Raw genomic sequence first — 72,089 nt, 5'->3', positions numbered from 1 at the left:
TTTACCCATAAAGGTACATGGTATGGTGTAAAGTGTCAACTGCATTGTACATTTGTGTCTTAGTGGCGCTTTTACCCATGAAGGTACATGGTATGCTGTAAAGTGTCAACTGCATTGTACATTTGTGTCTTAGTGGCGCTTTTACCCATAAAGATACATGGTATGGTGTAAATTGTTAACTGCATTGTACATTTGTGTCTTAGTGGCGCTTTTACCCATAAAGATACATTGTTTGCTGTAAATTGTTAACTGTATTGTACATTTGTGTCCTCAAGGACGCGCTATTAGCCATAAAGGTACATGGTATACTGTAAACTGTTAACTTTATTATACATTTGTGTCCTCAATGACGCGCTATTAGCCATAAAGGTACATGGTGTACTGTAAACTGTTAACTTTATTGTACATTTGTGTCCTCAATGACGCGCTATTAGATATAAAAGTACATGGTTTACTTCAAATTGTTAACTGTATTGTACATTTGTGTCCTCAGTGGCGCTATTGTACTAGTGAAGATAGTCGATCATGAAATGTATAACACTATCAGACATTATTCTTGTTCATCTCAAGTTGTTATGTAAGTGCAACAATCTTTAACAAACATTAACCTGATTTTACATAGTATTCATCAACTGAAACCATTAACTTTATTCCCGCACTGAAGGGGGTGTTTTCTCTGCACTGAAGCGGATTTATTACTTGCATCAAATGGCATGTGTTCTTCCTGTGCATTGGATGGGATGGGATCAACTCCACCAGATGTCCTATTCATCACACACTCACACACACACACAGACACACAGACACACACAGACACACACAGACACACACAGACAGACAGACACACAGACAGACACACAGACATACACACACACAGACAGACAGACACACAGACAGACAGACACACACAGACACACACACACACACAGACACACACACACACACACACACAGACACACACACAGACAGACACACACACAGACAGACACACACACAGACAGACACACACAGACACACACACACACCTCGTTTAAGGTAGTTCCATATGAACACTGGGATGAAAAATCGTTCTGCTTTCTGTATGATATAGAATACTGACTTTCTAACAGGAAGTGATGTTCATGTTTAACAGCATCATGATTACATTTGTTACACTTCTGTACGGCTGTATCGATATTTCTATAAGACAGCTGTTTCATATTCCAATGATGGCTCATACATCGGAATTTACACAATATTCACACCAGATCATTCTGCAATGTCTCGATATGTGTACATACATGCATGTCGCTACATAAGTGCAATAATCTTGGACGCGACGTTAAACTCCATTTCACCTCGCCACCCGAGATTATATGCTATGTTGTTGTCGCTTCTTTTGAGTTCATGCACGCTGCGATACGACTGTGAATACTTCATAATAGGTCGGTGTGATTCCATCAAACAAATGCTGTGTGATTTATACATGCTTAATACTGGTATATCGCTTTCAATGTAGTCTTATTCAACAGAACGCGTCTCATGCGAATGACCGGTTTGTCTGGATTAGACAGTATTACGTGTTGGCTTATGATAAGAGACGGTCAGTTCCCTGTAGTTCGCGCCATCACCAAGTTTGAAACATCGATCGACATTAAGTGGAAAATCTAGCTTCAAACTTGGTGCAGTGTAGGTGAGGGGAACCCGCGAGGCGATCGACTTACCAAGTTATGTTCTCTTTTATATCATGTTGGCTGTGTGATTTTATACTCGTCAGCAGTTTGTTCATCTGTTTTTGAAATTGGATGTAATTACCGTCAAGCTTCATCATCTGATTAGCTTCGAGCACGAAAAGATACCACACAAGATTACATCGGTTGACATGAGGACCATATTTTTAACGCCTGTCCACTTGGTCAATTTATCACAAGAAGTTCAAGGTCGGAAGAAGACGCAGCGATAATTGTTGTGATCGTCCTTCGACACAATGTTTTATTTATACTCTAAACCTTTCTAATGTCACAATGCCTATGATAGGTCATAGGCAACTGGAAAAGGGACGGACGGATAATACGGTTTTGAGATGAGTGCTTATTGTGCCTTTGCATCTCTGGTGTTAAGTGACATTATAGGAATTTGTTTCTGAAAGTTTGTTTTATAATAGTAATATAGAAAATGGTTCCAATCCATATTGGCAAGCTGTAGTCAGTTTTGATATAAAAATACAATTCCACTCTACTAACTTACAAAACTTGTCAAAATCACAACTTAGATGGAACAACTGTACCTTTACAAATGATATTAATCTCGTATGAGCCCAAATTTCGGACAAACCATTACTTATAACGTTAACCAAGGCCGGCGCACCAAACTAAGATGGTTGCACGATTGATTACTGCACACATATGAACACATTTGTTTTTACTTAAGATTAAAATGTCAGATGATGATCATTGCGCTTTGTTTTGTCTTGCTAATGAAGGAAATATTTTACGTTTTCTGTGAATGTCGCTTTGTTCAGATATGTTTGGAAAGATCTTCTGACTTGGGTAACAGGCAACGGCTCTTCTGTTTTTAATATTTGTAATTGGATTATCATCAGTTTGTATTATTTGGAATAAGGGAAATTATCATGACTGATCAAGTATTTGATCTCATTCTGTTACTTGCTATTGCTTCGTTTGTAAGTGTAAATTTAATTTGAAAAAAGCAAAGACCTTGAATCATTTTAAGCATGAAGTAAAACAACGATAGATCAACAAATTATTTTCAACAATTTTTTCAGAGATAAAATATTAAGTTCCAGAGATAATTTGCCAATACTTCATCAATATTTACGCCCCTTTGTGTTATTTGTACTGATCAGGTTACCACACTTGTGAATTTATATATTTTCATTTGGTTTAACAAATAATATCGTTAATTTAACATATTTTCAATTGAAAACCAAACATATGATAAGAGAAATAGTTTCTTTTCCACTCAGTGTACATATTGTCCCTTTCCGAAGCTTTTCAAACGATCAAGCCTCCCATCTTTGTCAACAACAACTTGGGGCGATAATTCAAATTTAAACGCTGCGGATGTATGCTTCTAAATTCTGGAAACGAACTTCACGTGACATTTTACCAGCGCTTCTATCATTTGCAGTCACTGACTATCACCTTAAAAATAAAGTTACAACACTCGCTTCTGATATAACAATTCCCAGTGCAGTAAATCTTTGAAACAGAATACAGGAGGATATATTATTTAACTGGAAGTGCTTTGTTATTAAGGTAGTTAGATGCATTGGACTTTCTGTCTGTTATAACAAACTCAAAGGGACCACTAATTTTAGTTCGTTATAACTGTAGTTCGTTATAAGCATATATACAGCATAACTACAGCAAATTGTCGGGACAAAAAAGTAAGTTCGTTATATCCGTCAGTTCGTTATAAGCGTGTTCGTTATAAACGTAGTTTACTGTATTGATGTTTAGGGACTTCACACCGAGTAACCTTCACCTTAATTGCCATCCTGTCATCTGCCAACACATTACTTGTGGCAAAGATGGCGAGTGGTAATAATAGGTCTCAAAACCATCATAACACCTTCCGAATAAAACTATTTACTATTAATCCGAAATGTCCTTCCACTTGTAACCTTTCTTCAAAATGTAACCTCTAGTGACCTTGACATACCTTGATGTGGTGACAACGGAGGATGTCAGCTTACTTATCACATATATATTGCGATTTCAACTTAAATACGAGGCCTTAATACGATAAATATATATCGACCATAATTGTGTGGTGGTGATTTGTTTAAATAGAAGCATTTGCAAATTCAAAATTCAAAATTCAAATTAATTTCTGTAAATTTCTGAAGATTAAATTTTATACATACATATTTTTAAGAAGGTAAAAGACAAAAGGTTGTAATTATTTCTCTACCTCCTAGTTTCGCCAAATACCGAAATCCATGCCTCAATGGTGTGTTTTCGGCTTTATTGCTACTTCTACATGGGCTTTACAGTGACCTCAACACAAGTTGTCACATTAAAAAAAGGTGCTGACAGTACAAGGTATTGTGTTTTTACTACTGACATGTTTTACATCATTTATTGCAAGCACACTTAATTAGAGTTTAATACCTTTGTTTACTTCATATATTAAACACAAGGGCTTTGTCCACGGTTCCTACATGTTCCACTTATTCTTGTTGGATTTCGGAAAGGAACTGTTTCACCTACCTGTTTACCCGTGAGCTTTGGACGCGTCACTTTCTTTTTCTGCATGTTAGCATTCCTTTATTGCGGTTATTTGTCGATTGTCCTGATGTCTTCGTTTTATGAATATTGCTTTCCTTTGGATTTCTACGGATTTCGACCACGTTGCCATTTTGTTTAACGAACATATCTGTCCTTGCAGGAATGTATGTTCACAAAGAATCTGCTCGTACAGGTGGGAGTATCGGTGTGCGTACAGAACATGGAGAGCGTAAGTACAGTCTTTCGTTAAATATATGACTAGAAAACACGTGATGTCAATTCCAATGACGCAACTTTACTAGAGGTTAACGCGAGTGTGTTTTGGGATGGTAAATATCCTGTATTAGGAATAAACATTGTATAAAGCTTGCCCCAGCGACCTAAATACATAGTGTTTATTTCTAATTCAGGATATATACCATCCCCAAACACACAATAGTGAGAACCTCTTTATAATTAGTCATTCATAATTCTGTCGCGAAACTCCTGTTCTCATCTCTATCAACACTATCTAAACACGATTTAAACATTACAAAGTTTCCTGGAATGTGCGCAAAAGAATGTATATATACTTCAGTACAGTACAGTACAGAACAGTATATACAACAGTCAATATAGTTCCAACTGTAACCTGTTTCTTAGCGTATCTACATAGATCTGGAGGCTAAATAACAACTGCCTACACATATTGTTTCAACTTGCCTTTCGCGGCATTCCTGAGCTCCGCCCGCAAGAGCAACTACCCTTTACCCTAGTCTATGAGACGTCACGATAGTTAAGTCTCTCTGTGCTGTCACAACGTTACGAAGTGCAAAGTCAGATGTACACACTGCGATATAATGAACCAAGGTAACAATTCGGGCATATTTCGGCCAAATCCAACTGTCTCAAATTGGGGGAAAAGGATTCAAGCCGCAGAGGTCTCTAAACACAGATATGGAAACGGATCCCACTGAGCTAGTGTCCTTCCTAAATTGTTTCGCTATTCATATCTAAAAAAATGCCATAACTTGTAAATGTCCTCAGCTACGTCCTAGTTATATACTTATTTTCAGTATCGTAGACTACTGTTTTGATAATGATCACAATTATCCCGGTAGTTTCTCCAGATTCACGATGGTTAATTCTGACTCTATCGCCGATTGACAAGGGCGGCGCCATTTTGTTTGTAAACACTAAAAGTAGTACCTACCTCACCTTTCATATTTGCATCTTTATCCGTATATGATCAAAACGGACATCGTTTTCTCCGTTGGCTTTCTCCCATCGAGAAGTCTACTAATCATATGATAAAAGTTAAAGATCTTATGTTTGTCTTGAAGTAATTTGTGAAACAGTTTTCTCGTGGATTTACCATGCATAACAATGATAATTATGTTGAGGCAGGGAATTACATACAACATCTTATTTTAAACACCTATTATAACAACCGGTATATCAATGGTACATCCATGTCTCTCTTTTGCGTCATATCAAAATACGTTAAATATGGTACTTAATGCTACCCTGCTCGGTAATGGCTGGAAGTCAGTATAATGTGTCTGAGTGGGGTATCCATGGTGAACTACGACATAGTATCTCAGTGGGCTAGCACTATTAAGCCTATAATTCCGGACTGAAACAAACAGCCAAACATACGTCCGTGCTGATCTCAAGGTAAGTGATCTTATTATGAACGCCACGTTAAACCCCAGTTAACCTCACCTCATGTCTCTTCAGATGCTGCTATTATAAGTGGTACAAAGTGCCGGCCTATCGGACTGTCTTTTTCTGCTGCCCTGGATGGCGAGTTTCCACCAATCAGAAATGTGACGAGGGTAAGTTCAGGGTTTAACATCATCAACGTAATGTAGTTTAATGTGCAATCAAAATTGAATTGATCCTTTAATATCAAAAGTAATTAAGATAATCCTTTAATTATGTACAATGAAAATTGGCGTTATCTCCCTTGGAGTAATACAAGGATCTGATGAAATTAATATGTTATAGTCGTTCCCGATTAAGAAGTAGGTAAGTTCTATTGTGACAATGTCCCTTTGAGGCATTTCCGTTTCTCTATAAAACGATTATTTGTAGTTTACACGATATGCAGCTTTTCCATTAGACGAGAGGTCGGTCCCATGTCCGCGAAATTGACGTTCACATTTTGACGACACAATTTGACGTTCCTACGTTATTTACGAGACCATGTTCTTGAAATGACGTACATGTAAACACTGACGGACTACTTCCACATTCCTGGGGGAACCCATGGGGATTCCCAAGCGCGAATACACTCTTCACAAAAAGAAACGCACAGGTAGTATGTTGTTCACTGAACCTGACTACACAAAAAAGTCCGGTATATAAATTGAATATATGATATTTGAAAATGTTGGTGTCCTGGCCTTCGACAAACGGTGCGTTTCCACCTATCAGAAATGTGACGTAGGTAAGTTCAGGGTTTAACATTATCAATGTTATGTATTTTTATGTGAAATCAAAATTTAAGTTGATCATTTAAATCAAAAGTAATCAAAATAATCCTTTAATCATGAAGAATGAAAATTGGCGTTATCTCCCATGGAGTAATACAAGGATCTGATGAAATAGGTCATGTTCGTTCCGATTAAGAAATGGACGAGAGGTCGGTCACATGACCGCGAAATTGACGTTCATAAGAGTATGAACGACACAATTTGACTTTCATATGTTTTTGACGAGACCGTGCACTTGTAATGACGTAAACACTGACGAACTACTTCCACATTCCTGGAGGAGCCCCTGGGGATAAATACAGAAGCGTTACTTCTCATCATTAAGACCCTTTAAACTTGAACTTCGCGTTTTAGCATACATTGAGATAAGTCAGAGAGTTCGATTGCATGTCCATTCAAGGATATCCTTGCTACAACCAATCCTAGAGCATAAAACGAAAGGAAAGCACACCCAAACAACCGTAGTGTCGACTCGATCCGTGTCTAAACGACTGTGACAGTCTTCAACAATATATGAACGTACCTTAGTATCCATTTAAATATCTGGGTAATTTTTTCAAAGTTTCCCAAATTTAACATTAACTACATAAACAAAGCCAATGACAATAAAACCGATCGCCCAAACGCATCACGACAACGGCCATGGTAACCCGATGCACGTGAGTTCCGTGCAAAAGGAAATGCACATGCGTTCCCCCATTTCTTGCCCTATAAAAATCCACCCAGATCGGATAACATTCATTCGTTATTGAATTGCTACCACACGCCAAGATTGACAAGAAATCAGCGACACCAAGCCCTTGGACGATTGCAAGTTGGACAAACCGCCCGGCAAGTAGCCGATTCATTTTAAGTCCACGTACGGACCATATACAGGCTCCAGCAACGGTACCAAAACACCAACACTACAGGTGACTGACCCACGTAGTGGAAGACCAAGGGTCACTACCAGACGTCAGGATCGTCAGATTGTACGACAGCATCTTCAAGATCGCTTTGTTATTGCTGCGGAAACTGCTCGACAGACCATGGGGACACACCAGCGACACACGAGTGCGGACACCGTGCGTCGTCGATTGACGAGCAGACACCTTCACTGTCACAGGCCACACCGAAGACGCATTCTGACACCACGTCATCGCCGGGACCGCCTTCAGTGGGTAACACAGCACCAGCATTGACACCACCAGCAGTGGTAAATAGTCCTCTTCTCAGACGAGATCCGTTACTGGATGTCAACAGCATATGGCAGAGTCTGGCGACGCCGTGGGAAACTTTATTCGGATGCTTGTGTTGTTGAGAGAGACTCGTGGGGTGGTCCGAGCATCATGGTGTGGGGTGGAATTGGTCTTGCACAGAGAGTCGGCCCTGTGGTCACAGCAGCTCGGTACATTGATCAAGTCTTGAGACCACACGCCATACCTCATTTGGCACGAGTTTCAGCATGATAACGCCCGTGCCCACGCTGCGAGAGCAACAAGATACTTCCTCCAGCAGAATGGCATCATGCAGAACCATGCAGTGGCCTGCCCTCAGTCCCGATTAAAATCCCATTGAGCACCTGTGGGACGAGATTCAAAGACGGCCTAATGACATCCGACCAAGGCCGACAACTGCAGCTGAACTGCGTCAGGCGTTCCTCAGACTATATGCTCAAGTGCCCATGGCCTTCATCAACCGCCTCATCCATTCCATGTATTGACGTTGGACGGCAGTCATCATGCGGACACACGAGATACTGACTTGTGATGCCATTTTCTCAGAGATTAGTTTTGTGTTACACTTTAAGAACATTTGACATTTTAATTTCAACCTTGATGATCAGTTTTGGCAAGTTTTTTTCATCTTGTTAATGTTTTTCAAAGTATGTTAACAGTGTTTGGACAAATAAGGTTTCTCATATATCTATCCATGGTGACGTTTCTTTCGCGGTTCAGTAAAATTGACACACCTTTACAATCACCGTTCAGTGATCGGCCAATTGATTAGTGATGACAATTACTTGTGATAGCCACAAGTTCACTAATAACTTCGGAAGTATCTCCCGTTACGTTTTTCGTGAAGGTCATTTTGACGTCCTGTACTTGAAGTAAATGTATTACGACGCGCTGTTATTCTTAGAAGAGGTGACTCAACTAATGAGGTTATTATTTGAGTCCATTTGTTGTACAGAAACTACAAAAAGTGTTCCTGTTGAGAATGTTGAGCGTACATAAGCTTATGTCACCTCTCGTTTTGCGGAACTATTTTATTCCGCGATACAGCTGGTTGTTGTATGGTTGTCAATGTAAACATGAAGTCACACGTACTGAGTATGATTGTGCATAAATCAAGGTCTACATCCTTTGAGGTAAAAATAGTGACACAAAAAAATAATAGAATTGACTTTCACTTTGTGTTAGTTCATTTAGAGAATGAACCTTCACAGAGCGAGAGGAAAACTGTATGGTAAATAGGCTACTAGTATTCAGGTTTCCTTCCACACCAGACGCATCATTATAGGATATGACTATAATAAAGCCATGCAGGAAATTGAGTACACGAAATCTCGGAGCGAAAGGGTGGTGACTGTCGTGCCTCGTTCTGTCTTCAAGAAACTCTTGTCCGCTGGGTCAACTTGTCACCATCTTCGTTTCGGCTGTGTTAGGAAATGACATTAAAGCTGAAGAATCGCATTATAGTTTTTGTTCTGAAATATATCTGCATGTGTGCTGGGATAAAGTATTCAATGCAAAGAAATGCTAACAAACTGTAAGTCGATGGTTTTGTAGGACATCGCGTTTATTATGCTTGTTAATCATGATGATATCCATGAAATAAATAAGAGGCATTACTCACTAACACAAATGTATTTAAATGACACAGCAATCTGCAACCCCCCATGCTTGAACGGAGGTAGTTGTGTAACCCCCAACAGGTGTCAGTGTGGTGATGGTGCTGTGGGACCAACGTGTAACTCGTGTAAGTAAATGTAAAAAAGACTTTTGAGGTCGAAACGTGTATATTATATCCTATCCATACTCCTCGAAAAAAGTTACTACAGTAAATCTGTCATGGCATGACTGAATAACTAGATTTACTATTGTAATATGAAAGAATCCCGTGGTCCTCAACGGGTTCTTAAATAGAATATATGTGTACATATATACACAAAAGTTTAGCCACATGGGAAAAATGAAATGATTGACGTCTGCGTTTTGAATTACAGATGTTCGAAGACGGTTATCAAATGCAAAATTGCACCAATAAGTCAAAGGACATTGATACGTATATATTCTGTACCTGCAGCAATATCTTCTTCAGAGTTGTTTGGATTAAGTTTCAGAACTGTAATGGGTGATATTTACACTGTGTTCACATTTTGTTATAGTATATATGCAGTTAACACTTTCAGTGGTGTGCAACTATCAGCGGCCCTGTTTCCCCGGGACATGCACCTCTCTCGGCAGCAACAACGTCAACTGTGACTGTTCATCAGGCTTCCGGTCTCCGTTTAATGTCCCTGGCGATTATTGTAGACAATGTGAGTGGTATATAAATATGTCTGAAATATATGATGCTGTACATGTTAAAATGAAAACGACGATAATTAGGTATTTAGGTTCATTATTTGAACCAGTTGAGAGTGTGTTCTACATTACCACATTTGCAAAAATCTGTTGTCTGCTCCATATTCCCTTAATTTCTTTATTTCCTCTAAAATTTAAAAAATGTACAACACTCCATCAATAGTAGAATATTTTGGATGAAAATTCCTCCTGTAAATTTTCAAATAGAACTTACGCATAAGAAAAGAAATTTATGAAAATATTTAAACCTTAGGAAGGCAGAAAATTCGTGATAAATAAATAAATATAGTTAATTTGGAAATTTAAAGGCGAAATTTCCTTTTTAGGAATTACGATAGGACTTTAGATCTAAATGATACATCTAAAAACGCCAATAAAATCAAATTCCTCGTAGCTACGGATAGCCAGAGATCTGTGTCCAGTCAGTCGGCCAGGCCGGAATCGTACAGTAGCTAGCTGCTCGCAGTGAATGGTTGGTAAAAAATCCTGCAATACCAGCTTGCTTGAAGAGTTTGGAAACTGTTGCACGTAACGGGTACTTCCAGACGGGAACATCGGCATACCAGACACCGTCCTTGACCTAGTGCAGTGGGCGGAGGTAAAATGCGTTGCATTTACCATTGTTGGCCCTGAAATATATATTGCATACATATAAAGTAAGATTTTAAAATCGGGATTCAAATCACATGAATTTTAAAAATTAAGTGCCGAAAAACAAAATGAGACACTGGCCCAAACTGTGGTACAATATGTACTATGCGTTTTTATAGATCCAGAGTCGCCACTGCAAAGACGCCATACTGTCCTACAATAGGAAGTCGAAGTATTGTGCCGCGGTAGACAGCACGTCACAGGACGTAATCGACTTATGCTGTGCTGACGTCAGAGAATTATACAACCCACTTTCGTTGTCATTGTACAATAAGGCATTCTGTCTACAATATATTGCCACACTTACTTTGAATTACTTTTAATCTAAGAACATCAGCATGTCATCATGCAACGCGTAATAAGTTGCAGCAGTATTTCCTATTGCCTACCGCTCGGGTTTGAGACTGAACTGCTTTCAAATAATACTGTTTTTTGCGGTGATGCATTCATCAACAAAATTGAACTTTAACATATAGTCTATACCTCTTGCGGTCTTATCAGAATGCATCATTCTGAAATACCGTAGTATAAGCTGTTTTAGATGGTTCCACTTAACGCCAATCATGGTCTTTAATGTTCAAAGTGGAGTCAGATCAACGACCAGTTATCTTTGAGGTTCAGGCAAGATTTGGATTCTGGATGAGAGGAACAGGAACACCGCCCATGGAAAAGTATTCATTGTATGTGGACTCGACAAACTCCACCGATGTTGACTACGTTTGGACAAACAGGAAAATGTTCAACCAGTTGAACATCAATGCATCAGCTCAGTATATGGCTGAAAACATCCCTGCGTCGCCATTCTTTGTCAAGGATTACGGACTTGGCATTGCTCGTGCTGAAGCTCGTCTGTATCATGAGAAAATACCTTACACAGGTATGTTTGGTTTGTATGTTTATTTGCTTGTTGTTTAACGCCGCACTCATGGCTATTCCAGCTCTATGACGATGGTCTGTAAATAATCGAGTATGGACCAGAGAATCCAGTGATTGACATCATGAACATCGATCCTACGCAATTGGGATACGATGACATGCATCCACCAATTCAGCGAGCCTGACCATCCGATCACGTCAGTTGCCTCTTATGACAAGCATAGGTTTACTGAAGACCTATTCTAACCCAGATCTTCACGGGTCAGGTATGTTTGGACCTACACAGTGATATGATCATGAAGAGTCATATACTGATACTGATTCATATATATGATAAAGTTGCTAACTTTCCAATCGATCAGGAGTATGAAGATTCACACATGTACATTTGAGAAATGGATTGATTACAGGGTCGAATTTTACAACGACACAAGTCAGCCTTGACCAGACTATTCCCTGTGAACCTGCAGTCTCGAGTGGACAAGCAAATGAATCCTACATCTGTGACATTGACAGATCCAATTACGACCGATCTCTCGAAAATGGCGACAAGTAAGTTTCATTTGTAAAGGGGGTTGGAAGATAATTAAGGATTGAAGTTGTATTTGTTGACGTTCATCAGCTGATGAAGACAGTGCCTCACGTGAGCAAATTGCATGATGCGCGAAGCGTCAACAAATACAACTTCAATCCTTAAATTGACAGATACATACATCATTACAAAACTATCCATTAAAAATCAAACTTTAATTATTTAAAGCGAACTATATTAACGTGGAGAGTCGTGACGTCGGGACGTCATCCGTCCCAAACATTCCATTTGGAGTGACATCCCTTGGTTTTACAAACGGTAGAAAATGGCGGCTACGGAAATGTCATTCACTTGAAATGAACACCCAGAAAAAGTTAATGTTGGAAAGAAATCCAGCCCCAGCTGATGCTGAAAATGGATTGATATTAACATTCTGTGGGTGTGTGTTTGAGTCATACTATGATTATGATGGGGGGGATTACCGCTTGAGGTGGCACAGTGGATCTCAGTGATTTCTTTTGGTAAGTCGAGCATTATCTGTTATAGCTTCGAATGGATGCTTCATTTCGGTGACCCGACACATACTTGATCTGTCTTGCCTCAACACCCGCATCATTCATAGCCTGAATCGATGTCATCAGTTGTACTGATGTTATTTTTAGACATAGAGGAATTCCCCAAAAGTAGTTCTGTATGTCTCCGCTCGATTGACAACGTAATCACGTGACATACTGACGTTCATCGGGAAATGAACGACAGTCAGCTTGGTAGTGTTCACCTGGGCGAGGTCACCCGCTACTGTCAATATTAATCTTTTATGACACCAACTGTGAAAAGCTGTAACCATATAAACTGAACACACGTGTCCTTTGAGATTAAATACAATGTATATACTATTCAAAGCTTATACGTCAAAATGTGTTCATGTGTTGAAATAACCAGAGACAATATTGCGTGAAGGCATGTGCATGTTTAATGAACAAAGGTCCGTTGTCATATACCATACAAGGCAACCAAACAACATGTGCCCAATAATCACTTAGATCACGCGTCAAAATGAGAGTATCTGACAAGAAATGAAACGTAAAAGAATCACGAAACCAAATTCATTGTATAAAGCAACAAGTCTCAGCACCGCGTATGTGATACACGTGTTCCGATCACAGCTTTGCACCGTCGTCTGATGCTCCTAATAAGTGTCCAGATGGTTCCCAAGGGAAGATTGTACCATTCTTCATTAAGGGCATTGCCGAGTTCCTGTAGAGTCGCCATGACCCTCTGTAGGGTATGGAGATCGGTTCTCCAACTCTACTTAAACCATGAATGAACCCCCTTCAGAGCGCTCATGTTCGGCTGAGATGGAATCTTGAAATCTTTCTCCTTGTCGACTCAATACTCGGGCACGATGATCAATGAAGTCTTGACAGTATCTCGATTCATCAGTGAAAGGTACTTGAGCCCCATCTTGCTCTGACCAATTGACGTGAACTCCAGCCAAATCCGAGCATATGCCTGCCTGTGGTGTCGGGTCAATGGGATGCGAATGCATGTTCTCCGAAACCATTGACTAGCCTCAAGACGGGGATATCGCACTGTCTGAGTAGAAACGTTAACGCCACTGTCGTTCCGCAGTCTTAAGGGATGACGTCTAGCTGCAACCAACCCTGTGTGGTGGAACGATGTCAACCACCCGCCTGTCGCTGCGCATCTACACGAGGCAAGGGAGTTAACTATAAAAGTACAGTTTCCACCGTTGCCGAACTAGGCTGGAATTACTGGACTCGATCGTAGCGCCACCAGTGGCTATTACCAGTTATGTCCCTTTTAAGCCTCTCCGATGGGCACCAATCGCATTCAACCTCTCGTATAACTTGCGTTTGCTTCACACAAAATGGTGGCGCCCAGTCAGGACGACCTGATCGATATTCAAGATCTATTTTGTGAGAAAACGGGTCTTACATCATTTGATATGAATCAAATCACGTGAGCACCTTGTTTAAAAACATGAAAAGATTTGAAAAATACCTGCTGACACCGAATTGGCGGTGCACATCCTTTGCAAATCCTTCAATCGACCGAAATCTGCACGACGGTTTATGAACCGGATTTCGATTTCAGTGCGAGATTTCGATTGGACTGTACATAGACTCGTTAGTCCAGCCAAAATGTAACTCCATACCAGCCTAGTTCGGCAAGGGTGAAAACTGGACTTTTAAAGTCAGTTAACTCTCTTGTCTCGGGAAGATGGTCGCTGCGTAACTCATCAAAACGTCTGGTATTGATTCCATGCCCTGCTGACCACACTTTGGCAGATACCACAGACGTTGTGTTGACCCAGTTTCCAGCGTGCCTATGCATGTGCCTAATTCTTCGGTCGTCAAACGACGTATTTGACGTCAATGGATTATAAGTGCATTCAGTTGTTGCAATCCTTAGTAGCACATGTTGTTGTGCTCTCTAATAATTATGTGCAACGATTCTGTCACAACCAACAGGTTTTCGAGCACCTCGTGATCATCGTGCCCATGACTGCATGCCTCTGTCCGTTCATTGTACCCATCACTGCGTCAATTTTCACCGATTCGTATTTTACAAGGTGTTCTGCGACCATGATGCCAAAACATAACGAGTAGAAGGGGCATATAAATCTAGATTTCAGAATTATAATAAATGTGTGGTGATATAACAATATGACATTATTTTTTATCCATGTAGTCATCTACAAATTAAATCTTTCACTCTTGCAAAGAGTCATACTGAAAAAAAATACACATAGTATTTTCTTTTCAAGCAATTACATTCTCAATTCTAAAAGACGTATGGTTGAGGACTTTGCGTGTTTGAGCACGTATAGCCTACACAAGTACTCTCAACAATACTTATTATACCTGTCATAGCATACTCAGAAAAGGATTATTGTGGGTTATTCTAGTTGTAAAGTAGCGAACAAGAGTAATGCTAGAATATATTCTTAAGTATTTCAGTTAAAACAATCAGTAATCTCTACGACAGATTAATGTTCATGGACATAAACAGATAAGTGAACTGTTTCGAAGATAAGTGAACCACGCTATAAAAGATAAATTTATTTCAGGGTATTGAAAGACCTTATCCTCAGATGCGTTTGTGCTTCTGATAGCACAGTACACTGTGGATATACTCAAACAGATTTATGTGCCGTAATCTTATTGGTTAAAGAGCATTGTCAATACGAATTCGTTTACGTACCTTGGTGAGTGAGTGAGTTTGTTGCTTAACGCCGCACTCTGCAACATTCCAGCTATATGACGGCGGTCTGTAAATAATCGAGTCTGGACCAGACAATCCAGTGATTGACATTTTGAGCATCGATCCACGCCATTCGGATCGATGACATGCATCAACCAAGTCAGCGAGCCTGACCACCCGATCCCGTTAGTCGCCTCTTACAACTAGCTGAGTCGCCTTTTACGGCAAGCATGGGTTGCTGAAGACCTAGTCTACCCCGGATTTTCACGGGTCACGTACCATGGTAAATATAGAGCCATGGTCATTTCCATATATTAAAACGACATGGTATTCGTCACGGCAACATTAAATGCTGTATTCATTCTATTTTGATATATGCAGTGTAAATGATATTTTACAGAAAAACTGCGTACGCATGTTTCTATAGTGTGTTATCCATATGTTTGACTTATAAAGGTGGGTGGTTGAGTGGTTTGTTGTTTAACGCCGCACTCAGCAATATGCCAGCTATATGACGGCGGTCTGTAAATAATCGAGTCTGGACAAGACAATCCAGTGATTGACACCATGAGCATCAATCCACGCAATTGGGATTGATGACATGCATCAACCAGGTCACAGAGCCTGACCACCCGATCCCGTTAGTCGCCTTTTACGACAAGCATAGTCGCCTTTTGCGGCAAGCATGGGTTGCTGAAGACCTATTCTACCCCGGATCTTCACGGGTCGACTTATAAAGGAGGGGTATGCCATCATGATAACGTCACTGCATTGCAGAGGTGCATGATATATGTTTCCACAACGTTTAGAGGAAGCGATTCTTTGGAAGAAATCGACGATTACATATTTATATTGTGGACACACAGTCAGACTTGTGGATGGTATTGAGTATCTGATAGTGCCTGAGAGTTTAGGATTCAGTTCAGCTGACATTGCTGAACACTGAATACGTATTACCCGCTAATCTGAAAACACCATGTTTACACCCTGACTTCTCTTCAGGTTGACCATTACATTCAAAGTGTGGAGTGGAGGTTACCGACAACTGAGGGAGTTTACTAATAATGGGTTCGTTGATCGACAGTCTCAGAACTTCACAGGACAAAAATCGGAGAAAGCCATGGCTTACCGTTTTGACTTCCTGACACCAACTCACACATGTCTCGAAATAGGATCGAGGTGTACTTCCGTCTTTTCCTTGGATGATGATATCACAAAGGTATGAATGATAACAAAATTATTACTTTTAGATGTATGATATATTGAGTTTGCATGTTTTGTTTGTTGGTTTGTTGTTTAAGGCCGCGCTCTATTAGTAATATATATCGAATTTCATTTCTTGAAGTAGAAATGACAGCCGTTTATTGATTAGCGCTTTCAGCTATTATGTACGGGCCTCATCAGGATATAACTGACTGTTATTGTGTTGTAACAGACATTATTATTACATAATTATAATGCTGTTATATAATAATGCATGATAAATAGTTACACAAAATGTCATTCACGGGGGACCAACTCTGAATGACATTTGCACGGACACTGCGTTCCTTATAAATAATACTATTGTTAAGTTACGTTATACTGGTATATGTTGGCGTAAACAATGAGTACCTAGTCCGTCACAGGTTAGTTTCGCTCTCTAATTTTGTTTTTAGGTACTCTACCTTTTTATCCAAATGACCAACAATGTTACCAGGGCGAATATTGTACTGGCCCAAATTAGTTCTACTCTCAGAGCAGATAGAGAAAAATGTCCCTCACACCTTTCTCTGTTATATTTTGACGGGGATATGTGTTCACGCTCGATTATCCCTTATAAACATGTAAAGCAGCTTCAAGTGCTACTTTATTCCACTCGAAACATGTAGTAATGACATAACCGACATTCATCATGTGTTCTTTCAAACTGCAAACTTTGGATAATTCTTACAGATAATTTCTGCCAACAAATGAGTGCAAATTTGGAATTAAGTATATTTTTTAATAATTTATAACTTCATGGATAAATATGAATAGGAGGGAGTCGATGTAACCTTGAAGTGCGAAATCTAAATCTGATAATAGCGGTTTGTATTGGCGTATAACACCTGTGTTCTTCATAACACATATTTCACCTGTTTTTGCTTGTACATATGTATTTACAATTGAACAATAGGACCCTGTCATTCTCCGCTGGTCCAACTGGACTGACGTACCGTCAGGCATGCATCGTTACGCCTGGGAGGTTTTCCGGCTACAGGTGGACGGGAATCAGGTCCTGAAGGAGTTTGAACCGTTGGATCCCATACATGGTCCTATTGAAGTCAATCAGTCATCATTGGCCTCCAACTCCTTCCAGGCCACCTACACACCTCCACAGCCTGGAGTGTACTCCTTCATCCTGGAGGCCTCCGACAAGGCCAATAACTCTGTCTTTGTAAGGAGGATCGCCATATACGATCGCGTTTCTAATGTTACCATAGATACAGGGGCAGACAACCGTCTGTATATATCATCAGCTGATCCTAATGGGGGATACAACTGGCAAGACGATCCTTCTAGACCCGTCACGGTCACATGGACCAACCACTTTGTCAACCTGAAGCATGAGGAGGGCAAGTGGTTGAACGAAGTCCTCGCCTACCCCCCACAGCTCGAGGACTTCTTGAAGAGGATCCCTACAGACTCCGGACAGGATGACCACGACGGACAGAGGACAGTAGACGGAATACCAAACAAGAGAGGTGTTGTCAAGTTTGAGATTGTTTATGCGAAGGACAGCTTTGCCGGTGTGAACCAGACGGAACCAACCACAGGCTGGGTTGTTGTCGGACTCAGTGAAACATACATTATACCTGCAGGTAACGTATTCAACTCAGTATTGTTATTTTGTAACTTATTATCATATTGTCGTCGACACACAGTTATTTTATATCTGGCGGACAAGGTGTGCTTCAAAATTATATTTAACGAGGCAAAAAATGCGTCTGTTATCTCAGCAAATTAATGTATCAATATCACGTAAATGTCCTTTTCGTTCTGAAATAATGTACATAAATATATGGCTGATAGGTTCACTCGGAGGTAAACTGACGAAGCACGATACAGTCACAGTTTGGGTGAGAGCTACAGATGTCCTAGGTAACACCCGGATAGATTCCACCAGGGTTCACTTTGATGATACACCGCCTGAAGTCGAGCAGCCTGTGTTCCGGAGGAACATCCAGACCAACAATGTTCCATTTAGTTCCACGTGAGTAGTTGCATACATACTCTCCATGTTAACACCTTTGTGTTGTTTGTTAGTTCACCAGCAGGACACATTGTTCGTCGCCTGTTTTGTGTCTGTTCTTCTGTTCAGCTCCGACTATTGATGATCTTATGGAATCTTCCTCTCAGACGCAGGATTGTCTCGGAATCGAAACCAGTTGTTGATGTGAAGCAACTCACATTGTTCAGATTTCTTTATATTCCGGGAGAGATAGTTTATACATATTCGTACTTATAAAGTCTTAAAACGTTTAGAACCACCTTGTGACTTCAAATTGTCATTGGCATTGGATTAACTTATTTAGTTATTGTTAAATATTCTACAATTGTCTGGGCATCTGCATCCTTCTCCCAAAGGTGATAGTTTGGTGGGATATACTTACAGTTAACAAAGAGATTTGGTTTTAAAAAATCGTTTGGGCGATCAACTGCACATAACGTTTGCTATTGTGGGTTGTTTCGAATATGAAAAACCCTTCATCATACAAAATATTTTATTTTTTGCCTTAATAATGAAATACGATTACATTTACAATTCGAATCCCGACATGGGTACAATGTGTGAAGCCCATTTCTGGTGTCCCCAGCCGTGATATTGCTGGAATATTGCTAAAAGCGTCGTAAAACCATACTCACTTACTCACTCACTCACTCAAAAGGTCGTTACGGCTGCAAGAAACGATGCCGTTATTTTGCTTAATCATTTCATATAAATAATTACATTCAGCTCACATTGACCGTTCCTGCTGAACAACAATGCCTTGATCTTTCTGTTCGTCTTACGGCTTTATTCTAAAGAAATAATCAACAATGTCTACATCCTTTTATTTCAGTGTTGAAGTAAATGTTCGGGACATGCAGAGTGGACTGAAACGTGTGAACCTTTTCGTCAGGAAAGTGAGCAACAATCTAATGATTGTTAATGAAACTTTGCCTCTCAGAACCATTGATGTAAGTACATATACTAGTATACTGTAGTGAACCGTTGGACACTTATTGTTCCTCATAACAAAATTGCCTCACATTTCATTTCCACCCGCTATATCCTTTTAACACAACTTTCTCCACAGTCGTGTGAGGGCTTTACAACGTGTTACTGTACCACCGTCAATCCAGTCTGCTTCAACAAGAAGCAGTTTCTGCCCATCAGCAACTGCTGGTTAAAACACCCAATGTTGGAGGGACAGACGGTGACAATGGACATGGATTTCGTGAACATGGCGGGAATCCATACAACAAAGAGCTTCACTGTGAGTGTGGTTAATTTAAGTTTTAGATGCTGGACAATTGATAATGATACAATTGGTTCTATTCTGTGATGTAAAAAAAAGGATTTTAAGATTATGAAAACCAATACGATGTCCATGTTCAGGCAAACCAAAACGATGTCCATGTTCAGGCATACAATACATTTAAAAATGAAATAAATATTCAAAAACAATATAATAGTCTGATGGTGATATGTTGTTTCATAAAGTGTTAATTTGATCGAATATTTGCTATGTTCTATTAATGTGGCACTTATCTTTATTACAGGTGGATAAACTAGATACACTGAATGGAACACAAGGATGTAAGTAGGGTGTTAATGTGATTGCGATTAAAGGTCAACATTTTGTTTCCAAGTTGAATACAAAGGACGATGGTTTACTGTGAATAACAGTACCATGTCAGCGCGCTTTTGAAACTCCTAGCAACAAAAAGTATGTCCGATGCAATTCCCTATTTTGACTTGTTTCCGTGTTTGTTCAGTTCAACTCTCGGCTTTCCTTTTCATGTTTGTGTGACGGGTACTACTGGTAGGACAGGATACGCTCACCCTATTGCGAAAACCTGTTATCATTATTATTTAATAGCGATTCAAACACATGCTTATGGAATAGTGGGAATCGTAGAATGGACTCCGTTCTATTTGAAAGCATATGACTCAGTACCATTTCAATGTCTTGGACTCGTGATGGTTCCAGTATTTATGACATATCTAGGTTTCCTCTTTTTTATTCATCTCAGCGCTAGCACCTGTAGGCGTGACTGTCACAAAGAAAGAAACAAACTTAGTGACACTGACGTGGAAACACACCCTCAGCTGCTACAATCGGACAGAGATGTGGATCAACTACGAGGTGAATGGACAGCCGAAGATGACCCTACTGCACAAGACAGCGACCTCCCACACTCTGGTCGGCCTCCAGCCGGACACAACCTACACCATCGAGGTCATCTCCCAGTATGGGGAGTTCAAGAGCAGGGCTGACCCGGTGACCGTCACAACAGGTAACAGTTTTTTCTGTTTGTGAAGCTTTGCGTTTGTACTAAGCCGAATGTTTCGCCGTTCTACATGATCTAATATGTATATTTGTGACACGCGAATGTATATCTGGCTCGTGTGTACTTAAATACCATTTAGTATTAATATAGCATACACTAAATACAAGGTGGCATATTGTCATTGTAACAGGCATGTACATCAACATACAAGTAGTTATTGATTTATCATATTTAGTTTTTAAAAGTTATAGTATTTGATTCTGACATTGATGATAAACGTCTGATATGTACATTTAATTCAAGAGACGCATTTTTAAGAAAAGCTGATGAACAAAACTTTGGAATTATTATGCTATTTCTGACGTTGCTCGTGTGGACCGATTCGTGGCAAGTTTGAGTGATTGGCTGTACCAGATTCGGCTGTACAGTGTATATTTTCGTTGGCCATCCGATGACAGTGATACAGGAAAGACTTTATTTGGAACAGAAGAAGCAATATATGAAGAATAACATCAACAATTCGAAGAATTTCTGATCTGTGATTAAATGTAGTAATTGAATTAAATTGTAGGATATATGTTTAAAATAATTTTAATCTTGCGGATTCGTATGTACAGCTTAGGAATTTATTTGCTGGTGAAAACATCAGTTGTACATGACGACAATCTACAAGATGACGTATTTTACAAGATAATCGTACCATTGATGATTTCCCTTATGTTATAAAAAGAGGATATTGTCACAAAAGGTGAAATATTAAATAGCATTCGTCATCTAAAATGTTACAATTCTCATAGATTACACAATTTCTTAATCGTTTTGTCTCATATATTGAATTATTAATTAGAATGATTTTGATCATGGATACTTTCCGGATACATTGTCTATTGGTATTGTGTGCTTCTAATGATGTCAACAACTACAGGGGGACAACTCTGTATATTTAGTAAAATGTTTATGTATTATTAATAAGTGACCTGTGCGTTTGCCAAGGCTATAGATAAGGTTTCTGAATCTCAAGCTGAATTTAGGGAAGGTTAGAACGAGCCAAATGTGTAATGTCTGATCATGATATGTTAGAATGCAAATTCGTTGTGCGCAAAGGTTGTATATGGAATCATGAATCAATTAGCATCAGAAATCCATAGCAGTTGTGCAAACGGCATTCAGTTATATCCAGATGTTAAACCTTTTATTGGCAGATGACATTGTGTTCAAATTAATGTATTAGAGCGTTAATAGAGTCAAAACTAAAATTATTTACTCATTGATTCACATGTACACAACTTCAGTTGTTGTCATCTCTTGCAGTATCTGACGGACTTTCCGGTGGAACAGTAGCTGGTATTGTGATAGGTGAGTGTACTTAAGTCAGATCTTTTCATAAGCAAAAGTCACTCTTTCACTTGAATCTTAATCATCTCAATCAATAGTGTCACACACAATGTTGTTTTTCTTCTTTTTTTTTATCCAGGAGTGTTACTCCTGCTGATAGTGATACTCGTTATCCTGGGCCTTGTCCTGTTCAAACTCGGGCTTCTCGGCGGTCTCCTTCAACGGCACAAGACGTACAGGGAGAGACCACATGTAGAGACTTCAACTGGTACCACAACTCTCAAACAAAGAAATCGCACCAGCAGATGGGCATATGATGTAAGATGTAACTTTTTACACTTTCTGATGTGTCTACTCGTATATTGTAAGAAATAAATCGTCTTTCTCCAAAACAACACTAGCTACTGGGTTTGTGAGGAATCGAAAGGATTTACAAATAAAACTGCTACCCCACCAGTTGACATTTTAGAAGCTTACTGTAGCTGCGCTTAACCCCCCTTATCTGCTACAGAACACGACATACACCAAGGAAGACGACATCTACATCTACGGCAGCATGGACCTAGGGGAGCCCTGGTACGTTCCCCCAGAGGACATCAGCCTGACAGAGGTCATCGCTACCGGCAAGTTTGCCAAGATCTACAAGGCCAAGTGGATGGAGACACCCAAGAACGTCAAGGAAGTGGCTGCTAAGGTTCTGAAAGGTAAAATTAACTTTTTGATGTGAACAAAATTTAATCAAAATGGGTTGACGTTGGATTATAGTGTTGTGTTACTGGTATCAAATTCAATATGTAAATCATTGTTTTACAGCGCGGGAGAGTGAGGACGACATTCTTCTGATGCTGGCTAAGATCAACTTTGCCGCTACACAGGTCGGCGAGCACCGCAACGTATTAGGCTTCCTCGGGGCCGTCATGGAGAACGATGCTCGTGAGTTCGTGCCTTAAATTTGTTGACGAACATTAATTCAGTTTTACAATTGCAACAAATGCTTACTTTTTTTATGCAAATTGTGTGAGTGGTGGGTGTTACAAGTCTTCATGCTTACTGCCCATTTCGCCACTGCATAGTGTCGTCACAGATCAAGATTATTGCTGAACAGTTTTTGAACTGACATTTGTTATACATTACTGTTATAAAATGACAAACAAAAACTAACGTTTTCATGCAAATTGTGTGAGTAATGGCTGCTACAGATGAATCAGGTCATGCTTTTTACCCATTTCCCAAACACCATGTGCCACCACTGACTTTTAGTTATCCATTCACGTCACTGTTTTGCCTTATACGCCATGGAATCTGCTTCAACATATATTCGAGAATACTTATCCTTCACCGTTGACGTCTTGAAATCGATGCCACAAGAACACATGTGCCAATGTGCTGTTTGGTGACTCTTTCTATGGTGTCTGTCAGTATAACATGTGTCTGTATGTCTGTTTGGTGTCCAGTGGGTCCCGTCATGGTGCTGGAGTACTGCGAGACTGGCCAGCTGGACAAGTGGCTGACCAAGCAGAGATCAAACATCAACGAGGACACCCTTGACAGGATACAAAACTTCGCCCTGGAGATTGCACGTGGGATGGAGTATCTGGCGTCCAAAGGGGTAAGTGTCATACGAATTCATACGAAGAACAACACTTGGATTTCAACACCCGACCAGCGGGTCCTTGCCAAGCGAATGGCGTCAAGGAAGCACTGCTACGTGATCCCTTTCTCACTATTGTTTCATACCATGTGCTTAGGCGAGGACCGGTTTACAACGTGTTTAGGGCTGAATGAGAACTTTCGGATACTTCTTGAAACAGCTCGGTCAGTTTATCCATCTTTATACTTCTGGGGGGCACAGGTGGCCCAGTCGTCTCAGGCGCCGCGATTCGCTGTGCAGAGTTGCGTCCCTTGGGCAAGCCAGAAACCTATGATTTTTGGTTCGAATCCCGGTTCGCCCCGATTATGTTTCTAGGTTTGTCAGCACCATACCAGTGCTCGTGGGTTTCACCGAAGTGGTAAACGTCTGAGACCTGCATCACTTCGGGCTTTCCTCCCACATTAAGCTGACACGCCGTGATATAACTGGAATACTGTTAAAAGCGGCGTTAAACTCAACTCACTCACTCACTCTTTATACTTCTTGAAATAGCGAGGCCAGTTTATCCATATTCATACTTGTGGAAATGGCGAGGTCTGGCTGTCTTTCCTGACTTAATGTGCTATGGGCGGAGCATCTAACTTGATCCCTGGTGCATGGTTGTGGTTAGTGTGTTCTTGATCCAAAAGGCATGTCCGTGGGCGTATCCATCTTGATCGCAGAGAGGTCAGTGTATGAATCTTGACCATTCATGTTTGAATGAGGTTAGTGTTCAATCAACATATCAGGGTGAAATTGTTGCATAGAACGTCATCTTGCATGCCATGTTGAAGTCAGCATGTGAATGATGTGCATTGTTTCAGATCGTTCACCGCAAACTAGCTGCACGTAACTGTTTGTTGACCTTCCTGCTGGAGATCAAGGTTGCAGGCTGTGGTCCAAGCAAGGCTGATGAGTCTGCTGATGACAACAAAGGGGTAAGGGCACAGCAACTGTATGTCTATGTGTCAGTGTCTGTGTCTTATCAACGCAATTGTGAGGCAAAAGTGTATATTTCCTCTCCAGGATGTCCTTCAATTCAACACAAACATCGGACACTTATGTCATTAAACACCCGATCAAGCATATTCCCGATTTATATCCTACTTTGACGTCATGTCATCATGTCCATTACCCGAGTCGTAACCCTTTTTGTAAAATCTAATGCATTGCAATGATGTTGCTTGTTTCTGATGTAGGATCGTATCCCGATCAAATGGACAGCCCCTGAGTGTCTGAGGTCCCTCAAGGACGCTAACGAGAAGAGTGACGCATGGTCCTATGGTGTGACAATGTGGGAGATCTTCAGCATGGGTAGGTGTGTCAGTGACTTTAGTGGAGTTTCTAAGATAGGACTGAGGAAAGGTAGCAATAGATATGAAATGATGCCATTTACTGTCCAGGTGGAAACCCTTACGCTGACATCAGAGGTCGTGATATACCCACAAAGGTCAAGGGCGGATACAGAATGTCAAGGCCAGAGTATGCAGAGGATATGTAAGTAACATTTATTTATCAATAGACGTGTTATATGTTTCAACACTATTTTGGGTGCTCAACTAATTGTTTCTATTTACCAATACTATTACATTCACTATTAGGTATGGTTGACGTTATATTTGTTTAATCATCAGGTATACTCTTCATTTCTCGTAAAATGTGATGTCGGAGTTTGAGTGAAATATACAATACCTGTGAAACTATCTGACAACGCACACATCTTGGATGTTTGAGAAGCCAAGTGGTTCGTGCTTCGTTCATTATCCTAAAGAGGTTTCACTTCACACAAGAACACAATGTGTTAAGCCTTTTCATCGGTACTCCCGTAGTTACAGCGGTTCAATATTGAAATATACACCATTCACTTACACCTGCCCAGACTGATATATATATAGAGAAAGATAAACAAGTTTTTAGTACAACTCTCTGTGTCTGTTTTCAGTCACTACCGGATGATGCAGGACTGCTGGTCCGAGTCCCCCGCGAACCGACCCACATTCAGAAACGTGGTGGACAACCTGGAGACGTCGTTCGGTCTGCGACCCGACGGCAGCGACCAGAACTACTACTACCAACGCTAAAGCTCCATTGATTGACCCTTCCCTGTCTATGGCATCCCTGTAGTATCTGATGCATTACGTGTTCATGCATAGTGCATACTGTATATACAAGTTGTACTTGATTTCATTCCCATCACCCGGTTATATTGACGCCAATATACTGCACATTGATACTGTTGTTACTCTCATATCTTAGGTTATGTCATGCAGAGTCTAACTGAATACCAGACCATGTAGTAAAGATAATGTTTTTCCTGGAAGCTTCGCTTGATTTCCTTTCCTTTAACCTCCAGCTATCATTATAACTTGAGATTCTTCAAGTAACGGCTTTTTGTAAAATGTTGAGTGAGTGAGTGAGTATGGTTTTACACCGCTTTTAGCAATTTTCCAGGGGACACCAGAAATGGGCTTCACACATTGTACCCATGTCGGGAATCAAACCCGGGTCTTCTGTGTGAGGAACGAACGCTTTAACCATTAGGCTACCCGGCCGACCCTTTTGTAAAATAAATTAGACGCACATAGTTGACAATATTTGTGAATTGGTTAGTTAGGATTGGTTAATAGCGTAGAAGGATGGTCACTTAGCTTTAGTGGAGATGTCGCCTTGGGATCATGTAAGGTCTTATCAAGGTATTGTTATTATTGGCGGAGAGGCATTTGTGTTATTAAAGCGGAAGATTTATGGTCACATGGTTGGGTATATCTGGGGGTAAAGATAAGGTAGCCTGGAGGTCTGCGGTGTTGGCTGGGTCAGGGTGATCATTTAGGTTCAGTGTTCCTCGGAGTAAAGATCTTATTTCTGATATTGTCACTGTTGGGCTAGCACTGGAGAGATTTACTGTGCTGGTCTGTTAGTTGTTCAGGGTCTTTTTGGTGAGCAGCTCGTGATCAAGAAAAGGTCTTAGGCCTTTTTCGATACGGTAACATGTCACCTGGGAGTTATCCTCACGGGCGGCAAGAGTAAGGAAAAGGAGGACACATATGCGTCTGTGTGCCAGATGTTCGGTATGAGGCGTGTGCGGCCGCATATATTCTGTCTGTGAGAGCAGTTGCGTTGTACTGTATTGGAGGAGTGAGTGACTGAGTTGGGTTTAACGCTGCTTTTAACAGTATTCCAGTTTTATCACGGCGTGTCAGCTTAATGTGGGAGGAAAGCCCGGAGTGATGCAGGTGACAGACGTTTACCACTTCGGTGAAACCCACGAGCACGGGTATGGTGCTGACGGGGCGAACCGGGATTCGAACCCACAACCATAGGTCTCTGGCGTACCCTAGGGACGCAACTCTGCACAGCGAATCGCGGCGCCTTAGACGACTGGGCCACCTGTGCCCCCCAGTATTGGAGGAAAGGTGCGTGGTTCAACATGTGAGAGTGATCTCACTAGCTGCTCTGTATGCGAATGTTTGCTAAAGCACACTTATCCCACGAACTAGAGCAGACGTGAGCTCAAATGTGTGTGAACACCTGGAACGGTACAGTATTTCAGAACGCTGATGGATAGGTAGAGAAACCCCGTCATCGCCTAATTTTCTTTGTACGAATTGTTATTTCCTTTTTAAGCTTAGCACATTTACTACAATATATCCTGTGTTTACATATTCAATACAGATTACTTTGTAAATTGTAATGTTTCATATTTTTTAATAAAGGGCACGAAAATTATTTATGTCTTTGCGTTGTCATTGCCACAACTTGGAATGTGTGCGACACAATGCGTTGGGTCATTATCAGAGGTAACCTAACCTAGGTCTGATGTGTTGTGTACGTCGGTGTACAACGAGAGCACTTCATCGTGAGTGACACCAACCAATCATGGCTAGTCAGCTTAATGTGGGAGGAAAGCCCGAAGTGATGCAGGTCTCAGACGTTTACCACTTCGGTGAAACCCACGAGCACGGGTATGGTGCTGACAAACCTAGAAACATAATCGGGGCGAACCGGGATTCGAACCCAAAATCATAGGTTTCTGGCGTACCCAAGGGACGCAACTCTGCACAGCGAATCGCGGCGCCTTAGACGACTGGGCCACCCGTGGCCCCCCAAAAATCAAGCATCACCCTGCATATCCGGCGTGATATGGAAGTGGTGCAACTCCACCCCGGTTTTAAAATCTGCCCATTTGAGATCTTCCCACGTGACTAGTTTCACCGGTAACGCAACATCAATACTTCCTCATTTGTAGATACATTGTCAGCAAACATAACCAGGAATGCAGTATACCGGACACCTTCAGCCATTCTGGTAAAGAATGTGCACGATCTCATCCCTTAGTAACGGTTTCTGTGTTTTTTCAGACGCCATTTTTGTCGCCTCGCTGAAAGAACAGGGAGTTTGGGGGACTTACCCCCCACTAAACGGCTTTAATTAAATGCTTTCGAAATCTTTATTACCAAAGTAGATACAAAATACTTTATTAGTAGCATCAAACAAACATGGCGGATTGGTGTCCGGTAAACGCATGTGTAGCCAAAGATATAACGATTATCAATCAGAAATTGTTTCCGCGATAAGTTGTTGTTCATCTCTCACTCGTACGTTATTTTGAGATCACGATGTGCCTTGTCTGGACCAGACAAACTGGTGATTTATAATATAAGCGACGTCTTTCTATGGCTTTACCCAATCAATTAAGGTACCAAGGACCTATGATTCATCTTGTTTCGTCGATGATTCTAAACTCGCTATCTGTTTGGCAACTAGGGCTATACGAATTGAATTAAAAGTTTGTCGTTAAAACAATTTGGCCCGCCTTTTGTGTTTGTACTGTTACCGTTAACAGTTATGAGCAGTGTTATTGACGTCATTTAAAGTTACTACCCTGAAATGCCCGTGACCTATGCCACTACGGGCTTTCCATCCATTAAATACATAAATCCTGTTAAACGTAGCGTAAAACCACACCCATTCTCTAAATCTCCGAATGAGTAAGCTACACAAAGTAGTGTCATAAAAGTTGCTGAAGCGCCGTAGAATAACACTGAAGCGATTGAGCAAAAAATCAACTTGTCACAAATGTATGTTGTAACAACCTTTCTCTGTATTTCTCAATGAAAGATTCAGTAAACTACCTGTGAGCTATCACTGTTGGCATGTAACCCGCCGGGTAAAAGAAAGCATATACCCATGTTTGAAGTGACTAAATTGAAACAAACAATTAGTTATATAGTTATACAATGGTGATGTATTTAATATTAATAGAGTTGTTTGTTAGAACTTAAGTTTTGCAGTGCTATATTTCTGGACTGTGTTTAGTACTAAATTCTCCATAATTTTCAATAAAGTTTGCTTTTGGATATTACAAACATCGGTGGGCGAAGAATGCATCCTTGGCGGGTACCTATGTTACACTTAAAGTATTTAGATAACCTATTTATAGACCCCAAAGCATGTTTACAAAATGGGACATGTTTAGTTTGCTTTTAGGTTACAGTGTACAGTACAGTAATATTTTGTTAGCGCAAACTCGTGTTTGAGTCAGATACAGAGTGGAACATCAATTACCTGTAGTGTTTTAAATCTGACGTAAATGGGGGCTAGTGTTAGGTTCGGCTAGATATGATGTCCTCATGTCTCGTTCTGATCTGCCACAGCCCAGTTTTCGGATACATTGCTCCAAGTGTCATGGCAATTCCCGAAACCATGGTTATAAATAACTCCTTTGAAACAATAAGTTATAAAACCGTGTCCAGGAACAAAACATTCCAACGAAAAGAAAGTGAAAAACTTTCTACTATTTTAATCAAGGATTAAAATTTGAGCATGGTGTCTCTTTCAAATGCGGAAGTCACGTGTAGATAAGACCCGTGTCCTGTTTCAAATGCGGTAGTCACGAAAAGATACAGTTGAGTCCCCTGTCCTTCATGACGCTAATATATGCATATCTACATTATAACGTGCATGTTCCCAGTCTATCGCGTCTCCGTTTAAGCTTGACACCAGAAAGGTCACGCTCACTAATGTCTGACAAATATGGAGATGCATACACTTCTGTTTAAGTTCATATGAAGTCCTTGACAGCTCAGTAGAGTTGACATGCTCTTAAGGTATGAATACTTCAATTGTGCCACTGATAGAGCAGTGTATATAAACGCAACTATGTGGCACAAGGCTCTATCAGTTAATATACACTCTTCAAAAAAGAAACGAGTGTAGTTCACTGAACCTGACTTAACAAAACATCCGGTATCTAAATTGGATATATGTTATTGGAAAATGTTGTTGGCCTGATATTCGACAAACGGTGCGTCAATACGTAGTCGTTGTCGATTTGCAAAATAAATAAATAAATAAATAATTTGTTAAAAAATGTCATTGAGGAAAACAGTAAATCAAAATGCACGTGCAAGATATGGCTTTCGTAACTTGTCGTTGTGGCTATTAAAAGGCAAGCACAAGTCAATAATTTGTCATTCAATTGTCAACATTTTTCAAGTTCGAAAATGCTATGGCTCAGCGCTGCCGATCGGAACATCGCCACAGCACGTATCCAAAGTGTGAGTGAGTGAGTATGGTTTTACGCCGCTTTTAGCAATATTCCAGCAACATCACGGCAGGGGACACCAGAAATGGGCTTCACACATTGTACCCATGGGAATCGAACCCGGGTCTTCGGCGTGACGAACGAACGCTTCAACCACTAGGCTACCCGACCGCCCCCGTATCCAATGAGGGGAATCGCAGTCTTCTGTTGCACGCCACTTAAACGTCAACCACAGCACCATTTGCCGCCTTTGTGACCGAAACACAGAGCACAATTCCACTCGAGACAGCCCGAGAACTGGCCGAACAAGAGTTACCACCCCTTTACAGGATCGCTACATTCGACTGTTCCACCTACGTCATCACAATGTCACAGCTACGGAGACAGTAGGACGCATCCCTGGTTTGAGGAGGATATCGGACATGACTCTCAGGAACCATCTTAGCGAGGCTGGAATCCGACCCCGAAGATCACTTATCGTCCCTGGTTTGCAACAGATCATCGACAGTGACGCTTGTGTTGGTGCCATACCTTACAGCCTTGGAATGTCAGAAACTGGAGACGAGTGTGGTTAAGCGATGAATCAAGATTTCTTCTTCACCGGCTAGATGAAAGACAACGCGTTAAAAGTCGTCGAAATGAGCGTTTTGCCCCACATCGTCCATTGAATTCGACAATTTCATGGTGTGTGGTGTGTGTGTGTGTGTGTGTGAGTGAGTGTGTGTGTGTGGGGGTGGGGGGGGGGGGGGGGGGGGGGTGGGGGTGGGCATATAATACTAAAACAGCACAAGATGTGACTTGGTTGAGGTTCAGGGAAAATTGAAAGCCAAACGCTTTGAATCAAATTCTTCAACCTCACCTTCTTCCAATCACTGACCGCCAGAGGGAGCTGTTTCAACAGGACAGTGCTCCACCGCACACAGCTCGTGTCACGAGAGACAACCGTCATGATGTCAACATCACTGTCTTGCCCTGGCCGTCGATATCTCCAGATCTCAACCTCTCGGGTGTACTCGATGGACGTGTACGTCAATGTCAGATAACACCGCAGACGCTCCCACACCTGGCCAACGCGTTACAAGCTGAATGGCGCAGAATTCCGCAGGATAGAATTCGTGTGTGTGTGGCTGCTTATACTAGCCCCGACAATGTATACTCACTCCGAGCCGACCAGTCCTCCTTTGATAACACCAGAGGCAGGGTAATAACAGGTACTAATCTTTAACGTATTTGGGCCACGCGGCCGATGAACGAACCAACGACCTTCACGGACGGACGTTCTGTCTACTGCACAACAGAGGCGGTCCCTACTTCCCATGGATACGACAGAGCACGTATCACCATCCACGACGAACTCAATCGTTAAAAGCAATTGTTGTCCATTATGCCTCTCACGACATTGTAGGAGGGGTGGCTGAAATGAGCCTATACAACTAGAAAGGATGTATATTACAGCCTTACCAGTAACATCCGCACTCACACAATTTGCATTAAAATTCGCAATGATTTTCTTGAAACCCAAAACTGATGCTCATAGATAACGAAAAGCGTTTGAAAGATATGTTTGTTTTGCAGTGGGGGAGAGGGGGGGGGGGGGGGGGGGGGAGGTTGTTGTTAAAAGTCTCGACCCAAACATATATTTTTCTTTCGTAGTTCATTCAGCACAGATAAATGCTGGTGTGTTTATGATGAACTATGGGGTATTCGGCCCTGCAGCAGAACAGTCGATCCACTTCAAGAAAATATGAACTGTCAACGCAAGAAAACAAGTAGTTTCGATTATCTGCCGAAACCATTCCAGTGGGCGTACAAGGCAAAATATACATGTAGGTACATTATAGAATACATACATGCAACTAAGTTTAGTCTACATACATGTGAGTACAGTATAGTGTACTCAAACGCAAAACAAACGCAAGTGATTTTAAACAAATAGGCAACAAACACAGAGCCATAAATTGATACGAGTTTTAGCATGAGGTGAAGCCTGATAGTGTTATCAATATTTTTGGTTGCATTTTGGAAGCCCCGAGTAAAAACGCAACATAAAAAACGAATCGCCAAAACGCACAATTTCAATGAATATATGGGTATCATGCACCCATTTCTCGCGAAATCGAAAATGAACGAACTGTCACGAACTGTAGTGGATATAAAACTGTGGCCGATTCTTGGACCTACCTACCACTCCTTGGTCAACAATGCCACGCCTAACTCAAATTTAGAGAAATCCGGCTATCGGACGTTTGGAAGCTGGAGAGTCTGTCCAAGGTGTTGCCCGACAGACCAAAGGAACACATTATCGACACATTAGCCGGGACACTGATCCGACGTCTCCGTTCCAACAACCTCAGATGTCGCCGACCAGCACGTCGTCCTGTTCTCCAACCACGGCATCGACAAGCACGACTTCAGTGGGAATCACAATTCATCACAATTGGCGTCATCGTGAGTGTAAGCGTGTCATCTTCTCTGATGAAAGTCGCTTTTGTGTCTCCCATGCGGACGGAAGAGTCAGAATTTGGCGGCGTCGTGGAAAGGGATCCATGGATTCGACCTAGCGTCATGATATGGGCAGGGATTGGACCTAATGCGAGACTTGGACCCATGTGCTTTCTGAATGTTGGTCAAGGTCGGGACCACGGCATCACTGCTCAGCGGTATGTCAACCAAGTGATCAGACCCCACGTTGTTCAATTTTTTGCACAACATCAACAACACATTATCCAGCAGGACAACGCTCGCCCTCAGAGCTACCATGGCCTTTCTGCAACAACACAATATCCGTGTTCTACCGTGGCCAACCCTCAGCCCTGATCTGAACCCCATCGAACACTTGTGGGATGAGGTACAAAGGCGTCTGCACAATGTGCGCCCAGTCGTTACAACTGCCGATGAACTACGCACAGCTGCTCTGGATGTGGGCAGGAGGATCCCTAGGGCCTTCACAAATCGTCTGATCCACTCCATGTACAGGAGATGTGTGGCAGTGATCAATGCTAATGGTGGTCACACCAGGTATTGACTGATATTTTGTGTATTGATCCGAAACTGTGTAAGCCCTTAACATTTGAAAAAAACAACAATTATGGCATCTGCCTTTTAATCCATTAAACTGTCTCATGTCAATTTTTTGTCAATCTTGCCCCATTAATATTTCTTGTCTTTACTGTTGAAAATAAATAACATGTATACTGCATACTCGACTTGCGCTTCTTTTGCGTGTGAGTATGTATATTAATTCCATGAAAATACAGTATATTGTAGATACATGCAAGTATAGGATAATATGCATATCTGTAATGACAGTATAGTTAATATACATTCATGTGGATCCAATGGTGAAAAAAGGGGAGAGGAAAAGCCCCCAACCCACCCACTCTACACTCCCAACTCATCCGCCAACCACCCATCCCAACCACCATCCAAGCCCAAACATGTCGGGGTTTATGCCCTGAGACAGGCACCATGAGGCCATCGAGCGTGTTCTGTCGTCGTGTCTGTCATGCATATATGCAACAAATTGTCATTTGAGATCATAAAGGTGTGTGGGGGGGGGGGGGGGGGGGATGGGGTTGGCTTTCTAAGATGTGCACACAGATTACTTGTAACGGGATCGCGATACTAAATATCACTTCCTTGTCTGTCGAGTATAGCTTGCCTGGGCAAGGGTCGCAGCCCTCAGTCGGTGTCCACCCACTGCGCCGTATACTACCGGGAACAAGAACAGAGTTAGCTGGAGCTGGTTCTACTCCAGCATGAAGACAACCTACATCTTTCAGCTGCTGATCCTGGCGGGATTGATCGACCTCAGCATCCAATGGAGTGGGTAAGTGACCAATTGCTACTTGGCATTGAACCAGAAATTCACAATGAGTTGTACATGAAGTCGTGTGTTTTTTTCGTTTCAAAATAGAAATGCATTTGAAATAATGTTGGCAACGAATGTGAAATATATCCTTAAGTTCAAAGAGAATTATTCGGTTAGTGTATATGACACAGCACGCATTGAAATAATAATCCTATATTACGTAAAGTACTTAGACTTATTTCTGTAATAACTGTGATGCATTCTTGACTGTCCTTGTTTAACAATGTATGGGACAAACACCCTGCCACAACAACCTATAAACGCTTCCCCTGATGCCTCTAATGTTCACGTGTTACTGTTCGTTCGTTCGTTTGTTGTTTAACGCCGCACTCAGCAATATTCCAGCTGTATAACGACGATCTGTAAATAATCGAGTCTGGACCAGACAATTCAGTGATTGACATCATGAGCATCAATCCACGCAAATGGGATACGATGACATGCATCAACCAAGTCAGAGATCCTGACCACCCGACAATCATAGTCGGCGTTTACGGCAAGGATAGTCGCCTTTTACGGCCAGCATTGGTTGCTGAAGGCCTATTATACCACGAATCTTCACGGGTATCATTTGTTCTTGTTTTCACACAAATCAGGCTAGTTCATATTTCATCTAAAGACATACCTTGTGCTCACCTTTGAGTGGTCAGAAGTAAATATTCGTTACATGAGCATTTTTCTACGCTCCTAGTTGACTAAACATTAATAATGGCAGGCTACATGAAGAAGTAAGGAATATTATTCGTCGATTTTGCTTTCATAAGAAACGTCACCTCAAGTATTGTTTTCAATATATTTTCAACCAATGACAAAATACCTTTTAATATAGATTAAAATCTTTCACTGACATGAGCAAAAGCACGTGCTGGGTGTGAATATACCCTTCCTGCTCGGAAAAAGTCATAACCCTTGGACAGATACCCGTATGAAAATCTGGAATATAAAGGGTGCGAAAATATTTTATGGCACATCCAGTTACCAAAAGTGGTCATGCCTCGATAATATTTGAACAGATAAAGGGCAATGGAAATGTTGGATTTCGGGGCAACGCAGGCCCATGTTGCTGGGGTAATGGGTTGTTCGAGAAGGACGATACTGAGTTTAGTCAGCCGGTTTTGGCAGACATGTGGAACAGCAGATAGCCGAGGAGCGGTAGGCCCTGAGTTACTGCCACTCAGCAAGACATCCATTTACGACTGCTTCGCCTTAGGAACAAATCGTCATCTCATCATCAGAACGACTGTCCAGACGACTTCGTCACTATGGTTTGAGAGCCGCTGCACGCTATATCACTGAAGTGTTAGCGCCGGTTGTACTGCCATTTCTTCAACGTCACTCGCAAACGTTATTCCCGCAAGATAACGCCACGCCTCATACAGCCCGCATTACCAGAGCATTTGTCAACGCCAAAAACGTGAACCTTGGCCGACAAGATCTCCTGACATGTCTCCAACAGAACATCTGTGGGACCACTTGGGACGACAGATTAGGCATCGTCAGCCACGTCCAGAGACACATTGCAGGCAGAATTGCGTCTGATCCCTGTGCACGCCAAAAGACGACTGACTTTCTCTGCATCGAATCTTCTGCTTGAGTTTTGTCAGTGTTTATGCAAACATGTAAACTTAACCTGTTTTGAAATACAGTAATCGCCGTTACAAAATATAGCTTTGTTATGTTTTGGCTTTGAAAGTATACAATGTGGGGTTTCATATGTCCTTGAGTTTAGGATGCTTGTCTATGGGATTTGAACGTATTCATATACGATACGTAACTTGGCATCATCGACTGCCTCTGTATGTGGCTGGACCCATTTACAAAATAAGACTATAAACAACGACACTAAATATAGTGTAGATGACACACACATGTAATCAGTATTGGTCAGTGTGTGGATGAGTGAGTGAGTGAGTGAGTTGGGGTAAACGCCGCTTTTAACAGTATTCCAGTCATATCACGACGTGTAAGCTTAATGTGGGAGGAAAGCCCGAAGTGATGAAGGTTTTAGACGTTTACCATTTCGGTGAAACCCACGAGCACGGGTATGGTGCTGACAAACCTAGAAACATAATCGGGGCGATCCGGGATTCGAACCCACAATCATAGGTTTCTGGCGTGCCCATGGGACGCAACTCTGCACAGCGAATTGCGGCGCCTTAGACGGCGCCGTGGACGGCTTAGACGTATTGGTCACTGTGTGGATGAATATATACTTAGGTAATCAATACTTGTCAGTGTGTGGATGAATACATTCTTGTTTTATCAGTATTGGTCAGTGTGTGGACGAATACATACTTATGTAATCAGTATTGGTCAGTGTGTGGATGAATACATTCTCATGTAATCAGTATTGGTCAGTTTGTGGACGAATGCATACTTGTGTAATCAGTACTGGTCAGTGTGTTGATGAAAACATACTTATGTAATCGGTATTGGTCAGTGTGGATAAGGACACACACACACATGTAATCAGTTATAAAATTCTTATTGGTCAGCTTGTAAGTGTGGACAGTGGGTGTGAACCAGTAATGGTCAGTGTTTGTTATGTGTCATGTTTTGAACATCCACTTTCAGCTAACCCAGTGAAAACACATCTGGCCATTTATTCAGTGGCGTACGCAGAAACCTGTGACGTCATGATATGACATCACGGAAACGCGTATACAGCTAAAATGTAACACGTAAACAATAACACGACCTGATACACACGCTTTACGGAATGTGATGTATACTCTGCTCTGAATGGGATGTATTAGCTGCACTGGGCGGGATGAGTTCTCTGAACTGAATGGGATGTGTTCCCTGCATTGAAAAGGATGACTAGGATCCTTGAATACATGAGGTGCCCATAAGGCTATCTGACCATAGTAGTTTGACTGAAGTCAAAATATAAAGTTAGTAAAACTCTGTCGTTGTACGAAAATATAAGCAATGTATTGAATAATTTCCTTGGGAGACGGTTTTTGAATTATCTCCAAGACAATCTTAATCACCATGATTGTTAATTAACCAAATTAGAAAAGATGTAAAAAATCCCATAAAAGTAAACTCAACATCTGCATCAGGAACACGAACGTGACGAAATAAGCAAGAAATCACAAAAGCTTTGACAGAAGCCTGAATGAATGAACGAATATGGTTTTACGCCGCATTTAGCAATATTCCAGCAATATCACGGCCCAAAGAAGCCTGAAGCCCCATGAGAGTGAGTGTAGAGTGACGAAACGTGCAGAAAAGAAAAATGATCATAACAGAAAGCAATAGTGTATGTTCCGGAATAAATACAGGTAAATCCTTCTTCATTTGGGATTATAGTTCACTCAAAACATGTATAATTCCTACCGGAGTGTAGTTAGTTATCATACAACACTATGCAACCATTTGAATCCTCACAAAACGATAACGACGGGAATAAAACTGTTAAAAGTGGAACAATGACTCGTACCATATGTTCAAGTCTGTATTCAGGTGAATACTTGACTTGCATTGCAACTGCTTGTGACGGATATCACCATTGGGTCATGTTACGCTTGCCTTTTTGCCACCACACATTGTATCGTCACTATTGGATAGTGATTTATAAACACATGCTTACGATTTCATTGTGTAATCCTGTTGATCAGTGTCACAAAGTTTCATATTGTCCGTCACGCTTGCTCATGTGGTTACTCCTATGTCTTTGTTTCAGAAACGTTTGTTCTCGTACAATCTGTAGGTACAGAAGTGTGCGGCGATGTGTGTATCGGACCTGGCTGGGGTAAGTGCACCTTGTGCATGTGATAACAGTCATTTACATGAACAGTTATATGGTGAAATATTCCTTGAATTTATGCATTCTCTCTTTCAGTCGTTTACTATGATTACACAATTTCCTTATAGTGTACATGTGTTTAAAGTTCTACCTTAATCCAAGTTTATAGAATATCCATAACATCAATATTTATACTATATGTGTACTAATTGCAACAACTGATGTTTGTCGTCATCAATGTAACGGTATACATCTTCTGCTTCCTCTGTTCAGATGCTGTCGATGGAGGTTGTGTGCGGTGCCGGATTATCAGGTGCAAAATTTCTGCTGCAGTGGCTGGACAACCTCCTCCTCTGAGAACTGTAACCGACGTAAGACTGGTCCCTGTTTAACATGTTGTAATACTTAACTTATGATAAATACATAGCAATCACAAATCAGTATAATTCCTATACATGCAGCATATATGCTGTCGTTAAACATAGTTTTTCATAGCTGGTTTGTCTTTCAATCAAAACAGTCAACTTCGTTTCTACTATATGATGGCACTTAACGATTGTGTTGAAAGCCCTTGTGAGAATAATGTATTAGTTTGGTATTGTATTTCCAGCAATCTGCAACCCTTCCTGTAAGAACGGAGGTACCTGTGTGCGACCCAACACCTGTCAGTGTAATGATGGAGCTGTAGGACCGACGTGCAACACGTGTACGTATTGTTAATGCGCTAATGTGACACCCTCCTTACAAGGGTAAAACTACTAGCAAGAGAAACTTAAAATAGTAAAATTGTAAACCAGTGTGTTTCATTTAACATAAAATCTGAACGATTGGTGGATGGAATACTTACTTATAATTACATGTAGACTACAGTAGCTACATTAAGGTAAAATCAGTTCATGTATGAAGAATGTGGTTTCGCCTGGTCTTCTGCAATAATTTCTGCTTCAGTGGCTGGAAAACCTACTTCTTCCGGAATTGCCACTGACTGAAGTCGGGTGCCTGTTTGCATAATGCTTTGGACATATCTTTTAGGCAAAAACATTTCCGCCATTCAGGCATGGACCAAAGAGTGCGAATGTTGTTTTGAAAACTATCTATTTGTTTTGAGCACCACCAAACTGAAACTATTTAAGCATCAAAAGTGGCCAGTCTTTTCAACGGGCTTCATATATGCCATGTCATGTTTTGAGAACATGTCTGCTCAAGAGAATATTTATTGGCCAACGCCATGTGCATGTAGCTCCTCGTTCCAAGACTATTGCTATATGTATCCCCTACACTGAAGCTTGCAAATCCTAATATGCAGCTGCTACCCTAACGATCTGTTTCAGAACCTGGGTACTATCATCAAGTATTATTGCTAGGTATCCTGGCACTTACTATTCAATCTCTCCAGAATATATAATTCTTAAAATTCTCTCATACAGATTACAATCCCAGGTCTGCAGGTCATAATAGATCGAAGACTATCATCCTAAATGTAAAGGTGATATCCTGGAGCTTGACGTCTGTGGTTTATAGGACTGATTTGGCACGCCACATGTACAGGTTCTGTCTTCGAGCTGACCATCTAAACAAATCAGGTTGCATCCAAGAAGTCATCATCCTAATTACAGCAGGCCCTAACTTCCGGTTAACCTGATGGTAGAACTGAAGCAGCACAGGAGACCGACAAACCTTTAATGAGAAACAAAATAACAATCTTGTGTTCACCTTATAATTGATATATAAACCATATGTCATCTAGATCTTGTTCTATATTTAGAATTGTTTTCTTATTATTTCAGTGGTATGTAACTACGTGCGGCCCTGTTTCCCCGGTATCTGTACCCCAGGCACCAGTGCCAACTGTGACTGTTCATCAGGATTCCAGTCTCTATCAAGCAGTCCGAGTGACTATTGCAGAAAATGTACTGGTTCATTATTTCTACATAGCTAAGTTAGGTCAATTACAAAGACAATTACGCCCCATCGCCATATTCCTCCCAACCACAAAGTCCAAAATTTATAAAATGGCTCAGCAGTCGTTCTCTAAAGAAACCATTCCTTTACTAATACAATTTTCTAGACATAACTGGACAAAATGGATAGATTCCAAATTACAAAGAAAAAACAGTGTGATGATGCATTGGTTAGCTAGCGACGGAATTCCCACGATAATTGTACATATAGCTACACATTTTTATTACAGTGGAATCAACCGAGAAGCCAGAGATATTTGAGATAGGCGCCAGATTGTCTTTCTGGCAGAGGGGTACCGGGATGCCGACCATGGAGAAGTATTCTTTGTACGTGGACTCAACCATGTCCAATGTCTCCGACTCCGTGTGGACAAACAGGGAAAGATTTAACTGGGTGAACGTCACTGCGTCTGCCCATTACATGGCTACAAACCTACCTGAGTCACCTGCCTTCATCAAGAGCTATGGCATCGGAATTGCAAAGGCTGAAGTTGACATTCATCATGAGAAGCTGCCTTTGACGGGTGAGTAACAGTTCATGGTATATGTTGATCAAGGAATGCCTAAGTTAGATGAATTAGAATTATGAACATACATTTATTACAAACGATATTTATCCATCGAGTTTTCAACGCTCCTCTTCCTTTGCTGCTGCAGCTGAGTGGAACAATCTCCCATTCGAACTTTCTCCAACTTTACAGATCTTTCAGCGCTTATTAAAGTCTCACTTTTTCAAGCTTGCCTTCATTTAGAAGTCCATATGAAGGTGGTCAGCACAATATACATATGTTGCACTTAATGTCTATAATCAGGCAGTAAGTACATTGGCTAAAAATATGTATATCAGCTGATTCATTCAGGCAATGTACATATTGGCAGTGATTATAGCTACTGACTAACATATTTAACAATAGAAATAATCAGTCAACATGGATCTTTCTCAAGCAACTTGCATTAAAGATTAACATAGCCAGGTGCCTAACTACATTCTAATTTTCAAGGTGTAGAATTGCTGAAAGGAAGGGTGCCCGAGTCCTGCTCAATCTAACATCGTAATCATGCAATTGGTTCCCCGATAAATGATTCTTTACTACTTATTGATTGCAATTCCCAAAAGTAGCCAAATCAAAGTTGAAACAGCAAATGTAGTAGTAGTAGTAGTAGTAGTAGTAGTAGTAGTAGTAGTATAACATACTATATTATGACTATGAAAACACTTTTCAGACACAACACATTCCTGATTAGCACTATCAGGGTACTTCATTGTAAAAATTCAATATTGTTTCTTTCATGCCCCCAACAACATTCATTTGCTGTATAAGACATCATTAGAAATAGTATCGTTCATGTATCAAAATCTACAGGCGTGCATGCTGTATCAAACCAAATCAGCCAATGTACTAATACCAAAGTTACACGATTGTCTAAAATACCTACTCACTTACAATCTTTCTTCTAGGGTCAGTCCCTGTTGTCAGTCTTGACACAACTCTGCCCTGTACACCGGAAGTGTCTGATCTCAACCCCACCTCCGACACCTACTACTGTGACATTACCAAGCCGGACTATGACAGATCTCTGGAAAATGGAGATAGGTAAGCCAAGAGCAAAGTCGATAATTACTTCCATGAACATTTTCTAACATAGCCAAGAGGTATTGGTTATTGTATTACAAAATATGTCATGCTCCTTTATTCGTAATGTGTGCTCATTATGAAAGATGGATGTATTATATGAATTTATAAATATCTTTTTTCGACAGCTGTCGAATTTGATGCCATAAAAATGGTATATGCAATGAATTAAAAGTGATAACATTTCTGCATTAGAACGTGTCCAGTAATAACCAAACTCATGTTGGGAACGATACAAAATTAAGTCAACTATTGTTCTTTTGTAATTTATAACACAACCTGATGATAAAATAGAAATAAGCTTACTTTTGTGACCTTAATTGGAAAGGCAACCTACCGTGCACTGTTTGGTGCTGGACTATGTTTTTAAAACAAATAGTTGAAACGTGAGATAATCCCGAAACAAAATCCAGTATGCTTAACTCTCAAGACGTTCCTCTGTTGTGGTTAATAATAAAAGGGGCCAGTAGCCAAGGACGCCGCAATTCGTTGTGTGTCCCTTAGTTGTGGTACGATCCGCTTCTCAAAGTCCAGATGTGGCCTGATAATGATTCTTAGTTTTCAAACCATAATAGTTCACAGCACTTTCGGCAAGCGTCACTTTTGAAGTAATCGTCAAACTTTTAAACTCAGTTAACAGAAACAGGTTCCTTTACTTACTGTTACTAGCTGTAAACATATTCGATATTTGACTTCAGGAAATTCACTTACTGTTGCATTGAACTCTATGTGTGCATACGTGCGGTTTATTCAAGTGTATGCGAATACATTCGTGGTTCATCCAACCATATTAATCAGTGTACCTGTTCCCATGCGTTGTTCATTCGTTGAAATAAGCGATTCATTCAAGTCTATGTGTGCAAATGGGCGGTAACTCGAAACAAAATGTGCAAACGAGGTTTATTCAAATATACGTGTGCATACGTGTTCATTCAGTGTAAGTGTGCAGATGGGCAGTTAAGTGGAGTTTAATTGTGCATATGCGCGGTTCGTTGAAGTTTATATCTGGAGATGGGCTGTTCATTTAGGTGTATTTGTACATATGTGTAATTCTTTCAAGAATGTGCGTGCACAGGCGCGGCTCATTCAAGTGAACGTGTCTACATGGTTAATTTGTGTCAGAAACAGGCTCTAAACTGTTCCCTAACTGTTCACTTACTAACATGACAGTTTTCTAAAAAACAATTTCAGAATGATGTTATACGCAGTAAAAAAACATGCCTTCATATCAGAAGAAAGAGGGGGTATATCTGTTGACAAAAATGCCATCATGACAAGCGTGCAAGGTCAACATATTTTTTGTTTTAATACTCTTAAGCTTGCTTGAAGAAATTCAGATAAAAAGAATAAAAAGCCCAACTATTCATTCTCTCTATGCATCGTTTTTTTCACAACCTCAGACTGACATTAACATTCACGGCATGGAGCGGGGGTTACCGAGAACTCCAGGAATTAACTGTAAGTGGACTTCGAGACAGAGGGAACCAGTTGTACACGGGGCATATGGTTGACCAGTCAATGGAGTTCCGTTTCGACTTCACCAAACCAACTTACAGCTGCCTCGGACCAGCGTCATCCTGTACAGATAGACCATTTTCATTGAGCCAAGATGTGACGAAGGTAACAATCATCATTTGTAAAGAAAAATCCACACTGGCAGACAACTGATATTACAGGAGTTGTCATCAAACATAATGTTTATCGACAATGTATTTGTTTCCTCGTAACTGTATAATAGTGAAGTGATACAGCGTCACGTTATAATGCCATTTAGCATATGTTTTAATGACTAACGTTTCATCTAGTCGCCAACTTCGCAAAAAAAATGAATATACCTGAATATGTCGTCCTCCCAATAACAATCGTGTTTGCACATTAGACTAGAAGTCCTAATGATTTCCAGTCTGTGACTCAAGTACGTACGCACGCACAAATATTCAGGTCTCGCACCCATCATGAGATATTTGTGAAGGTCTTTGGGGGGCACGGATGGCTCAGTCGTCTGATGCGCTGCAATTCGTTGTGTCCCTTTGGCACACCAGAAACATTTGAATGTAGGCTCAAATCCCGTTTCACCCCGATTATCTAGGTTAGTCAGCTCCATAACTGGTAGACGTCTGAGACTTGCGTCACTTTTCTTCCCACAGCAAGACTTAATACAACCGTGATACAACCAGAATACTGTTTTGCTGACACCAATGTATTGGAATGACGAGTTGCTGACAGCAGAAAATATTAATTCATTTATCTTAATCTTACTTTGTGAATTTGAAGCAAAGCTCTTTGTATTTACAATTTATACGATATATTTAATATCATTTATGACGTTTGTCATGGCAAATGTTCTCGAAAGTAATTTTTAAGGTTGTTTAGTAAACTGTTTAACATCGTATCATACCAAATTGTTATGGAAAACGCGTGTCTCAATACTTGTATGGAACTTGATTGGCTGACCTTCGACCGTTGACCTTTCTGGAACTACTTTTGAATCAGTCATTCATTCACTTCTTAATACGCTTGATTACAAAGACCTTTGAAGGTATAGTCATTCAATCAAAATTGTGAGCATTTGCCCGGATATACAAATTTATTATTGTAAAATTGTTCTAGGTCTTAACGGAATAAAGTCGCTTTTGAAAGTACACGTATCGACGAAAAAGTACGAAAATATACGAATACTGTACACTGTAAGTTGAATAGTTGAGCAGATGTGAAGAGATTTAACTTTGAAGGGTCTCGGACAGTGAAATGTAGTTATTCGTTTTCTAATTGTGAAACGAAGTAAATACAATAATCCGCCCACTGACATATCTGACAAGATATCCTAATGATTTTAAATGTTTGAATCGAACACGCACGCACGTACGCACGCACGCAAATATTAAGGTCTCTCAACAATTTATTTATGCCTCCCTTATAAATCAATAACATTCTAATTGTAAAACGAAGTAAACGTACTTCATTAATTACCGATACTGATGAATGTATGTCCCTCGTGAAATAATTTTCTCTGTCCCTCGCTTAATCTCGGGACTGCTGAACATAAGCCCTCTTTGAAACTAAACTGGATATGAAATGGTAAGGGCTTTTAATGTAGTCTTTGCATTCAGGAGTTGGAAGATCATGAACATGTGTATGTCTTATAATTCTCAACTTGGAACAGGTACATGTTATATATATTTCATTCTCAGAATCCAGTAAGTCTCCGCTGGTCCAACTGGACTGATGTTCCTTCTGGCATGCACCGCTACGCCTGGGAAGTGTTCAAACTACAGGTGGACGGAAATCAACTTCTAAAAGAATTTGAACCCTTGAAGCCTATACATGGACCTATTGAAGTCAGTCAGTCCTCATCTGCCTCCAACTCCTTTCAGGCCAACTACACACCGTCACAGCCTGGAGTGTACTCCTTCATCCTGGAGGCCTCCGACAAGGCCAATAACTCTGTCTTTGTAAGGAGGATCGCCATATACGATCCTGTTTCTAACGTTTCCATAGATACAGGGGCAGATAACCGACTGTACATATCTTCGGCCGATCCTAAAGGGGGATACAACTGGCAAGATGATCCTTCTAGACCCGTCACGGTTACATGGACCAACCACTTTGTGAACCTGATGCATGAGGAGGGCAAGTGGTTGAACGAAGTCCGCGCCTACCCCCCACAGCTCGAAGACTTCTTGAAGGACATCCCTAAAGACTCCGGACAGGATGACCACGACGGACAGCGGACAGTAGACGCAATACCAAACAAGAGAGGTGTTGTCAAGTTTGAGGTTGCCAATAGGAAGGACAGCAATGATGGCATGAATCAGACGATACCAACATCAGATTCAGACTGGGTTGATGTCGGACTCATTGAAACATACACCATACATGCTGGTTACTATATGTCAAAATATTATTATTTCCTTTTAGCAGTGCAAATTATTCGTGTGTTATCTTAACACAATTTTCTGCAGAAAATGATATGCTACAATAGTTAATTTATCGGGGTAAATAATTCATTTATTATCATTTAATTCATTTTAATCATGTAAAGAGTCCTTACATAACTAAAATATATAATGAGGAATAAACATTATGATTGACACGTCCATTTGTAGCTTCACTGACGAACAGAGACACAGTAACAGTTTGGGTGAGAGCTACAGATGTCCTAGGTAACACCCGGATAGATTCTACCAGGGTTCACTTTGATGATACACCGCCTGAAGCCGAGCAGCCTGTGTTCAGGAGGAACATCCAGACGAACAATGCACCATTTAGTTCAACGTGAGTTTCTGTTAAACTACATTGTGATTTTTGTAACATCACCACTCAATGACTTGCCTGTCATCTGTCTGTCGTCATGTCTGCCCGTCGTGTGTTAAAAACCTTTCGTGGCATAGAATGTATGCATTTAGTTGAATTATGTTGCCTGGGTGGAATAGGTGGCACTGCAGTAGAGCTCAGAACAACTTATGGCATTTAGATAAAGAATACAGGTTTTTTAGACTTCAAGTTCAGTGACTAGCGGGCCCTTTGCTGAAAGAATATTGGCTTCTTTCTGTTGCGAAACATCCGTCATCACAGCAAATAATTCATGTTTTTAAAATAACAGTAAAATAGTATTACAACCATATGATAATGTACTCTCACACCAGTCCTTTTAAATATATATTTTGACATATTTTTCAAAACGATCGCTTTCATTGAAACAATGACGTTATTTGTTTTAATCATAAAGATCATTTTGCTATATTCCAGAACAAATAATTAAATAGTCCCTCCTTTGATTTCAGTGTTGAAGTAAATGTTCGGGACATGCAGAGCGGTCTGAAACGTGTGGACCTTTTCGTCAGGAAAGTGAAAAACGACCTAGTGATTGTTAATGAAACTTTGCCTCTCAGAACCATACATGTAAGTACCTTTGAGAGAACCGTTTCTCATTTTATTGCTTCTTTGTATAAAAAATGGTCTCGAATGTAATTGCCTTACAACAAAACTTTCTCCACAGGCGTGTAACAGCTTTACAACGTGTTACTGTACTACCGTCAATCCAGTCTGCTTCAACCAGACACAGGTTCTGCCCATCAGCAACTGTTGGTTAAAACACCCAATGTTGGAAGGACAGACGGTGACTATGGACATGAATTTTGTGAACATGGCGGGCATCAATACAACAAGGAGCTTTACTGTGAGTGTGGTTGATATCAGGTCTTAATGTTGGACAAAGGGTAATGATGAAAACGATTCTATTCTGTCGCATGAAATAGAGTTTCAGATTTGCTTGCAAATACGACGTTCATGTCATGTATGTTTAATATAATATAATTTAACACAATTAACAAAAAATAAATATACACAGAAACAGAAATAGTTGCATGATAGTCATGGTGGCATGCTGTACGTTTTGTATTAAAAAAGATTGGTTTGTTGTTTAACGTCGCACTCAGCAACATACCAGCTATATGACGGCGGTCTGTAAATAATCGAGTCTGGACCAGACAATCCAGTGATTGATATCATGAGCATCGATCCACGCAATTGGGATACGATGACATGCATCAACTAAGTCAACACGCCTGACCACCAGATCCCGCTAGTCACCTCTTGCGACAAGCATGGACGCCTTTTAAGGCAAGCATGGTGTGCTGAAGACCTATTTTACCCCGGATCTCCACGGGCCTGTCTCACTAAGAGTGTTAATGTATTCAATGTAGGATATATTCCCTTAATGTTTTGTTTTTAAAGCCGCTCTCAGTAATATCCTAGCTTTATAACAGCAGCCTGTAAATAATCGAGTCTAGACCAGACAACCCAGTGATCCACATTATGCACAACTATCCACGCCGTCGGGTCAATCAACCACGTCACTCACCCTTACCACCCGATCCTTATGGTCGTCTCTTACGGCCATGCCAGGTTAGTGAGTACTGATCCTAACCGGAAATACCACAGGGGTATTCTATTAATATAGCACTTTTCTTTGTTGTAGGTGGATAGACTAGATACGTTGAATGGAACACAAGCATGTAAGTAGTGTATTAAAGGGAAAAAGTTAAAAGTTAAATGCCTTTGTTAAATACAATAGATGCTGATTCACCGTGCCTTCACCGTGTCACCGTGTTACACTCTGCGACTTCGAAACACACCACCTAGCGACTAAAGGGATATCGGATGCAATTCCTATCGTTTGTACAAGTGAACACTTGACTTTCCTTTGCATGTGTTTGTGAAGGTTCTCTGAGAACTGGTGCCACCCCTCTTTGTGGATTCAAACAAACATGATTTTATACTACCGATAAAAAATAATGAACTGATAAATTTATAGCGCATGCATACTGTTGCTAACTGGCGTATGGTTGCCCTTGGTATTCTCCATCAATCCGTCCGAAGAGCTACCTTAAGACGGGCTACGCTAGTGGGTGTTGGGTCTCCGGCGTACACCCTCCGCCCGAAAACATCCCACAGATGCCCGATTGATAGTCCAATGTCTGTATGCCTTCTCGTCGGAGATAATCGGTGACGACCTGAACACGATGTCGCCTGGCATTGTCATCTTGCAGTAACTACTGTTCAAAACTTCTACCGATAATTCTAGCAAAACAGGACTCAAAACTTCGTCAACATATCCCTGGCCAGACAAATGTCCATTCAAAATTAATTGCCAGATCAGATCGCTAGTCATGTGAGATCCCACACCATGACATTACCGCCCCTAAACCGATCTGGGTGAAGAATTGTTGCCCTGGCATACGGCTCACTGCTACGTCTCCAACAACGTTTTCTGGAACCTGTAAACCGGAGGCCAAAATTTGATTCGTCTCTCAACATGGTGTAACGCAAATGGCTACACCCCGTCCCTGATGTTACCTAGCCTACATCATTCTCTATCGCCTGTGGTAAACTGTTACAGGACAGATTGCCTCAAGGCAGCTGCAGTGATCCGGCTTCAAACGATTAATGCTGAAATTCGACTTCCGGTTATTGTACGGAATTCTCTGCTGATAATAGGAGCAGATTTGAATTTATATCGAAGTGCAGTTCATGTAATGAGACGATCTAGTGTAGGTTGTGGTTGTGTTTTTTTTCAAATTATACTTTTTGATTTAAGATTTCATGCTGTCAAATTTCATCGTGATTAGATATTGCGATCAGATGCAGCTCCACGGTATTGTAAATGTACACCTCAACGATAGCTACATTCAAACGATTAGTTCCTTTACTCTTTGTTGTTAGTTATATGATATAATCGGATGTCGTACAATGGACTGGAAAGAGCTGTGTCGCTTTTATTAGAAAAAATAGGATTCAGTATTATCCAATGCCTTGATGATTCCAGTATCTGCCTGATACCTAAGTTGCCTCTTCTGTGTGTGTTTCAGCGCTAGCACCCGTAGACGTGACTGTCACAAGGAAAGAAACGAACTTAGTGACTGTGACGTGGAAACACACCCTCAGCTGCTACAATCGGACAGAGATGTGGATCAACTACGAGGTGAATGGACAGACGGTGATGACCCTACTGCACAAGACAGCGACCTCCCACACTCTGGTCGGCCTCCAGCCGGACACAACCTACACCATCGTGGTCATCTCCCAGTATGGGGAGTTCAAGAGCAGGACTGTCCCGGTGACCGTCACAACAGGTAACAGTTTTTCTGATTGTGAAGCTTTGCGATTTGAACATCGACGTTTTTTGCCTTCTGCATTGAGATTTTTCTCTAAATGCCTCGTCATCTAATATGTAACAAAGCTTATAGAATAGATGACACCATGTCTTAATTATCTATGAACTCGGATGATTAGAACTGGTATTTGATGTGATGTTTGATAATGGATACTTCCCGGAAACATTGTCGATTGAAATTTTGTGCTTCTAATAATGTCAACTACAGGGCGATAAATAGGTTTATTTTCAGTAGAATATCTACTTATATTATTAATACCAGGCTTGTGTCCTTGGTCACTGATATTGATAATGTTTCTGAATCTCAAGCTAGATTTAGGGAAGGATATTCGACAGTTGATAATGTATGCATGTTGCATTTTCAGATACAGCGCTTTAGTAGCAAGAAAGGTGGACAATTCTCTGCATTGATTGTTAACATTTCTGAAGCGTTTGATTCTGTACACAGGTGCAAATTTTGGAGATTATCAAATGCGGGTGGACCTAGTTTCCAAATCGTGAAATTATTATCCAATGAAAATGAGTGTATGTGTCAAGGGTTAATGTATCACATATTTGAATGAAAACGTGGAGTGCGGCAAGGGTGTATACTGCGTTTTCAGTTTCCTTCTAAACTAATTAGCATCACAAACACGAAGCAGTTTTGCAAAAGGTATTCCATTAAATCTAGATGTTGTTCACCCTTATCTTTCATTATTTGCAGGTGATAATATCATCTTCTGAAGCACATTTGGCAATTTGATGCTTTAGAATGTAACTATGATAATTGGAAACACATTTTTACTAGACCCAAAACCAAAATCTAAAATACATATTGGACTACCTCTACTTAGATATTAGAAGATATAAAGAACTGGCTAAAACTCCTTAAAATAAATTCATTGAGATACCATAAGAAATGTCACAATATGATGACGTTATATGAGACAGATACAAGTGGTCCCTGCATAAATGATGGGAATCAAATGTTATGCAAAATGTTGGGTATGAATAATGTGTGAAATGTGAACGTGTATTTATCAATTCTTTTCAACAGAGGCTACATTATCCAACAATTGTTTATATATTAGAGAATGTTGAAGACGCCCAGATAATACTGACCAGTTGTAAAGTATGAATAGAAAGAAATTTCGTAATTTATTGCCAAGATTGTGATGCTCATCCAATTATTTACGCATCGAGATTTGGCGATATACAAAAACGCCAAGATCAGGACGATTACATAAAATGTGGAATATCAACGCTATGGAGGATGAACAGCATATTTAACTTATATTACTTAAATGATCCAAATATTGAGTAAATCTGATATATGTAAAACAGTCTTGAGAAACAACACAAAACTAGCCATGTAGTATGTATCACGCACTGTCGTATCGAACCAAATTTGTAAGTAATGTTAAAATTGTTTGCAGCACAGCTTTTGTATGTCCTATAGGCCTGTGGCCTCATAAGTGCTTAACACAAGATTGATTGCTAAAGATTGATTGACTTCTCTCGGAGGAACAAATAGCTGCCGTTAAATGGAGGAAACAGAGCCGTGTAGGAGTGTTTACGACGATCATGGACAATTGTAATTACATTTCACATTTTGCAGTTTTGAATCTATGGAAGTGATTTGTAATAGGCTAAGGCTCAATCATTTGGAGAATATTTTATATATTTTACTGTTCATGTTTTGGTAAGATTAGCTAGCAAATGTTAAGGATCAACTTGGTGCTTGGTTTGAGAGAATATATCTCAGTACTATTTTGCATTTTGGGAGTAGTATTTATTGTGTAATGTGTCTCATAAATGGACTATCACCTGTATAATAGGGGCACGGGTGGCCCAGTCGACTATGATTATCCTATGAGGCGACTATCGGGATCGGATGGTCACGCTCGCTCATTGACTTGGTTGATGAGTGTCATTGTATCCCAATTGCGTGGATCGATGCTCATGATGTCAATCACTGGATTGTCTGGTCCAGACTTGATTGTTTATCGGGTTAAAACCAAACTAACTCACTCCTTCACTGCACTATATAATCAATCAGTTGCCAAGAGCATGACGGTAACCAAACTACAATTGGTAGCTTATGAAAAACAACAGGTGTCAAATCCGCAGGATCAAACGTCACATTTATTTAGATTATAAGGAATATATTTTAGTGTGACATACATTTCCTCACCGAACTTCAGTTCCTATTCTCTGTTGCAGTATCTGACGGACTTTCAGGTGGAGCAGTAGCTGGTATTGTGATAGGTAAATGAACTTAAATAATTGTTTCTATGATAAGGATTTACTATTTCAATAGAATTTTAATCGTCGCAATCGATGGATGTAATACACAATGTTGTATTTTTTATCCAGGAGTAATAATTCTGCTGACAGTGATAATCGTTATCCTGGGCCTTGTCCTTTTCAAACTCGGGCTTCTCGGTGGTCTCCTTCAACGCAACAAGAAGTACAGGGAGAGGCCACATGTAGAGACTTCAACTGGTACCACAGCTCTCAAACAAAGAAATCGCGCCAGCAGATGGGCATATATTGTAAGATTAAAAACGTTGTGTATTTTCCGATGTGCATAAGAGTATTAAGATATAATCTTTCTCCAAAACAGAACTGGCTACTGGGTTTGTAAGGAATCGTTAAGAATTACAAACAAAGCGAAAAAGCTACCCCTCCAAAATTACCTTTAATATACTTCCGTTAGCTGCACACAACTCTCCTTATCTGCTACAGAACACGACATACTCCAAGGACGACGATATCTACATCTACGGCCGCATGGACCTTGGGGAGCCATGGTACGTCCCTCCAGAGGATATCATCCTGACAGAGGTCATCGCTACCGGCAAGTTTGCCAAGATATACACGGCCAAGTGGACAGTGACACCAAAGAACGTCAAGGATGTGGTTGCTAAGGTTCTCAAAGGTAAAACTAACTTTTGGTGTGAACAAAATTTAATCAAAATGGGTTGACGTTGCATTATAGTGTTGTGGTACTGGTATCAAATTCAATATCTTCATCTCTGTTTCCCAGTGCGGGAGAGTGAGGACGACATCCTTCTGATGCTGGCTAAGATCAACTTTGCTGCTACACAGATCGGCAAGCACCGCAACGTATTAGGCTTCCTCGGGGCCGTCATGGAGAACGATGCTCGTGAGTTTGTGCCTTAAATTTGTTGCTGAACAATGTCGATATGTTTAAGTTTATTTCTCTTTTAATATGTCAAAAAAACACGTACTGTTTATGCCAATTGTGAGTGTTGGTTCCTAATGGTCATGCTTGTTACCCATTTAGCGAACATATGGTGTTATCACTGTTGTTTTAACTATCCATTCTTCTAATTTCCTTCACTCTGTGGGGGCACGGGTGGCCCAGTCGTCTGAGGCGCCGCGACTCGCTGTGCAGAGTTGCGTCACTTGGGCACGCCAGAAACCTATGATTGTTGGTTCGAATCCCGGTTCGCCCCGATTATGTTTCTAGGTTTGTCAGCACCATACCCGTGCTCGTGGGTTTCACCGAAGTGGTAAACGTCTGAGACCTGCATCACTTCGGGCTCTCCTCCCACATTAAGCTGACACGCCGCGATATAACTGGAATAGTGTTAAAAGCGGCGTTAAACCAAACTCACTCACTCACTCACTCCATCACTCTGTTGCCTTTTACGACAATAGTTATACGAGATTGATTATTTTTTGGTGTTGACGTCTTGAAATCGATGCCAGTAGAACATGAAGATGTATGTCTCTTTGGTGTCTGCCTGCAAACCATGTGCCTCTTTCTATTCTATCTGTCAGTATAACATGTGTCTGTATGTCTGTTTGGTGTCCAGTGGGTCCCGTCATGGTGCTGGAGTACTGCGAAACTGGCCAGCTGGACAAGTGGCTGACCAAGCAGAGATCCAACACCAATGAAGACACCCTGGACAGAATACAGAACTTCACACTTGAAATCGCACGTGGAATGGATTATCTGGCGTCCAAAGGGGTAAATGCCATTACAGTTTCTAATGTGTCTGTTCTATTGATTTCGAACTAAGAGAGTGAGTCTATTTTGAATTGGGAAGGTTATTGTATCCATCCTTCGTACTGCTTGAAATGGCGAGGTCAGTGTGTCCTTCCTTCATACTTCTTGAAATGGCGAGGTCAGTGTGTCCATCTTCATACTTCTTGAAATGGTGAGATCAGTCTATCCTTTTCGTACTTCTTGAAATGGCGAGGTCAGTGTATCCTTTTCATACTGCTTGAAATAGCGAGGTCAGTGTGTCCATCTTCGTACTTCTTGAAATGGCGAGGTCAGTGTGTCCATCCTTCATACTTCTTGAAATGGCGAGGTCAGTGCATCCATCTTCGTACTTCTTGAAATAGCGAGGTCAGTGTGTCCTTCCTTCATACTTCTTGAAATGGCGAGGTCAGTGCATCCATCTTCGTACTTCTTGAAATGGCGAGGTCAGTGCATCAATCTTCGTACTTATGGAAATGGCGAGGTCAGTGTATCAATCTTCGTACTTCTTGAAATGGCGAGGTCAGTGCATCCATCTTCGTACTTCTTGAAATGACAAGGTCAGTGCATCAATCTTCATACTCCTTCAAATCGCAAGGTCAGTGTATCTATCTACGTACTTCTTGAAATCGCAAGATCAGTGTATCTATCTTCGTACTTCTTGAAATGGTAAGGTCAGTGTGTCCATCTTCATACTTCTTGAAATGGTGAGATCAGTCTATCCTTTTCGTACTTCTTGAAATGGCGAGGTCAGTGTATCCTTTTCATACTGCTTGAAATAGCGAGGTCAGTGTGTCCATCTTCGTACTTCTTGAAATGGCGAGGTCAGTGTGTCCATCCTTCATACTTCTTGAAATGGCAAGGTCAGTGCATCAATCTTCATACTTCTTCAAATCGCAAGGTCAGTGTATCTATCTTCGTACTTCTTGAAATCGCAAGATCAGTGTATCTATCTTCGTACTTCTTGAAATGGCGAGGTCAGTGTATCCTTTTCATACTGCTTGAAATAGCGAGGTCAGTGTGTCCATCTTCGTACTTCTTGAAATGGCGAGGTCAGTGTGTCCATCCTTCATACTTCTTGAAATGGCGAGGTCAGTGCATCCATCTTCGTACTTCTTGAAATAGCGAGGTCAGTGTGTCCTTCCTTCATACTTCTTGAAATGGCGAGGTCAGTGCATCCATCTTCGTACTTCTTGAAATGGCGAGGTCAGTGCATCAATCTTCGTACTTATGGAAATGGCGAGGTCAGTGTATCAATCTTCGTACTTCTTGAAATGGCGAGGTCAGTGCATCCATCTTCGTACTTCTTGAAATGACAAGGTCAGTGCATCAATCTTCATACTTCTTCAAATCGCAAGGTCAGTGTATCTATCTACGTACTTCTTGAAATCGCAAGATCAGTGTATCTATCTTCGTACTTCTTGAAATGGTAAGGTCAGTGTGTCCATCTTCATACTTCTTGAAATGGTGAGATCAGTCTATCCTTTTCGTACTTCTTGAAATGGCGAGGTCAGTGTATCCTTTTCATACTGCTTGAAATAGCGAGGTCAGTGTGTCCATCTTCGACCTTCTTGAAATGGCGAGGTCAGTGTGTCCATCCTTCATACTTCTTGAAATGGCAAGGTCAGTGCATCAATCTTCATACTTCTTCAAATCGCAAGGTCAGTGTATCTATCTACGTACTTCTTGAAATCGCAAGATCAGTGTATCTATCTTCGTACTTCTTGAAATGGTAAGGTCAGTCTATCCTTTTCGTACTTCTTGAAATGGCGAGGTCAGTGTATCCTTTTCATACTGCTTGAAATAGCGAGGTCAGTGTGTCCATCTTCGTACTTCTTGAAATGGCGAGGTCAGTGTGTCCATCCTTCATACTTCTTGAAATGGCGAGGTCAGTGCATCCATCTTCGTACTTCTTGAAATAGCGAGGTCAGTGTGTCCTGCCTTCATACTTCTTGAAATGGCGAGGTCAGTGCATCCATCTTCGTACTTCTTGAAATGGCGAGGTCAGTGCATCAATCTTCGTACTTATGGAAATGGCGAGGTCAGTGTATCAATCTTCGTACTTCTTGAAATGGCGAGGTCAGTGCATCCATCTTCGTACTTCTTGAAATAGCGAGGTCAGTGTGTCCATCTTCGTACTTCTTGAATAGCGAGGTCAGTGCATCCTTCTTCGTACTTCTTGAAATAGCGAGGTCAGTGTGTCCATCTTCGTACTTCTTGAAATGGCGAGGTCAGTGCATCCTTCTTCGTACTTCTTGAAATAGCGAGGTCAGTGTGTCCATCTTCGTACTTCTTGAAATGGCGAGGTCAGTGTATCCATCTTCGTACTTCTTCATGTGGCGAGGTCAGTGTATCCATCTTTGTACTCCTTGAAATGACTGGGTCAGTGTCTCTATCTTCGTACTTCTTGAAATGGTGAGGTCAGTCTTGATCCACCTTGCTTTGGTCAGTTTATCTACCTTGATCCCGAGAGCATAGTTGGGGTGGTCGTGTGTCCTTCTTGACCCAAATTGCATGGCCATCTTTGTCGTCCTTACTATGGCGAGCTCACTATACGAATCTTGATCATCCATGCTTGGATGAGGTTTTCAATCTACAGTCCTCCTTGTCTATAATGCCCCTGGTCTTAATGACATGCTTTTCTTAGAACGGATTTCCACAGTGCAACATTCCCTGGTTATAATGCCACCCCGATTATAATGCCAATGCCATCATTTTTGGCAAGACGTTCCAAATCCATGGTTGCTTTAATTTTGACAAAACATGGAAATGAAACTTTTGGAAATAATTCCCACTTGCTCAGTTGATTTCACAGCTGCTGCTCACACAGAGAATCATTCACGTTCTTAAATTAACAAACAGATTAGTTTGATGTTAATGATATTATCCTTTTCTAAAAGGTTAAATACATTGTCATTTCTAAAGACTCTTTTGACAATAAAGTGACCACAATTGTCATCCTGAGTGATTGTATACCGTATTTCAAGAAAACCTGGGGCCAAGTCACACCTGCTACAATTGCTAATTGTTGAAAGCACACCTTCATCCTGCCACAATTATCAGCTGGCTTATGTCAAAGACTTTTTTTTAAAGCTATTTGAATTTAAATTGTCCACATTTGACACCTTTGGCGATGTATTTAAATTTGCTGAAGTCATATTTGAATAAGTAGCTTGGATTGAAGGGATATGCCTTGGTTCTTATTTTAATCTTCTATATGTAAATATCATGTCAGCAATGTCTGTTTTTCACCTCCCTGGTTAGTCCACCCTGGTTATGCCAGACTAGTTATAATGCCATATCTTCCATTGCAACACAGGCGGCATTATAACAAGGGAGGACTGTACATGTCACGACGACTCAGGGCATCGAACATAGGTATCTTTATGCCATGTTGGCGTCAGTGTAAGAATCTCGTGCACTTGTTTCAGATCGTTCACCGCAAGCTAGCTGCACGAAACTGTTTGTTGACCTTCCTGCTGGAGATCAAGGTTGCAGGCTGTGGTCCAAGGAAGGTCGATGTGTCTTCTGATGAAAACAAGGTGGTAAGAGAACACACGTCTGTATGTGTGTCTGTGTCTCATCAACGCAATAATAAAGGCAAACGTGTATATTTACTCTCAAGGTTGCCCATCGATTCAACATACACGCCGTACTATTATTTTAAACATTTTTTTGGCTACACTGTCATTGAACACCCGATCAAGCATGTTCACGATTGATATGCTTGTGCGATGTAATGCCATCACGTTCATTGCCTGAATCTAATTTTAATGTTGCTTTTGTCTGATGTAGGACCGCATCCCTATCAAATGGACAGCTCCCGAGTGTCTGAGGTCCCTCAAGGATGCTAACGAGAAGAGTGACGTGTGGTCCTATGGTGTGACAATCTGGGAGATCTTCAGCATGGGTAGGTGTTTGCTCTGCATGTATCTAGTTTTACTGACGTATCCTGTTGTATGTGAATGTATCTGGTTGCGTGTGGACGTGTCTGGTTGTTTGTGGATGTGTAGGGATGTGAACAGTTGTGAGTGAGTGAGTGAGTATGGTTTTACGCCGCTTTTAGCAATATTCCAGCAATATCACGGCGGGGGACACCGGAAATGGGCTTCACACATTGTACCCATGTCGGGAATCGAACCCGGGTCTTCGGCGTGACGAGCAAACGCTTTAACCACTAGGCTACCCGACCGCCCGTGAACAGTTGTGTATGAATGTGTCTCGTTGCGTGTTGATGAGCCCAGTTGTGTGTTTATGTGACTGATTGTGTATGGATGTGAATGTTTATGTGTTGATGATCGTAGTGGTAGATGGGAATGTTGTGTATGGAGGTGTGTTTTATGCCATTGCGATATCAATGCGTATTACAGCGTATTACAAATAATCATTTAAAAACAAATATCTAATCATAAATTAATAATATATTTTCGAAATATTTGGAACATTTAAAGTCATGGCTTCGGGATATATATTTCAAATAATATTCAGCGATCGAATTAACGGCAAGTGCGGATTTAGTTAGAAATTGTCCTGCATTTACATGTTTTAGGGAACCTAAATGAAGGTAGGAAGCACTACGAAATCGTAGGTTTACAAAGGCTAACCCCGAGGAAATGAAAAGAACATGTAAAATGACATACACTGAAATCAATAGACGCTTCTAAACGAGGTCTAGGGAAAGGTAGCAACAGATTTAAATTGATGCCACTTCCTATCCAGGTGAAAACCCTTACGCTGACATCAGAGGTCGTGATATACCCACAAAGGTCAAGGGCGGATACAGAATGTCAAGGCCAGAGTATGCAGAGGATATGTAAGTAACATTTATCTATCAATAGACGTGTCATATGTTTCAACACTATTTTGGGTGCTCAACTAATTGTTTCTATTTACCAATACTATTACATTCACTATTAGGTATGGTTGACGTTATATTTGTTTAATCATCAGGTATACCCTTCGTTTCTCGCAAAATGTGCTGTCGGAGTTTGAGTCAAATATACAATACCTGTGAAACTATCTGACAACGTACACATCGTGGATGTTTGAGAAGCCAAGTGGTTCGTGCTTCGTTCAATATCCTAAAGAGGTTTCACTTCACACTAGAACACAATGTGTTAAGCCTTTTCATTGGTACTCCCATAGTTACAGCGGTTCAATATTGAAATATACACCATTCACTTACACCTGCCCAGACTGATATATATATAGAGAAAGATAAACAAGTTTTTAGTACAACTCTCTGTGTCTGTTTTCAGTCACTACCGGATGATGCAGGACTGCTGGTCCGAGTCTCCCGCGAACCGACCCACATTCAGGAACGTGGTGGACAACCTGGAGACGTCGTTCGGTCTGCGAAGCGACGACAGCGACCAGAACTACTACTACCAACGCTAAAGTGGCATTGGTGGACCCCTGTCCTATTTCGGACATTTTATTATACAGACTTTTTTTTATAAAACAGGTTGTACGTTATATACAGTTTTGTTAGTAACGAGCGTGGTTCATAGATTGGTCTTCTCATATATAACACCGTCCTGGAAATTAAAACTGTATAAAAGCGGTGGAAATGGTAGTTGCCTCTATGGGTTACAAGCGGAGTTTTATTACATTCTTCTCATTTGTTATTTTACACAATGTGTGTGTCCGTGATCGATTCCCAACAATTGAAACAAAGTGTGATTTGTTTGGAATATATCTCCCAAATTATGCGAAGTATTAAATGAACGTGTCCTTACATTGTGTATCCTACATATATAAGTGGTACTTTCTTTGTATTCCCCTCAACCGGTCATATGGACTCCAAAACTGCACATTAATACTATTGTTACCATCACATTTTAGGTTACTTCACGCAGAGTCTGACTCTATACCAGACTGTTGAGTGAAGATACATATTGCATGATTTCCTGAAACCGTGCCTTGTTTTCTTTTCCTTTTAAGATTCAACTATCGTTGTAATGGGAGGCGCTTCAAATAATATCTTTTTTGTGAAATAATCGCCACGCATTGTGGACAATGTTTGTGAAATGGTCAGTCAGTAAGGATTGAGTTATGGTGCAGAAGGATGGCCATTTAACTTTAACTGTGCTCCCCTTCTTGCAGATCTGTTTCTTTATGCATATGGATCGGAATTTCTGCTTGGATTGTCAAAGTCAAAACAAAGTAATTTGGCCAAGAAGTTTAACTTAAGTTTCAGGCATATCGATTATTTGATATCTTTCAATAACAACCAAATTGCCAAATCCCTTCAACAGATTTACCCATCGGAACGAGAAATAAAGGAGACCAACGAAACCGCCTCATCTGTTTCATGATTAGATCTATGCATAAAGATTCAGAGTGACACAACACTCCACAAGACTGTATGACAAGAGGGATGACTTCAACTTTCCAACAGTCAACTTTCCCTTCATGTCGAGCTACATTCCAGCAGCTCCAGCCTTTGGTGTTTACATTTCTCAAATTGTGAGGTAAAATCGAGCATGCTCTTTCTACCACGACTTAAAAGAGCGTCATACGACTCTTGCTCAGAAGTTGTTTGATCAAGGTTACAACATTCAAGGTAACTGATGGGTAGGTAGTGAAACCCCTACATCACCTTATTTTCGATGTTTGAATTTTTATTTCCCTTTTTATTGCCTAGCACATTTATCACAATGTTACCTGTGTTTGTTCATTCAATACAGATCACATTAATTGCCATGTTTTATTTGTTTTAAATAAAAAGAACGTAAAATATGTATGTCTTCTCGTTGTCATTACTACGGGTTCGTATGTGAGCGACACAACGAGGTGACTAGTGCTAACCCTGCGAGAAACTGATCGTCAGTGACACCACAAATCAAGCATCACCTTGTATACCCCGATCCGTGATGTGATAGGGGTACAACTCCACCCAGGTTTTAAAAATCTCTCCATTTGAGGCCTTCACAAACGATTGGTTTCACCGGTATTGTAACGACGATAACTTGTTGTTCATCTATCACTCGTACGTTAATTTGAGATCACGATGTGCCTTGTCTGGAGCAGACAAACTGGTCATTGATATTACATCTATTGTTTATCAGAGGCTATAGATATTACGTTAAATGGATTACCTTCGATAGTGCTTAATGACGGAATCAACTATACCCGATTTCTGATTAAGTCTTAGTCACCTCTGACATATGTTTAAATGGTTACAGTAACATGTATATAACCTTACGACAATGTTTACAAACGTTATTACAGCATGCACTTCCACTTAAATGAATGTTGACTAACGTTATAACAACGTGTACCTCCCCAGAAGTAGGACTGTGTGAACATTAACAGTTTGCCTCCAAATGTTTTGAATTTGTATATGTAGGAGATAAACAACTATATTTGAAATTTGATGTTTCCCATTTCAGAGTTGATACCTCTTATTTTAAGTGGGAACAGAGCGCCATTTCCAATTTGTTGAAATAGTTTAGAAAATGCTGAACTAATCTATTTCTCGAACAAACTTTATGAATTAACTACATCTATTCGTGTGTAAGTCTTATTAGTTAGTTAGCAATTACCCCCAGTAAATAATACAAATTAACAATAAAGGCCTCTCCACACTGGAATTGGATATAGCAGTACTTAACTTACATCACGGTCACTGAAAATATACAACTGTCAATGGCTGCAAAATGTTGTTGTTTATACTCTCCGTGCCTCTGACACGTTACACGAAACAAGATGACGACTCCGATCTATGATGTGATTCAACATTAATCTGTAGATTTACTGGGTATGAGCCTGCTGGTACGACGTAATTGCCAGGGGAGCTCCATTGAGTATGACTGAACAGCCGTTGTTGCAGATGAGCCGGCAGTTTGACACGAAGGTTTGAAAATATCATATGAAAGCGTATGAAAGAAAAGGTACAGTTATGGCCTTGTCACAGTGATTCGGGTTTGTTTTGCTTAATTGTGTGTGTTCTGAATTTTAATTTCATCAAGTTTGATAGCTCTTGTGATCAAATGCCTGTGTTGGTTTTCGATGGACTTTCAAATCCTCTCATGCCAATTTCTAACGTATCAATAAATATCGATCACAAAAGGTTTCAAAACAACATGTTGTCATAAATAAAGATTTTTGCAACACTTTCAATTGCTATGATTTGCTTTATTTATCGTTTGTTTCAATGTGGAAATTCCGTGTTCGCACCGACATATCCCTCACAGTTTCATAAACGTTATAAGTTATGCCTCCATTAAATGTCGTAATCTCATCAAAGCAATCAGGCTTACAACCGAGAACGTCAAAATCATAGCGTACCGTATTTCCCCTCTTAGACTCTCGGACGCCTATTAATATCGTGAGATCTGTCGAGCTATGAAGCCAGAAAAATATTATAAATTGTCATTTGAAGAATGCATACGTAGTTAAAATATATTGTGTTTGTTCCATAATCATAAACCATTTTGCCCAGGGCTATTTGAAGATTCTTAAATATACTTTAGGGGAAATGATCGTGCTCATGTCTCCGAAACAATGGTAAACCTCTCTGACCTACGCCACTACGGGCTTTCCTCATTCTTTAAGTACTGTACTCATTGAAGTGACGTTAACCCCATCACTCTTGATAGAATAACACAGAAATTGTATATGAAAGTAACTGAAGCACCGTAGAATCACACTGAAGGGAATGAGCTTAAGAATCAACTTGTCACAGATGGAACTAAGTTGGGGATATTACATGCATGGTGGTACAACTTCCTTACGACACAAAAACATTTGACTATGTTATGAAGATGTGCAGCCTACAATATCCCAGTATAGGTTCAGTAAACTACTTGTGAATTTCTCTGCGTTGGGATGTAAACTGCCGGGCAAAAGAATGTATACGTCATATTTAATTGTGGCTAAAATAAAAGGAAATAAAAAATTGTCATTCGATGAAGATGTATGTGATACTGGTATCATAGTTGTGCTTTAGGTGTGCAGTGTTTCGGTGACTTTTTCAGCCTAGCAACGTTTTTATAACGTTCATAATGTTTTTGGACAAATCGATTTTTCAAGTGTATACTTTCTTTTGCCCGAAACTTTAGTTCTCAGTGTAGACATATGGTTCTCACTACAGGCATACAGTTCTCACTATGGACACAAAAATTAAATAAAATGAAATCTAGAAGATTATTTCTGTCCTCGTTTTCTGTCGTAACTTCTTTCCTGGGTAAATGGGGATTGTGTCACTACTTTCCCGGGTTTGTGGGAATATTTGTTACTTCTCTTCCGGGAAAGTGGGGATATATGTTACACCTATCTCGGGTATGTTTGGGATTTGACCACGACTTTCCCTGGTATGTCGAGATATTTGATACTTCTCCCCCATGTTGACAGCACTTCTTCTCACATCTATCCTTGGTGTGTAGGGTTGCTTGTTACTTCAATTCTTTTGTAATTGCATGTAATGGAATCCTAGATGGGACATTGTCGACAATATTTCGACTTTGTACAATGTCACGTTGTCGCACTGCCGCCCTTTCATAACAATCAAAATTAGTTTTCAAAACACGATGATGCGACAACACGACAATGAGAAAAATGGTCAAAATGTCACGTTGTCGCATTGTCGCGCTTTGGCTCATGGTGACGTTTTTCAAGGGAGTTTGTGAGAGCGACATCGCGGCAACGCAACAATGTCCCTTCTAGGATTTCAAAGCATGTCTACCTCATGCATGAACATTAAGGATTGTCATGTTAATCCCATTGCCATGTAAGTGTGACCTTTTGTTACTTCTATCACATGTGTCCTATATGTAGGATAGTTTATATCTTTAGTCTAGTTATATAAGTTTGGGTTTTACTCCTGTCACGCCTATTTGGGGAAGCTTCTTACTTCTTCACGTGTTTGTGAGACTATTTGTTACTTCTGTCACGTGCGTGTAACGCTGCTTGTTTCTGCTGTCCTAGGTATATTGGACTGAGTATAACGTCTCTCCTGTTTCTGTATGGTGGGTTGCTTCGGACGTCTGTGCCACATGTGTGAGGCTACTTGTTTCTTTAATCCCGCATATATAGGACTGCTTGTTACTTCTTTCCCATTTCTGGAGGGCTGCTTGTTACTTCTGTGATTCGAATGTGGGTTTGCCAGTTACTTCTGTCCCTCGTGTGTAGGGCTGCTTGTTACTCCTGTCCCTCGTGTGTAGGGTTGCTTGTTACTTTCGGTCCTCGTGTGTAGGGCTGCTTGTTACTCCTGTCCCTCGTGTGTAGGGTTGTTTCTTACTTCTGTACCTCGTGTGTAGGGGTGGTTGTTACTTCTGTACCTCGTTTGCAGGGCTGCTTGTTACTTCTGTCCCTCGTGTGTAGGGCTGGTTGTTACTTCTGTCCCTCGTTTGTAGGGCTGCTTGTTACTTCTGTCCCTCGTGTGTAGGGCTGCTTGTTACTTCTGTCCATCGTGTGTAGGGCAGCTTGTTACTTCTGTCCCTCGTGTGTATGGTTGCTTGTTACTTTCGGTCCTCGTGTGTAGGGTTGCTTGTTACTTTCGGTCCTCGTGTGTAGGGCTGCTTGTTACTCCTGTCCCTCGTGTGTAGGGTTGTTTCTTACTTCTGTCCCTCGTGTGTAGGGCTGCTTGTTACTTTCGGTCCTCGTGTGTAGGGCTGCTTGTTACTTTCGGCCCTCTTGTGTAGGGCTGCTTGTTACTTCTGTACCTCGTGTGTAGGGCTCCTTGTTACTTTCGGCCCTCTTGTGTAGGGCTGCTTGTCACTTCTGTAACCTCGTGTGTAGGGCTGCTTGTTACTTTCGGTCCTCGTGTGTAGGGCTGCTTGTTACTTTCGGCCCTCTTGTGTAGGGCTGCTTGTTACTTATGTACCTCGTGTGTGGGGCTCCTTGTTACTTTCGGCCCTCGTGTGTAGGGCTGCTTGTTACTTCTGTAACCTCGTGTGTAGGGCTGCTTGTTACTTTCGGTCCTCGTGTGTAGGGCTGCTTGTTACTTTCGGCCCTCTTGTGTAGGACTGCTTGTTACTTCTGTACTTCGTGTGTGGGGCTGCTTGTTACTTCTGTACCTCGTGTGTAGGGCTGCTTGTTACTTCTGTACCTCGTGAGCAGGGCTGCCTGTTACTTCTGTCCCTCGTGTGCAGGGCTGCCTGTTACTTCTGTACCTCGTGAGCAGGGCTGCCTGTTACTTCTGTCCCTCGTGTGCAGGGCTGCCTGTTACTTCTGTACCTCATGTGTAGGGTTGTTTCTTACTTCTGTCCCTCGTGTGTAGGGCTCCTTGTTACTTCTGTACCTCGTGTGTAGGGCTCCTTGTTACTTTCGGCCCTCTTGTGTAGGGCTGCTTGTTACTTCTGTAACCTCGTGTGTAGGGCTGCTTGTTACTTTCGGTCCTCGTGTGTAGGGCTGCTTGTTACTTTCGGCCCTCTTGTGTAGGGCTGCTTGTTACTTCTGTAACCTCGTGTGTAGGGCTGCTTGTTACTTTCGGTCCTCGTGTGTAGGGCTGCTTGTTACTTTCGGCCCTCTTGTGTAGGGCTGCTTGTTACTTCTGTACTTCGTGTGTGGGGCTGCTTGTTACTTCTGTCCCTCGTGTGTAGAGCTGCTTGTTACTTCTGTACCTCGTGAGCAGGGCTGCCTGTTACTTCTGTCTCTCGTGTGCAGGGCTGCCTGTTACTTCTGTTCCTCGTGTGCAGGGCTGCTTGTTACTTCTGTCCCTCGTACGCGTGTGTTGGGCTGTTTCTTACTTCTGTCCCAAGTGTGTATGGCTGCCTGTTACTGCTGTCCCTCGTACGCGTGTGTAGGGCTGCTTGTTACTTCTGTCCCTCGTGTGTAGGGCTGCTTGTTACTTCTGTCCCTCGTGTGTAGGGCTGCTTGTTACTTCTGTCCCTCGTGTGTAGTGCTGCTTGTTACTTCTGTCCCTCGTGTGTAGGGCTGCTTGTTACTTCTGTCCCTCGTGAGCAGGGCTGCCTGTTACTTCTGTACCTCGTGTGCAGGGCTGCTTGTTACTTCTGTCCCTCGTACGCGTGTGTTGGGCTGTTTCTTACTTCTGTCCCTCGTGTGTAGGGCTGCTTGTTACTTCTGTCCCTCGTGTGTAGGGCTGCTTGTTACTTCTGTCCCTCGTGAGCAGGGCTGCCTGTTACTTCTGTCCCTCGTGTGTAGTGCTGCTTGTTACTTATAAACCTCTAGTGACGTCACTGTATTGTCTCGCCAGGGTCTTCTTTTACCGACTAAACCTCTACTGGTAGTTTACCGGGCATTCCCAGGGTAGCCCCGGGCATTCCTAGGGTAAGCCCCGGGCTTTCTGCAAGAAATCACGGGAGATTTTCTACTGAAAGCCTGGTTTTTTCCCCGAAAAATACCCTCTGTATTGAATTACCTTTCTGCATGAAAAAAACCCTTCAGAACATGGCTCAACTATTTATTGATATTAGATGAAATTTAAATTGAGCTTCACAGTTCGATTTAGTTTGTCTTCAGGTCATTGGTCATCTGCTCTTTTCGGATCAGCTTCTTCACGTGATGGCGAGTTCATTTTTTCAACATACTAAGTATGTCAGAGACCGTTGCCTTTTGGTTGTCAGAAGTTCTCTTGTAATTTCGAACGGCGTCGCTCCGATGTCCTGAAACAAATTGTTCAGATTACTGAAAGTATTACACATACAGCATACAAATACACTTAAAAACTAATACAGATTCCAAAAACACCAATATTACCATATATATCATAAACAAAAAAGAGCATCTTACTGGTTTGGAAAAAATATTTCTTTGATATGTTATGACTTTTGCTGAATAACAATTTCTTATTACTGCAGGACTAAAATGTTTATCAACCTACCGGTAATTTCGCAAATCATTTGTTCATCAACGTCACCTAGATACAATCTAGGGCAGCCTGTTACTCCTGTCCCTCGTGTGTAGGGCTGCTTGTTACTTCTGTCCCTCGTGTGCAGGGCTGCCTGTTACTTCTGTCCCTCGTGTGTAGTGCTGCTTGTTGCTTCTGTCCCTCGTGTGTAGGGCTGCCTGTTAATTCTGTCCCTAGAGTGTAGGGCTGCCTGTTACTTCTGTCCCTCGTGTGTAGGGCTGGTTGTTACTTCTGTCCCTCGTGTGTAGAGTTTATTTTACTTCTGTCCCTCGTGTGTAGGGCTGATTGTTACTATTGCCCCTCGTGTGTAGGGCTGCTTGTTACTTCTGTACCTTGTGTGTAGGGCAGCCTGTTACTTCTGTCCCTCATGCGTAGGGTTGTTTTTTACTTCTGTACCTCGTGTGTAGGGTTGTTTCTTACTTCTGTACCTCGTGTGTAGGGCTGCTTGTTACTTCCGTCCCTGATGTGTAGGGCTGCTTGTTACTTCTGTACCCCGTGTGTAGGGTTGTTTCTTAATTCTGTACCCCGTGTGTAGGGCTGCTTGTTACTTCTCCCTCGTGTGTAGGGCTGCTTGTTACTTCTGTACCCTATGTGTAGGGATGCCTGTTTCTCCTCTCCCTCGTGTGTAGGGCTGCTTGTTACCTCTGTCCCTCGTGTGTAGGGCTGCTTGTTACTTCTGTTCCTTGTGTGTAGGGCTGCCTGTTACTTCTGTACCTCGTGTGTACGGCTGCTTGTTACTTCTGTACCTCGTGTGTAGGGCTGCCTGTTTCTCCTGTCCCTCGTGTGTAGGGCTGCTTGTTACTTCTGTACCTCGTGTGTAGGGCTGCTTGTTACTTCTGTTCCTCGTGTGTAGGGCTGCCTGTTACTTCTGTACCTCGTGTGCAGGGCTGCCTGTTACTTCTCTCCCTCATGTGTAGGGCTGCTTGTTACTTTCGGCCCTCGTTTGTTGGACTGCATGTCACTTTCGGCCCTCGGGCGTAGGGCTGCTTGTTACTTCTGTCCATCGTGTGAAGGGCTGCTTGTTACTTCTGTACCTCGTGTGTAGGGTTGTTTCTTACTTCTGTCCCTCGTGTGTAGGGCTGCCTGTTACTACCGGTCCTCGTGTGTAGGGCTGTTTGTTACTTCTACCCCTCGTGTGTAGGGCTGCTTGTTACTTCCGTCCCTCGTGTGTAGGGCTTCTTGTTATTCCTGTCCCTCGTGTGTAGGGCTGCTTGTTACTTCTGTCCCTCGTGTGTAGGGCTGCTTGTTACTTCTGTCCCTCGTGTGTAGGGCTGCTTGTTACTTCTGTCCCTCGTGTGTAGGGCTGCTTGTTACTTCTGTCCCTCGTGTGTAGGGCTGCTTGTTACTTCTGTCCCTCGTGTGTAGGGCTGCTTGTTACTTCTGTCCCTCGTGAGCAGGGCTGCCTGTTACTTCTGTACCTCGTGTGCAGGGCTGCTTGTTACTTCTGTCCCTCGTACGCGTGTGTTGGGCTGTTTCTTACTTCTGTCCCAAGTGTGTATGGCTGCTTGTTACTTTTGTCCCTCGTGTGTAGGGCTGTTTCTTACTTCTGTCCGTCTTGTGTAGGGCTGCTTGTTACTTCTGTCCCACGTGTGTAGTGCTGGTTATTATTTCTGTCCCTCGTGTGTAGTGCTGCTTGTTACTTCTGTCCCTCGTGTGTAGTGTTGCTTGTTACTTATAAACCTCTAGTGACGTCACTGTATTGTCTCGCCAGGGTCTTCTTTTACCGACTAAACCTCTACTGGTAGTTTACCGGGCATTCCCAGGGTAAGCCCCGGGCATTACTAGGGTAAGCCCCGGGCTTTCTGCAAGAAATCCCGGAAGATTTTCTACTGAAAGCCTGGTTTTTTTCCCGAAAAATACCCTCTGTATTGAATTACCTTTCTGCATGAAAAAAACCCTTCAGAACATGGCTCAACTATTTATTGATATTAGATGAAATTTAAATTGAGCTTCACAGTTCGATTTAGTTTGTCTTCAGGTCATTGGTCATCTGCTCTTTTCGGATCAGCTTCTTCACGTGATGGCGAGTTCATTTTTTCAACATACTAAGTATGTCAGAGACCGTTGCCTTTTGGTTGTCAGAAGTTCTCTTGTAATTTCGAACGGCGTCGCTCCGATGTCCTGAAACAAATTGTTCAGATTACTGAAAGTATTACACATACAGCATACAAATACACTTAAAAACTAATACAGATTCCAAAAACACCAATATTACCATATATATCATAAACAAAAAAGAGCATCTTACTGGTTTGGAAAAAATATTTCTTTGATATGTTATGACTTTTGCTGAATAACAATTTCTTATTACTGCAGGACTAAAATGTTTATCAACCTACCGGTAATTTCGCAAATCATTTGTTCATCAACGTCACCTAGATACAATCGAGTGGCTGCCGTGGCTCTCAAGGAATGGTTTATCTTCATGCCCTCAATACCGGACGTCTTGCACAGTCTTTTGACGGTAACTTGTAAGGTTATTTCACGCTCGGAGAGTGGATCTCCTAAACGGAATTTAAAGTCATCACTCTCCTCGTCTTCTTCAGCCCAGGATGCCGATTCTTTAAAAACTGACTGCGTCAGAAATATATCGTTGTTGTCTGCGTCCATCCTCTTCAGTGGAATTCATTCGACTGGCTTGAACCACGTGGGCTCATTGTTACAACGGACCTGAAGCACGTGCGTCACGTGCAGCGAGCGGATGTACTCCCCGCGTATTGCAGTTAAACTCCCAACAGTAAATATCAATGAAGTCATGTTAATACCAATTAGTAAAACTATATCTAATTCATATTATTTGATCAGTTCATAAGTGAGATCAAAAACTTGCCTTCGGTTTTGTTTGGGAAGTATGCCCTTGGCCTCGGGAAAGGGGGTCGGGCCTATCGGCCCTCCCCCCTTTCCCTCCTCCGCGGGCATACTTCCCAAACAAAACCTCGGGCGCGGTTTTGATCCTACACATCTGTCCCACGTGTGTATGGCTCCCTGTTACTCCTGTCCCTCGTGTGTAGGGCTGCTTGTTACTTCTGTCCCTCGTGTGTAGGTCTGCTTGTTACTTCTGTCCTTCATGTGTAGGGCAGCCTGTTACTCCTGTCCCTCGTGTGTAGGGCTGCTTGTTACTTCTGTCCCTCGTGTGCAGGGCTGCCTGTTACTTCTGTCCCTCGTGTGTAGGGCTGCTTGTTGCTTCTGTCCCTCGTGTGTGGGGCTGCCTGTTACTTCTGTCCCTAGAGTGTAGGGCTGCTTGTTACTTCTGTCCCTCGTGTGTAGGGCTGGTTGTTACTTCTGTCCCTCGTGTGTAGAGTTTATTTTACTTCTGTCCCTCGTGTGTAGGGCTGATTGTTACTATTGCCCCTCGTGTGTAGGGCTGCTTGTTACTTCTGTACCTTGTGTGTAGGGCAGCCTGTTACTTCTGTCCCTCATGCGTAGGGTTGTTTTTTACTTCTGTACCTCGTGTGTAGGGTTGTTTCTTACTTCTGTACCTCGTGTGTAGGGCTGCTTGTTACTTCCGTCCCTGATGTGTAGGGCTGCTTGTTACTTCTGTACCCCGTGTGTAGGGTTGTTTCTTAATTCTGTACCCCGTGTGTACGACTGCTTGTTACTTCTGTAACCTCGTGTGTAGGGCTGGTTGTTACTTCCGTCTATCATGTGTATGGTTGTTTCATACTTCTGTACCTCGTGTGTAGGGCTGCCTGTTACTTTCGGTCCTCGTGTGTAGGGCTGCTTGTTACTTCTGCCCCTCGTGTGAACGGAAGCTTGTTACTTCTGTCCCTCGTGTGTAGGGCTGCTTGTTACTTCTCCCTCGTGTGTAGGGCTGCTTGTTACTTCTGTACCCTATGTGTAGGGCTGCCTGTTTCTCCTCTCCCTCGTGTGTAGGGCTGCTTGTTACCTCTGTCCCTTGTGTGTAGGGCTGCTTGTTACTTCTGTACCTCGTGTGTAGGGCTGCCTGTTTCTCCTGTCCCTCGTGTGTGGGGCTGCTTGTTACTTCTGTACCTCGTGTGTAGGGCTGCTTGTTACTTCTGTTCCTCGTGTGTAGGGCTGCCTGTTACTTATGTACCTCGTGTGCAGGGCTGCCTGTTACTTCTCTCCCTCATGTGTAGGGCTGCTTGTTACTTTCGGCCCTCGTTTGTTGGACTGCATGTCACTTTCGGCCCTCGGGCGTAGGGCTGCTTGTTATTTCTGTCCATCGTGTGAAGGGCTGCTTGTTACTTCTGTACCTCGTGTGTAGGGTTGTTTCTTACTTCTGTCCCTCGTGTGTAGGGCTGCCTGTTACTACCGGTCCTCGTGTGTAGGGCTGTTTGTTACTTCTACCCCTCGTGTGTAGGGCTGCTTGTTACTTCCGTCCCTCGTGTGTAGGGCTTCTTGTTACTCCTGTCCCTCGTCTGTAGGGCTGCTTGTTACTTCTGTCCCTCGTGTGTAGGGCTTCTTGTTTCTCCTGTCCCTCGTCTGTAGGGCTGCTTGTTACTTCTGTCCCTCATGTGTAGGGCTGCTTGTTACTTCTGTCCCTCATGTGTAGGGCTGCTTGTTACTTCTGTCCCTCGTGTGTAGAGTTGTTTTTTACTTCTGTCGCTCGTTTGTAGGGCTGCTTGTTACTTCTGTCCCTCGTGTGTAGGGCTGCTTGTTACTTCTGTACCCCATGTGTAGGGCTGCCTGTTACTCCTGTCCCTCGTGTGTAGGGCTGCTTGTTACTTCTGTCCCTCGTGTGCAGGGCTGCCTGTTACTTTTGTCCCTCGTTTGTAGGGCTGCTTGTTACTTCTGTACCTCGTGTGTAGGGCTGCTCGTACTTCTGTACCTCGTGTGTAGGGCTGCTTGTTACTTCTGTACCTCGTGTACAGGGCTGCTTGTTACTTCTGTACCTCGTGTGTAGGGCTGCTTGTTACTTCTGTCCCTCATGTGTAGGGCTGCCTGTTACTTCTGTACCCCATGTGTAGGGCTGCTTGTTACTTCTGTACCTCGTGTGTAGGGCTGCCTGTTACTTCTGTCCCTTATGGGTAGGGCTGCTTGTTTCTTCTGTTCCTTGTGTGTAGGGCTGCCTGTTACTCCTGTCCCTCGTGTGTAGGGCTGCTTGTTACTTCTGTACCTCGTGTGCAGGGCTGCCTGTTACTTCTGTCCCTCGTTTGTAGGGCTGCTTGTTACTTCTGTACCTCGTATGTAGGGCTGCCTGTTACTTCTGTCCCTCGTTTGTAGGGCTGCTTGTTACTTCTGTACCTCGTGTGTAGGGCTGCTTGTTACTTCTGTACCCCATGTGTAGGGCTGCCTGTTATTCCTGTCCCTCGTGTGTAGGGCTGCTTGTTACTTCTGTACCTCGTGTGCAGGGCTGCTTGTTACCTCTGTCCCTCGTTTGTAGGGCTGCTTGTTACTTCTGTACCTTGTGTGTAGGGCTGCTTGTTACTTCTGTTCCTCGTGTGTAGGGCTGCTTGTTACTTCTGTACCTTGTGTGTAGGGCTGCTTGTTACTCCTGTCCCTCGTGTGTATTATTGCTTGTTACTTCTGTCCCACGTGTGTATGGCTGCTTGTTACTTCTGTCCCACGTGTGCAGGGCTGCTTGTTACTTCTGTCCCTCATTTGTAGGGCTGCTTGTTACTTCTGTTCCTTGTGTGTAGGGCTGGTTGTTACTTCTGTCCTTCGTGTGTAGGGTTGTTTCTTACTTCTGTACCTCGTGTGTAGGGCTGCTTGTTACTTCTGTCCCTCATTTGTAGGGCTGCTTGTTACTTCTGTTCCTTGTGTGTAGGGCTGGTTGTTACTTCTGTCCTTCGTGTGTAGGGTTGTTTCTTACTTCTGTAGCTCGTGTGTAGGGC

The 72,089-nt window shown here is 41.7% G+C and overlaps 2 protein-coding genes across 2 annotated transcripts in view; both read left to right on the top strand.

Annotated features, from left to right (window-relative positions):
• LOC124142643 overlaps nt 1–27,776 on the top strand; it is a 34,444-nt gene extending 6,668 nt beyond the window's left edge. The window contains exons 2-23 of the mRNA XM_048390451.1: nt 4,393–4,461; nt 5,952–6,049; nt 9,575–9,670; nt 10,104–10,232; nt 11,513–11,806; nt 12,216–12,357; nt 16,568–16,784; nt 17,724–18,408; nt 18,620–18,800; nt 19,651–19,768; nt 19,888–20,067; nt 20,354–20,390; nt 20,828–21,091; nt 22,397–22,441; nt 22,560–22,738; nt 22,932–23,124; nt 23,234–23,353; nt 23,875–24,029; nt 24,875–24,988; nt 25,250–25,364; nt 25,454–25,547; nt 25,993–27,776. Of these exons, the coding sequence (XP_048246408.1) occupies nt 4,393–4,461; nt 5,952–6,049; nt 9,575–9,670; nt 10,104–10,232; nt 11,513–11,806; nt 12,216–12,357; nt 16,568–16,784; nt 17,724–18,408; nt 18,620–18,800; nt 19,651–19,768; nt 19,888–20,067; nt 20,354–20,390; nt 20,828–21,091; nt 22,397–22,441; nt 22,560–22,738; nt 22,932–23,124; nt 23,234–23,353; nt 23,875–24,029; nt 24,875–24,988; nt 25,250–25,364; nt 25,454–25,547; nt 25,993–26,131 (3,664 nt within the window). The 3' untranslated portion in view covers nt 26,132–27,776. The remainder of the gene's footprint in view (nt 1–4,392; nt 4,462–5,951; nt 6,050–9,574; nt 9,671–10,103; nt 10,233–11,512; nt 11,807–12,215; nt 12,358–16,567; nt 16,785–17,723; nt 18,409–18,619; nt 18,801–19,650; nt 19,769–19,887; nt 20,068–20,353; nt 20,391–20,827; nt 21,092–22,396; nt 22,442–22,559; nt 22,739–22,931; nt 23,125–23,233; nt 23,354–23,874; nt 24,030–24,874; nt 24,989–25,249; nt 25,365–25,453; nt 25,548–25,992) is intronic.
• Nucleotides 27,777–34,271: 6,495 nt separating this feature from the next.
• LOC124142644 lies at nt 34,272–59,832 on the top strand. The gene is made up of 23 exons (XM_046511221.2): nt 34,272–34,423; nt 38,154–38,222; nt 38,490–38,587; nt 38,827–38,922; nt 40,004–40,126; nt 40,408–40,701; nt 41,637–41,772; nt 43,212–43,431; nt 45,003–45,693; nt 45,918–46,086; nt 46,596–46,713; nt 46,811–46,990; nt 47,792–47,828; nt 49,182–49,445; nt 51,689–51,733; nt 51,842–52,020; nt 52,214–52,406; nt 52,515–52,634; nt 53,311–53,465; nt 56,912–57,025; nt 57,276–57,390; nt 58,200–58,293; nt 58,739–59,832. Exons 1-23 carry the CDS (start codon nt 34,353–34,355, stop codon nt 58,875–58,877), a joined length of 3,720 nt encoding a protein of 1,239 aa, XP_046367177.1. The 5' UTR covers nt 34,272–34,352; the 3' UTR covers nt 58,878–59,832.
• Nucleotides 59,833–72,089: the final 12,257 nt, after the last annotated feature.

Source organism: Haliotis rufescens, unplaced genomic scaffold, assembly GCF_023055435.1.
Source record: "Haliotis rufescens isolate VD_foot unplaced genomic scaffold, xgHalRufe1.0.p SCAF_10, whole genome shotgun sequence".
Classification (NCBI taxonomy): domain Eukaryota; kingdom Metazoa; phylum Mollusca; class Gastropoda; order Lepetellida; family Haliotidae; genus Haliotis; species Haliotis rufescens.
This window is presented reverse-complemented; position numbering and strand designations above follow the sequence as displayed.

Bases quoted from the DNA above. Each gene is read 5' to 3' on its own strand.
- LOC124142644 (XM_046511221.2), top strand. From the start codon at position 34,353: ATGAAGACAACCTACATCTTTCAGCTGCTGATCCTGGCGGGATTGATC. The intron at 52,635-53,310 runs GTGAGTTTGTGC...TTTGGTGTCCAG, and splicing joins CGTCATGGAGAACGATGCTC to TGGGTCCCGTCATGGTGCTG. The intron at 58,294-58,738 runs GTAAGTAACATT...GTCTGTTTTCAG, and splicing joins CCAGAGTATGCAGAGGATAT to TCACTACCGGATGATGCAGG.